The sequence below is a fragment of the Cornus florida genome, unplaced genomic scaffold (genome assembly GCF_030987335.1).
Source record: "Cornus florida cultivar Cherokee Brave unplaced genomic scaffold, ASM3098733v1 CherokeeBrave_3.0.0_Hap2_Chr06, whole genome shotgun sequence".
Taxonomy (NCBI): domain Eukaryota; kingdom Viridiplantae; phylum Streptophyta; class Magnoliopsida; order Cornales; family Cornaceae; genus Cornus; species Cornus florida.
Window position 1 is genome coordinate 24,100,633 of NW_026775576.1, and position 72,089 is coordinate 24,172,721.

At 35.7% G+C, this 72,089-nt stretch overlaps 3 protein-coding genes across 16 annotated transcripts in view; 2 read left to right on the forward strand and 1 right to left on the reverse strand.

Moving 5' to 3' along the window:
* LOC132311206 (probable disease resistance protein At4g27220) overlaps positions 1 to 3,014 on the forward strand; it is a 6,777-nt gene extending 3,763 nt beyond the window's left edge. Inside the window, exons 2-4 of the mRNA XM_059809003.1 lie at positions 505 to 1,014; positions 1,186 to 1,650; positions 2,020 to 3,014. Coding sequence (XP_059664986.1) covers positions 505 to 1,014; positions 1,186 to 1,650; positions 2,020 to 2,706 — 1,662 coding nt within the window. The 3' untranslated portion in view covers positions 2,707 to 3,014. The remainder of the gene's footprint in view (positions 1 to 504; positions 1,015 to 1,185; positions 1,651 to 2,019) is intronic.
* Positions 3,015 to 16,983: 13,969 nt separating this feature from the next.
* Positions 16,984 to 25,774, forward strand: LOC132311207 (protein trichome birefringence-like 43). The gene is made up of 5 exons (XM_059809005.1): positions 16,984 to 17,300; positions 21,786 to 21,957; positions 24,431 to 24,606; positions 24,713 to 24,871; positions 25,381 to 25,774. Exons 1-5 carry the CDS (start codon positions 17,017 to 17,019, stop codon positions 25,682 to 25,684), a joined length of 1,095 nt encoding a protein of 364 aa, XP_059664988.1. The 5' UTR covers positions 16,984 to 17,016; the 3' UTR covers positions 25,685 to 25,774.
* A 5,517-nt stretch (positions 25,775 to 31,291) lies between these two features.
* Positions 31,292 to 45,347, reverse strand: LOC132311208 (uncharacterized). Of its 14 annotated transcripts, none has more exons than XM_059809006.1 (7): positions 45,197 to 45,347; positions 44,405 to 44,495; positions 42,808 to 42,909; positions 42,477 to 42,589; positions 32,750 to 33,209; positions 32,438 to 32,663; positions 31,292 to 31,955 (listed from the first exon to the last, which is right to left on the reverse strand). In XM_059809006.1, the coding sequence occupies exons 2-7, from the start codon at positions 44,435 to 44,437 to the stop codon at positions 31,447 to 31,449; spliced, it is 1,443 nt and encodes a 480-aa protein (XP_059664989.1). In that variant the 5' UTR covers positions 44,438 to 44,495; positions 45,197 to 45,347; the 3' UTR covers positions 31,292 to 31,446. The 14 variants fall into 14 exon arrangements, with proteins under 14 accessions (XP_059664989.1, XP_059664990.1, XP_059664991.1 ...); XM_059809007.1 differs by having other exon boundaries at positions 44,405 to 44,498; positions 45,197 to 45,333; XM_059809008.1 differs by lacking the exon at positions 42,808 to 42,909 and having other exon boundaries at positions 45,197 to 45,346.
* Positions 45,348 to 72,089: the final 26,742 nt, after the last annotated feature.

Sequence of the window (72,089 nt, forward strand, 5' to 3'; positions counted from 1 at the left end):
TGTCATCTCGCAGAGCAATCTAATACTAATATATTGTTGATAAGTGAAAAAATATTTTAATGTTTATAATACAGAAAACTTATCTTGATACACTTTTTTGTACAATTTTAATTAAATTATGAATTTCATTTTTTTTTTTCTTAAAACAATATAATTATGTATTTAAATGCTTCAATTGTGTAAGCTTTTTCTAATCCTGTGTTTTGGTGAAGCTACCTACAAATTCTTTCAATAAACTAAACCTATCAACACTATGACAGTTTTTGAAGTACAATATTTCTTTTTTCATTTGTGATTTCAGATCATCAACACTAATAAATATGTTATGTGCAATAATCTTAGAGCATCAACCCATAAAATTTTGAAGTACAATAAACTAAAAGTATCCTTGATTTCATATCTTTTCATTTCAATTGAATTATTACATTCTAGTAAGTATAATATAGTCTAACCTAACCTTTTTTCAAGATCAATTCATGAAATGTGATGTAATGAAATTTGCAGGTTAGGTTCCCAGCTTTGGAGGAATTGGAGATTATATATTTGAAAAGTCTCACAGCAATATGGGACAATCAATTATTCCTAGGTCCAGAAGCAGAAGATTCCTTCCGGCAGCTGAGGCTCATTAAAGTGTATGACTGTGAGAAACTAGTAAACGTCATTCCACCCAATGTACTCCTGTTGTTACAGAAACTCGAAAGTCTCAAAGTTAATTCATGTGATTCAATTGTATCTGGAGTTGAAGTGGTTGCTATTGAAGAAGGTGGTGATGAGATCGTCGTGTTTCCTCAATTAAAGACTATGGAACTTTCATGTTTGCCAAAGCTCTATACTTTCTGTTGTAGTGGAGGATCCAAAGAAGAAGCAAGTGATAAGATCCTAGTGTTCCCTCAATTAAACAAAATGGAACTTTCAAGTTTGCCAAAGTTCAGTAGTTTCTGCTGCTTCAGAAATGAAAAAGAAAGCATATTGAAGGAGAATATTCCTCAACAAGAAGCTCTCTTCAACCACAAGGTATGTATGTTCATGTGTCATTAATTAATCCTAATTAACATTGGGTGCACTAAACAACTGAAATTAATGGATGTCACTTAGATTTCCACTGAGCCTTCAATTGAACGTTTGTTCTACTGGCTTTTTCTTATTGCATCCACGTCCTTGAAATCAGTGATAAATGTTTTGCAGGTTAAATTTCCTTTCTTGGAGAAGTTGTTTATTGAGGGAATGAACAACTATAGGTGTCTCAAGCTATTAAATGTTGCTTCAACAGAATCACTTACAAGTTTCCAGAACCTAAAAGAGCTCCGTGTGAAACGGTGCGACTCCCTGCAAGAGGTATTTAAAGTTGAAGGATCAAAGGGAGCAGAAGAAACAGTTGCAAGCTATAAAGCTATGGGAAAAGAAGTGGAGAACAATCTTGTGTTCACTCGATTAAATAAAGTGGTCTTTACAGACCTACCGTCCCTGATGAGCTTTTGCGGCAGGAATTGCATTTCTGAATTGCCATCTGTAATAAAAATTACAATAGAATGCTGTCCCAAATTGGAGATGTTTCCTTGCCGATACCTGAACACTGAACCATTGCGGAACTTGAATATGGTGGAGCTAAATACAGTGGATGCCCCCTTACAACCATTGCCGAATGAAATGGTATGTCCATTAATTCCTATTACAGTTTTGAGGAAACTATTATTCCAATATTCTCTGGTGTTATTGAAAATTTGCAAACCAATTTAAATCCATCTATTTATATACCAGAGCCTCAAAAATCAAAAATAGAAAGAGCCTCAAATGAATGCTACTAGCTGTGAGCAGGATATGGGGGTGGGGGGGTTGGGGGTTCTGTTTCTTGTCAACAACCTAATATGCAGTTATATATATAATTTGAGAATTAATTTGTAGAGCATAAAAATGGAATTAGAACTAAAAATTAGAAGGTTCATTATTGCTTGGCTTGCTTTATGTTTTTTAATCAGAATATACATGCTAGCTCCACACATGAGTGATTTCTGCGTGCAGGTTGAATTTCCTATCTTGGATAGATTGATACTGAGTGATGAGAGCATCTTTGAAGGTACTTGCCATGTCCTTCCCTTTTGCAAAGTAATAAGATCCCTGAAGGTGAGCAACTGCAGCAACTTTGTAAATGTTTCTACCCTGCTACAGCGGTTTGAGATTACTCAAATGAAAAAATTGACACTAGTGGATTTACCTAAATTGGAGCGTATTTGGATAATGGAACCGCAGGGGCTTCTGGTGTTTCACAACCTAACAAAATTGAGAGTAGAAAAATGTGTCGGACTGAAGTATCTATTCTCACTCTCAATAGCAAGAAGTCTCACACAACTCAGGGATCTAAGCATTGTTAATTGTGCTGTGATGGAAGAAATATTTAAAAATGAAGGAGGGGGAGAAGGAGAAGATGCCACGGATGAAATTGTGTTCTCTCAGCTACGGTATCTGAAACTTTCATCTCTACCTAACCTCACATGTTTTTGTCAGGCAAACAATGCTTTTAAAATCCCATCCTTGACGATTGTTGAAATATACCAGTGTCCAGAATTGAAGACTTTCACATCTGGATACTTAAGCACAGTGGATATAACAGTAATCGTACAGGGGAAGTTAGCTCGTGTAAGCGACATTAATGATTATGTGCGGAACGGAAAGGTTACTACGTGCCTTTCTCGTTGCTACAGTATTTGAAGTAGAAAAATGCATCGAACTGAAGAAGTGTTCTCTCAGCTACGATATCTGCTGCTGCTTTCATCTTTACCAAACCTCACATGTTTTTGTCACGTGTTCATATATACAAGTGTCCGGAATTGAAGACTTCGGGGACTAGCTGTGGAGGATAACGTTTCATTCCCAATCGATGTGGGACAATGTTCAAAAACTTTTACAATTTATTTCTTGTTTTTATAATATCCTTTCACACTTAATTTTGTATTCACTTTCAATGTGGGATAAAGTCTTTTATCTTTGAATGTGAGATCATCATTTCTCCCTAGAAACCTGCTTCTTCTTATTCTTATATGAATTTGATAGAATGCTAATGAAGATTGAAGAGGTGCGGATAGAAAACATCAAGGCCATCCTTGGCTTCTCACACTGTCTTGTATTCTTTTTACAAAAAGTGGTTGTCTCAAACTTGTGCTGAATTTTATTTTTTAAGTATCACAATGTTTTCATTTGTATCATAATCTTCATGGATATGGTTGGATGGTGAAGAGTCCGAGTCTTTTTCTTTTCATCATAATTATCTAGTCCATTGAACATAGAAATTTATAGGGGTGAGCAAATAATCTGTCAATCCGGTCCAAACTAATCCAATCTGTGTGATTCGATTCGATTTTCAGATCTCATAATTCGGTGATGAATTAAAAAAATAGCAATTCGCTGTTCGCGGTTCGGTTAACGGATTGGGCCCTTAGAAAACCCAATCCAATCCATTAACCGATCCAATCCGTTACCTTAATTATATATTAATATTATACATACTTACTGGTATTTCTATTTTTTTTTTATTCATTATTTAATATACATATATATATGTATATGTGTGTGTGTATATATATATATATATATATATATATATATATATATATATATATATATTTTCTATGCTAATGAGCTACTGTGCTACTATTTAAGTGTTTTGTTTCGTTCTACTTGGATAATTGTTAGAAAGGAGAATATTTGGTGGTTATTGCACCGGATTTTAGGAGTGGAATAGGCATGTAAATATAAACAGAAAGAGATTTTATCAACTGCTAGAAATTAGGGAAATTAGCTGGTGTACAGTTGTTAGTTTCCTAATTTATCTCCCTATAATTCTATTTAAGAAATACATTGTAAACAATTTAAACACATGGCAATATACTTTTTTCTCTCCATATTTGTTTATATGGTATCAGAGCATCGATCCCCTTGAAAAGAAAAGAAAAAGAAAAAAAAAACCCTAGCCGTATTACATCAAAATACCTTTAACACCATGTCTGATGTTGTTTCTGAATCCTCCAACGACAATGTCCAGCAACCAAAACCCTCTGAATCTCAAGCCAACCTTAATTCCGATTCAAACTCCATCTGACTGAATGGAGAAAACTCATACTCTATCCAAATCACTACCATCCGACTGAATGGAGAAAACTTTCTGTGCTGGTTGCAATCTGTACGGATATATATCCGAGGCAGAGGAAAAATCATATATTTGATTGGAGATAAGAAGGAACCTATGCTTGAAGATCCAACGTATCCTACTTGGGATGCCGAGAATTCAATGGTGATGACGTGGCTCGTGAACTCCATGAATGAAGATATAAGCTCCAACTATATGTGTTATCACACTGCTAAGGAGCTTTGGGACAATGTCAACCAAATGTATTCTGATTTAGGAAATCAGTCCCAAGTCTAGGAATTAATATTGAAACTTAGTGAAATTCGTTAAGGTGAAGACACTGTCACAAAGTACTTCAATTCTTTGAAGCGTCTGTGGCAGGACCTAGACCTATTCAACGATTACGAGTGGAAGTCTTCTGAAGATTGCAACCATTATTGGAAGACTGTTGAAAACAATCCTATTTTCAAATTTCTCATAGGACTCAATGTTGAGTTTGATGAGGTGAGAGGAAGAATCATTAGCAGGTAGCCTCTTCCCTTAATTGGAGAAGTATTTTCTGAAGTTCGACTGGAGGAAAGTCGTCGCCTTGTTATGCTTCTCCAATTGACAAGGCAGTACGAACAGTGACCAGAACTCGCCCACACTTACTCGTCAGTAAGGTAGCATGACAGTATGAGGCACTAGTTCGTAACATACTCCAGAAGGGAACTTTTCGATACAAATGACATCAATGTCGAAAATGGTCATTACCAGAGGCACTACGGAAACTAGGCATCTGCGAGAGTTGGGGTAGCTAATCCCAAAACTCTGACAACAATGACACTGGCACCATTATGCTTAAGGCCTTAGATCTAGAAGGTACGAAGGAAAAGGAAATGAAACAGTGCCTCCCTGGCCCACGTCTCAAACCACCAGACAAGGAAAAAAAAAGTGAATCGCAGTCCTCTACACTCACATGAGCCTTACTCGCATCAATCGACAGAACAGACAAGAAGGTTCCCGACATAGGTCCTTACAGAATGAATTTCTCCTATCTAAGGAAGAAACTCGTGAAACAAGAATACATCCAAGGGATACGACAGATCCTAAGAGACAATGCCAAAGCCAGACATAAAAGGGGACAGCTAGCATACAATATAGCAACAGACTATCTACTCACACAAGTAATAAGATCACATAAAACATGTCAAAGTATAAAGGAGAAGGACGTAAAGCATGATGATATGCTGCATATAATCATGTCAAGATGAACAAACGTATACAATATACTCAGATAGACAAGCATATTGTAATACCCCGATATTTTAAAAAGGATTTATTAATTAAATTAATTTATATTATATTATTATTATTATTATTTTTAAATGATTTGTTTTATTTAATTAGGTGCTTGATAGTTGTGATTTGTTTTATTATATTTTGTAATTTTATTTGTTAAATTTATACGGTGTTTGATTTGTGGAATGCTAGTTAGTGAATTGTTTATTTGAGTTGCGTGATTTTATGTTGGTGTAACTTTAGTTAATTTCATTATTTTAGGTATTTAAGTTATTTGGATTGGGATTAAAGGAAGTTGGACCAACGGATGTGGTATTGGGCTTGAAGGAAGCCTTGTTGGGTTAATTGGTAAAGGCCCGTGGTTGTGAGGATATTTAATAATTATCTTTGCATAATTATACCTATATAATTACATGTGTATATTAATTCATTATTAAATCATGTGGAGGGGTATATATGTCAATATAATTATACATTGATATATATAGGTATATATAATTTATTTAACTAATGGTTATATATGGAAGGTAATATATATATGTTTATATTAAAATATATGTATGTATATATATTATTTAAAAGATAAATATTATTTATTTTATATGATAATCCTAATGGGAAAAGGATTTAGTTTTTGTATATATATAAATAGACACATAAGACTTTAGGGTTAGGAGTTTTTCCACGTTAGAAAAATAAAAGAATTAGAGAGAGAAGAAGAAGGGCTAACAAAGAGGAGGCCGGATCAAAGAACGTAAGAGGAGACCGGATTTGAAAAAGAAAAGGCGAGTTCCTCTCTACTTCTCCTCTTAGAACTCATAAACTTATCACCTTGATTATCGAAATTATAATTTTATTTTATTAAATTAAATTATTATTCAGATTGGAGGAGCATATTTATTCTTTACAAAATTATAGAATTAAACATGTGAATATATGTATGCATTGTTCTGATAATTTAGATCTTGTATGTGAGGTTAGGTTAATTAAATTTTATTTTTTCTAAAATTTTTATATTTTGCATTAACCTTGTGTAGCACGATTAATTAAATTAAATGGATTTTAATTTAATTGTATATTTTCATTTATGCCCAAAATAATAAATAGAGCTTTTGGGATTTTTCTGAGATTTTCTGAACAATTTCTGAAATTAATTTATATTTTTAATGTTAATTTAGAAATTGTTTTATATATATATATATATATATATATATATATATATATATATATATATGTATGTATGTATGTTAAATTGTTTAACAACCACACTGGAGGCGGCTAGTATTTGCGCATCAATAGGATTTTTATCCAGTGTGGTCGCGTACGTAGGAAAAGGGTGCACTCGTTGATCTAGGCCATAGGATTAATTTAATTTAGTTGGATTGATCTGGTGTGATGCGGTCCATTGTAAGTTGATACACATGCGGCATCAATGGTTAGATGTAGTTGATTAAGGGAGAGGATCCAGTGCATCGCGGCTTACCAAGAGCACCAAACAACAACCAATTAGGAGCTGCCAACACGCGCCGAGAGTGGCTCAGGCGCGTGCAGGCGCGTGGACGCGCCTGCCGGTAAGGGGAAGCGCGTGGAGGCGCGTGGGAGTAGTCTAGGGGTATGTGGCGGCGCGTGAAGGCGCGTGGGGATGCGTGTGAGGTCCTGGAAAGTTGTTTGAGACTCCGGTAAAGTTCCAGTATTTATCTTAAGCTTGTTAGGGTTAAAATTAATCATTAGAGGATGTGTTCTTGATGTTCTGAGAGCCTCAGAGTGTTATTAAGATACCTAGTAGCATTTAGTGGTATAAATATAATTAATTAAATATTTTTGCAATGAAAGGAGGTGTATATATGTGTATATATATGTAGATATGATTTTAAATTGTCAACGATTGGTATGGAATGTATGATACACACATATATATATATTATAAAATATATGTGTATATATATATTATTTAAGATTATTAAATATTATAAATCTTGTTTGGTATGACTTGATTCGTGTATGGTATGGTTGATTTAAAATCGTAATAGATACACGGTTATTAAATTAAGGACATGATTATTATATGTATGTAAAGTCTATGTATAATTATACCTAGAGTTAAGTTTTAAGTTAGTACATGGTTGAATTGTAAGCATGGATGAGTTGCCAAAGGCTTTGATATACTGCCTTATTGGTTATGAATAAATTTCATATATGGGAAGCATGGTTGAATTGCTAATTAATTGTAAAAGTAAATATATTGAAGGAAGCATGGTTGAATTGCTAGTATATAAATAAATATATTTATAAATGGCATGGTTGATTTGCCGGTGCATATTTAAATTGCTATATGTGTAGATAACTAAATTACTGTTTAGGATGGAGTTAAGGTGAGTGGGGTTCACTTTATGAGAAAATTATAAAAGGGGGGTTTTGGTCTAGGTATGACTAGTAATTAATTATTGGTGAGTGGTTTTGACAATTTAATGCCCTATTAACAGATAAGATTCTTGTACTATATATATAAGTATTTATATATATTGGTAGCATCGTATATTAAAGTTAAAGCTTAATTAGGGATGGTTTTGGTAAAGATGATCTGTTTATTGGTTTTCAGAGGCTTGGTAGAGAGAACTTGCTCGTAGGGTTTAACCCGCTATTTATTTTTCAGGTTGTTAAAAGGTCAAGTCTCAAGGTTGAGGATCCGCAGCTGGAGGACTTATCCATTCCTTCTATTTGCTTAAAAGTAGGATATTAGTTTTGTTTCAGTTGATATTAGTATTTATTTGGTTGAAATTCTAAATAGTAACTTTTGGTTAAGGGGTCCTTGAGTTACGGGATTCCCGAGTTGTAACCATTTGGAAGTTATTAATGGATTTACTATTAATTGAATTTCTTCAGCGTTTTATTTTATTCTTTATTTCATTTTGTAATCCGTGCTTGTTTAAATACTATAATTGGTTTGATATTCCCTAATTTTGTGCGCGGACTTGATCAACCCGTGTTCCGAAATTAGGGGGTTTCACACATATACCACATGTTAAGATGACAAACAGGTACCATGTGCTAAGGTAAACAAGCATATATCATATACTAAGATAGTCAAAGTATGCTTCTAAACAAGTTGTCACATAAGCAAACAGACATGTTGTCAACTCAAAACATGTTATCAAGAAGCATGTAAGTAAATGATACGACAATACACGTGAATGAAAAACGTAAGGTATGCCGACATACATCGCATACAGTCATGCTAACACAAGCACACAAACATGATGTCACACCAAGACATGATACTAACCTAGACCATGTTATCAGGAAGCACATATATACCGAAAGCATGTGTAACAATAATAATAGGCGTCTCACAACATTTAAGTATATTAACATGTTATCATACAAGACATGCTATCAAACAAGGCATGTTATCAAGATACAAATGACATATCAAAGCAAAACAACATGAGCATGATATGCACCCTAAACCCGTCGTCCAAGGTATTCGAACCCGGACGCTTTGATACCACCTGTGACGACCCTGGATTTTTCAACCCAGTGTCTCATGTGATGACCCGAACTGGATCCAGAATGTGGAAGTAAAAGATGAAACAACGATCTCTAGAGATACAACGCGTCTCTAAGACACTAATGTGATACTTAATAAGGTCACGGAACCCAAAAGAAACAAATGCGGAAGAAGCGTTTCAAAAACGAACAAGAATGGACCTAGGGGAAAAATGGTAATTTATAACCTAAAAGTGGATTCTATCAACCACACCATTGGAAAGACAACGAAAAATTAGTGAACTTAGACTCAGAAATCGCTTGATTCGAAGTTCGGATGAAGAAGATATGGCTAACGGAAGAAGAAGGGGCAAAACGGTCAAAAAGTACAAACCCTAGGTCATCTAACCGGTTACCAAGCCTTCCTAACCGGTTAGGAGACAAAAAAAACTTGACCAAGACACTGCCCATGCACATGTAACCAGTTAAGAAACCCATCTAACCGTTTAGATGTGAAGGGGGCAGAATGGGCAGCAAGAAATCCCGGCAACAGGGGTTTTTCCCAAAAAAAAATGGGATTTTGAGGCCCTAGATGACATTTTTTGAAAAAATACAAAGAAGAAACCCCCCTCAAAATTGAGTTTTCTACATGACTCATGAGAAAAATTGAAAAATTCGCACTATGAAATACCCAAAATGCCCCTCCATGAAATCCGGTCATGGAGGTCCAAAAAGCTGCTAAATTGAAAAACTGAAAGCTGAACTTCGTAAGCGATTTCCGATGCCAAGACGACATTTTCTGAAAAAACACGAAAAAGAAATCTCCCCTAAAATCATGTTTTCTATTCAACCATGTTGAAAGAAGGAAATAAAATGGAATTAAAAAGTCTAGAATACCCCTAGATCAGAATACGCAACAAAAACGCAAAATGAGTCCGTTGGAGGCTCAAAACACAAACGATGAGGTTTTGCCCGGAAACGACTATGCACGCAAACATAACTTACCTATTTAGATGCACTACAATTGTCCATGGCTTAAAAACATAGCCGATGCAAAATCCGACCCCCCAACGGGCAAAAAGACAAAAATGGACTTGGAATGGAAAATATGGAATCCAAAAATACAAAATGGAGTCAATTGACCGTTTAGCCCTTGGCCACACTTCATACAAGATTAATGAGACCCTATGAAAGAATGAGAATGGAATTCCCACACCCGATGCAACCATGCTGAAGCAATGACTTGCGATTTTTCAAGATTTTCACAATATTTCATGAAGTTAAAAAGTACATAGAATACAATATAATGGTCATTGGCCTTCGGTCTCATCTCATACATATCGAATACATTGAAAGGAGTGTACTTAAGTACACATTACATACATGGAATCAAATATACATATTTTGACATATAAGTCTACAAAATGACATTTCATGCTAACATTCGCATAAAATGGAAACTTGAAAGCTATGCGACATCCAAGGAATGTTAGGCGTCACGAACCAAGTCTTCGTACCTGAAATATGCCCCAGTATCATAGGGGTGAGTAACATAAAGCTACTCATAGGAGATGAGCATGCATTGACCAAACATTTTACAAATTTATCACCTTAAGGTGAAACATGTTAAAGGGGTTTATGCCACCTAACGTCTATATCGAAATGAGACTCAGGGAGCATCCTAAGCTACCTTAGAGTGTTTCTAACATAAATCACATCATCTATGCCATTTAAACAATATGGAAGCACGTTATACAAAGCAACAAGATATAGGTTCTTAAAGGTATTAACTTGCAATCTCGAATACAGAAACAACTAAAGTGATCATATCACCTAACATCTATGTTCTAAATAAGTCTAAGGAATCATCATAGGCCATGCTGAACAATCAAAACGCAAATTACAACTTCAATGCAATCTAACCACATAAAAAACATATTATACAAAGCAACAAAATACAATTTCTTAAAGTTATTAGCTTGAAATCTAAAGCCCGAAAATAACAAAAGTGGGTCATGCCACCTAACGTCTAAGTTATAAATGAATCAATAGGATCAATCCTAAGCTTTGTTAGAACGTCAAAACACAATTTTCAATATCGATGCAATTTAACCAACATTGGAACTTCCAATACAACGCATAAAGCACAATTTCACAAAATTAACATCATATAACTTAAAATGGAATGACAAATAAAGAACAATAAGTTACAACATCATCTAGTTATCAACTTGAAAATGAAATGTGAAATCAAACAAAGTGGATACTCAGACGTCATGCCGGATCAGACCGATAACATAGTTACTTTAGGGTTACTAGCCCATGGGTAACCTTCCTATGTGCGCACTAGACTACATAGAGGGACTATCCCCCGTACTAGAACCACGTCCTAGTCATAGTCAAACAACGATATCCCCAAGTTTCCAAAATCAACAAGTTGTGCAACAACGCATATATCAACAGGAATATGCAAGATAATCAACTATCTACCAAGCACAACCAAATTTGAAAACCTATACAATACATGCTCTAAATCCACAAATAATATGATATGATGAATGTCGAATCTTCAGTGTGCGATTCTTTACACGCTATGCATAAATGATGTTAAATATGAAGTGTGCAAACCATTACGCAAGATAACAATATATTCGATATTGAAAACATAAGCTCATGAGTTTAAATACAACAACAAGGTAGAACTTTAATTAAATTATGCTAATTTAAATCCTAAGGTTCTAAAACAACTTCAAATAGTCCCAAATTAATATATACTAGTAAACAAGTTATGACCAATACAAATATCAAGTTAAAACCTTAATTAAGCTAATGGGACCACAAAATAGATTTTAATTAATTCTTTTAATTAAAATCTCTTGATTTTCAAACTTAACCAAATGCTCTCAAATTAACCTATGTTGAAAAACATGCCAAGGATTAATTTAATATCACATTACAAGTTTATTTCATTCAATTTAAGATCATGTGAATTAAACTTTCACTAAAGTTAAATATAAATTAAAAGTTGCAATTCTCATGCAATTAATCCAAATTTAATACATGTGAACAGCTATATCTAAACTTAATTTTCTAGCATGCCACAATATAATTCCAAGTTATATATCACCATGAGGATTAAATCTTAAACATGGAATTTAATTAAATAAAAGGTTTCAAAACCTAACCGAATATTCTAAATCAAATATATGTGAAGTTATATGGCATGTAAATTAAGAATATCAAGTCGGAATTCAAATAAAGTGAATAGTGCACTCGGGGTAAATTAATTAATTAAATTAATTAATAATTACTAATTTTCAAAACACCTCCAATTATTTTCAAATTCAACTATATTGGAGAGCATGCTAAGGCCTAATTTAATATGCTAACACATATTAATTTTGAGCTAGTTAAGGCCACATGATTTAATATTTTATTCAAGATAAATATTAAATAAAATTTTTATTACTTGTTCAAATTTCCTCAATTTAATATATATCAATGACCATATTATAGAGTATTATATTACCATACTACATGTTTAAAACAAATCATAAGTAACCGAAAAAATCAAATCCAATACAAGAAAATTAAATAATAAAATATCTAGATTTCATATTTAAGCATGCAATCAAATTGTATAAGCATCAATAGCATGTTATATAACAAGAATTAAACCTATAACACCTCCTACCTCAATTTGAGATGAAAATCCCAAATCCCCACCGAATTGAAATGACTCCGAATCCGACGAAACTCCTAATTTTTGTCGGGGACAACACGATCTATATGAATCCCAAAGAAGCCCCATGAAACTCCTAGGGCTTTTTTTTTTTTTTTTTTTTTTTTTTTTTTTTTTTTTGTCTCTCTTTTACTCTCAATTGCTCTCCAAGGCAAACACGAAAAGAAGAAGAAATTTTGAAGTCTTCTAGCTTTTAGTCAGTTAGTTAACCCTAAGCCAATGCACAAGAAATCCTAATCCCTCTTTTCTCCTATTGTTGCTCCTTTTTGCTAAATTGAAATTAGGATTTCCTTAATATATTGTATGTATAATAAGTTATAGTGACGTTATACGATTTTTGGATAATTGTAAATGTATTAGTAAAATATTATCCATCAATATTTAAGTTATTGTTTACATTATTTTGACTAATTTTTCCTATATGACTACCAAGGTTTATATAAAGTTTAGAATGTCCTAGTTCCTCTGAAAATATAAAAAAATTCGTGCATAGGACTTGGAAGGAAGTTGGGATCAAAAAGGAAACAATCAGAAGAAGAAACTGAAAACTCTAATGCTGCCAAGACTTCTGGTACCGGTTCCCAACTGTGGTACCGGTTCAAGAAGGTCAAAAGCCTTTCCGATGCACTTTGGCTACCGGTTCCCAACTGTGGTACCGATTCAAGGTTGGCAGTGAACAAACCTGTTGTGGACCAAGGTTTGCTACCGGTTCAAGGATTCTCCTACCGGTATTCACTAGATAGAAATGAAATCTCTATTTCCTTCAACTTTCTAAACTCCCTAAAGTGTCCTCACTCACTCACATACCATCCTAAAGCATTGTTCTCATCATCCCGAAGTGTAGTATACCATGAACACTTGAACTTCTTCAATCCGCATCCGATCTTCAATCTTTGAAATTGATAACTGAAAAATTACAACTCGATCAGACTTATTTTGACAACAAAATTAGTTAATTATAAAATATATCTCACATAAACAAAGCCTCGTATACATAAGGTTTCTTAATGTTGATATCAGTAACATCAACCTCTAGTTTATCATCAACTTCAGCCGAGAAAACTTCGTAATTAGGGTCCTTATAATAAGTGCCCTTAGAGAAATTCTTCCTTTCTTTTTCCTCTCTAAGTATTTCTTCATAACAAGTAGCCATGTTTGCCAAATCAAAAAGATCATGAAACTCGACCCCATCGAACCTTTTGCGATGCTCAATGTCCAAACCATTCAAAGCTAGTTTGATATATTCATGTTCAGGCAAGTTCACTCGACACTTGAGTTTAGCCAAGTGTTGGGGCCTGCTTCCTCGCATTGTGTTGTAAATTGAGCAATATGTTGCACTGTGGAATAATTTTCCTCACCACTATACATAGAAAAATCAGTATATCGATAATTTCTAGGGAATTCATAAGCATCCACGTGATCAGGATAAGGTTTCTTATATACTGGCCGACGACACCTTCGCCCTTGAGCTACCTCAGCCTGGATCAAAGCTAGAATATGAGCCCCATCCTACATTATGCGCTGGCTAATCGATTGGTTTAAGTGTAGCATATGGATTAACCTACTCGTCGGGGATTCGCAATCATATGCCCCCCGGCAGCCGCTAGTGGTGCAAGTTGGTTATTTCTCCATCGATTCGGATTGCCCCCCATTCCCTCCTAGGAAAAATTGACAATGCTTGCGGGCGTTGCTGATTCTGATTCTGCTAGCGTTACGCCGGTGGTTGATATACTAGAATAGTCGGTATCAATGGTGTCTCTGGTATTATCGGCGAATTACCATCGAGTAAACTATCAGTTACACTCGGCTGGCTAAAGCTTTCTGTTGTTATCTGTTGCACTTGAGGGATGTGTGTCAATGATAAAGAAATATGTTGAAGAATTGACTCATAAGCTGCCGAGCTTTCGGCCTGACCAGGACGACTCTGGGTAACCGTTATCTGACCCATTATGGCTTCCATCTTCTGATTGACTTCTCCTATTTGGGCTTGCATCTTATTGCTATTTTCACTAATCTGTGCCTGCTGGCCATCAATTCTCCGTATGATGGCCACGAATATCTGAGCCAAAGGAACATCAGATGGCATAGCCGATTCTGCCACGTTAGATCCTCTTGGGATGATTAGCTGGTCCTCGTTTTCGATATCATCATTGGTTGTGGGAATAACCTTCGAATTCTTTTGCCTAGGAAGCTTAACTATTACAACTCACTCACCAGTGGGTCTCACCAGACGTGCCAAGAATGTTGACCCTAAAATCTGTGGGCTTCGCTGATTCAGAAATTTGTGTATGCAGATGTGCCAGAACCAACAACTTGGTTCGAGTGTGGAGATTAGGTCAAACTGAGTCTCTTTTGCAAGAAAGTTATGGATCAGACAATTGTATGACAGAGCGAACATTAAACTCTCAACTAGGTTCAAACTACCTTGATAAACAGGACTTTAAATAGGAAAGTGAATTGCAATGATCGATAAAACAGAATGAGAAAAGGATGAGAGAGAGATATATAAGAGAAAAATAGAGGGAGAAAGAAGAGAAAGAGAGAGTGAGAATAGAAATATTGCTAAAGAGAGGAAGTTGAATGAGACGAGAAGAGCTTAAGAAAGCATAATTATATTAAATTAAGATTTTGAGGGTGTTGGACTAACTCCTACACTTAAGCACTCTAATTACATCATGAGTCCATAAATTACTTATATAGAATAACTATCCGCATATCCAACCAAAACCAACTCAAAGATAACCATTATCATTATAAACCTTATCTAAAAAATAAGTTAGTATCTTCATCCACGCCACCTTTGCATATAGTTTCACATAATCTGTTGCCAAATCACTTTCGAAGCAATTTATTCCACGTGTCAACTATCATCCACGTCATTACCAAAACATTATGCCAAAATGGGTGCCAACAGGCGGCGAGGCTATCTTCAGTGATTCCACAGAGGCAATATGCCTTGGAAGACTGTGTTTTGGGCTTTAAATTGCAATTTGAAGTATATATGGTTTGATAGTGACTCGTTGGTCGACGTTTGCAAGGCTATGGACTTGTTGGATCAAGGTCCAAAGGATATTAAAGCAATATCTTTTGATATCCATGAAGCCTTTGTGTTTTTGGATCCCTTGTATAACCCTCTTATGGTGGTTTCTTTTGGACCGGTATTTGGACTTTCTTTATGTTCAAGTTCAAGGTGCACAAGTTGATGACGGATTTTCACATCAAATATGGAAACCACCTTGGATGGGACTAGTGCAATGCCTTATGAATAATGGTTCTCGATCCCATGCAAGAGATGGATAGAGGAGAATGGGCAGTGCATGTTCACAGAGCTCCTTAGGACTCCATTGTTAGTTTAAATTTGTTTAAGCCTTATTCCTCACCCTCTTCTATTGATGGACATGCAATATGCTTATTGCAAGGCCTTAATTGGGTGCTGAAACTTCCCTTCTAGATGATGTGTTTGCAGCTGATGTGAATGAGGTGATTGACGTTATCGATGGATCCTTTTCTTCACCTGTTGAGATTTCTTCCTGTATTTTTGTTCTCCTAATGGCAAATGCTTGGTTCTAGCATGTTTTGTTTTCGTTCATATATTGTCGCACATAAACTGTTGCCAAGATTTCAGTTAGAGACTTTCAGTCTGATATGTTTGTTGCTTGTTGTTTGTCTGATCACATCCTTGTGTTAGCAAAGGATGGCCTCTGTAATCTATTGTGTTGTGTTGTGTTGTTTTGTTTGGCAAAAATAAAATAAAAATTATGTGTGATTGTTTTTCTTCCACTAACAAAGAAGAGAAAGAGAAGGATTAATTTTTTTTTTTTATTAGCAAGAAACTCATACACCTATTTGTCTCTAATGAAACTCGAACCCTCATGTTTTACTTGAAAGGTAGCGGAGTTGCAAAACACTATTTAGTCATCTTAAAACAATTTTAGAGTTCTTAATAAACAATTTTAGTGTTTTTTATTTACTAAATTACTCTTAATCACTCACTTATTAACATTTAAGTTTTAGATTTGGTGACTATTTATCTTCTATTGACTTTGAAATCACTTTAGAACAATTTTGTTTAAATTTAATGACCAAAATCTAATTTTCCCTTTTATATATTTGGATTTGTATAATTAAAATTACATCAACCCACTTATTTATTTATTATTTAATTATATATATATATATATATATATATATATATATATATTTTGCCATTTTCAAAAGCTTCCTTTAGCCAATTACAATTACTTTTTAAAACACTCAATCCCTCTTCCTCTCATAGTAGTATATATATAACTGCTGCATGTGAGTTCTAGTAATACTTTCTCTCTCCCCCCACCCCCCCTCCTCCTCTCTCTCTCTCTCTCTCTATATATATATATATATATATAATATGGTTGGTGTTTTTATTCGCTCTTCATTACTAGTAATGGTGCTAATACTCTCCGACCTCATCAACCAAACACATGGAGGGTATTTGAATAGTAATGTAAGTGGATTTGGAAGCGAAGGGTGTAATATTTTCCAAGGGAGTTGGGTGTTTGATGATTCTTATCCTCTCTACGACACAACAAACTGTCCGTTCGTAGAGAAGCAGTTCGATTGCCAAGGGAACGGTCGACCAGACACAGACTACCTCAAATACAGGTGGCAACCCACCGGATGCGATTTACCAAGGTACTGTACACCCACCGTTACTCTTTCTTATTCACGTTCTCTACCTGTCTTTATCGCGTTTTGCAAACCGTTCGATTTAAATCATCCATCAAGTTGTTGGAGAAGTGTAAGTTGTTAATTTTTTTTTTTTTTGACAATAAATTCAAACACCCACTCCACTTATTTGAAAACTAAAACTTTTATCACCTTATTCGATATAAGAATATAATATAATACTATAATAGTTGTGTTTTTTAATTATTATTATTATTATTATTTTAATTTTTTAATATGTTGTCACACTCGTTTGAAAGGTGAGAAAACTAAATATAGTAACGTGAAGTTAACAAAATATGCTTTTTTGACGTAGTCATTCGATTACCGTGTCATTTTCTATTAGTCTTTGGTGTCCTCTAAATCTTGTGCTGTTTTTATTCATATTACAATTGTTTAATATAGTTTATAGGGTAATTTTGTCACGAGGTCACTATTATCTAAACTAGCATATTTAATTTTTACTGTCTTGACGGTGACAAGAGTTGTGTATACCGTATAAAGTAGACTTATTGGCACTGGGCAGAAAATCCTTGGTAGAAAGGAAATCTTTAATTGTTAGATTGGCTCGTCATTATGTGGGATCTCTTTTTTTCTGACTTTTTCTCGTCTTGATTTGATATATTTGTATCTTATAAATAGTCCTTGCCAATAATTGATTTTTGTAATTTAGAGTTACTATATTTATTCCACAGAAATTTGATTTTTTGAATTTCAAACTAATTCGTTCAAGGGCACTAAATTTGGATACTCTAATTACATTTGACAAGATCTAAAGCATCTATGCTAATTGTATAATTTCACCATCAAATGATTAGGGAAGGGATTCGAGTTCGAATGGAGTAAAAAATGTGTGAGTGGAGAGAATATAAGCATTAAGCACCATTTTTCAAGAGGATCATAAGATGTTTTTTTATTATTATTATTATATTTTTTTTATTATTATTGATAAGAAATATATTCATACACCTATAATATTCTTACGGACTTGAACATTGGACTTTTTTTTTTGAACGACGAGGAACTGTTTTTCAAGAGGCATATAAAATAGTATATTTTTCCTACAATGCCATTATAGGGATTTGAGTCCGAACCTTCTCTTTCAAAAGTAAAGAAATATCAGTAGGCTACGCCGCAATTGATATAAAATAGTACATCAATGCACCATCTTTCCTCTGTTTCCCTAATTATATATACTATATATATATAATCTTTACTCCTATATTTATTTATTTTATTTTTTTTATCATTGACAAGAAACTTATATACACTTCACTTTATTCCTTTATATGCCTTCTCTATAAGAAAGGAAGGGAAAGAATAAGAAATGAATGAGACATTCATAAGGAAGAGATTTTGTATTTTTTTTTTTTTTAATTTTCTTTTATAATTATTTTACCATTATATCTAATAATATTTATAATATTCTAATTTATAGAAGATAGTACGTTAATTTAAAACTTGTATAATTTAAGATAATATTTAATTTAAAATATCTATAATTGTTTACTTGTCTTTTACTAAATTTTGAGTGGATGAAAATTTGTAAGGGACAAAATTCTTCTTTCTTTCCTTGTATTATTTATACTGAAAAACAAAAAAAAAAAAAAAAAATTCCTTTGTTCTGATTTTCCCTTCACATTTCTCCTTTCCTTTCTTTTTACCGACCTGAACCCTCACCGTTTAAAGTAAAAGAAATACCACTTGCCACAATAGTTTGGCCCTTTTAATCCACACATGTATTAAAAATTAATCATGATGTAGGCCTTTCAAAGTTCCAATTACATCTTGAAGGGCCCCACCCATATATATGGCCCACTTTATATCTTGGTTCAACCTCCACAGACTGGGTGACTTGTCTTCCAATTTTGTCATTACGTGTCGGACAACAATTGTGGACCACTCAGAGCAAATTGCGTACACACTACTGTGGCATCACGAGAGCCCACCCCCACTTCTAACCATTTTCTCGTGGGACCCAATAAAACATCAAAATGTTATGATGTTCCGGTAACCATGAATGGAAGCTAGGAAAAAGAGCATGCTATGTTTGGAAAGCTAGAAAATGGATGGAAATAAAAAAGTTTTAAGTGAAAATGAGAGAATTTGGACAAAAATTAGTGTTTCATCCATGTTTCAACTGTTTTTTTTCAAATGAAAATAATAAAAATAAATAATTGTGATTTACTTATTGACTTTATCAAAAACATCTTTAATATATTAAAAGACTAAACTATTCCTAAATATTTTACAAATTTAGGATTATATATATATATATATATATATATATATATACACCACCACCACAACTAACAGCTGCACCACCACGATCTCCATCACCAAATCACGCACTCATCAATGGCGCCGATCTATTGAGAACAAGTGATATGATTTGTTGTTCTAATGAATTGTTGTGTTTAGATGTGGGAGAAATTGTAGTTAGGGAAGAGGTGAAAAGGGAAACAAAGAGAAATTCGGGTATCTCATTCTCTTTTTTACTTTTTTACTGTTTTTGTTGGACATTTGGGAGGTCCAAGTTTGGCATCGTGTTGATGTTGCAAAGAACAAACCCTAAATTAAAAATTAGGGTTTGTAAATTGAATCGATGAAGAGAGCAAATTAGAGTTTGAACAAATATGGGTTTGATTAATAAACTTGATGGTCGGAAGAATTAAAATTGGTGTTGCCGACGAAGTAAACTTTTAGATTCCTTAAACCTTAGAGTGGTGATAGATCAGGTCGCTGTCCCTACAAAATCATGTTGATAGAGCAACATAGGAAGTGTCGATAGAAAGAAAATGAGATGAAACAAATAAACATCTTCTTCTTCTAAAAGTACCGTGGCTGCTATCAATCAGCTTTAGGAGGCCACACATCCAATTGAGATACCACATCAACCACTCCGCTTGGGTTCTAAATTGAAATTTCTAGGAATTTTCTGAACTGCCAAAGAAACACCATACGCATATGTATATATGTGTATAATATATATATATATTTATATATGTATAGGATTCTATTTTCTCTCTACCTTCAACAAACATGGAAACTTAATATATGGTTTTCAAAGTTTACTCTAATTTTCCTTTTCTTTTCAAATCCTTCTAAGGAAAAGAAAAGAAACCAAAAGAGGTATTTATGGAATAACTAATAATAATTAAAATAAAATAAAATAAATAATTGATGATGAAGGGAAACGGCTAGTAAATTAGGCGGTGAAGATGAAATAGTAGGTAGATTAGATAAAAAGTTGATTCATCTGGTAATGGTGGCGTGGTGGTGGGAGGTGGCCGGCCGGCGTTGAGAGAGGGCCGGTGAGGTGAGGGTGAGGGTGATGGGGGTAATTTTGTCATTATACAATTATGATGTTTTAAATTAAAATGTATTAAAAATTGAAGGTAAAAATATCATTTTGCACTCATTTTGACAGTGTGATTGACAAAAAAGTGATTTGAGGTGTGAGTGATAGTATTTTTCGAAAAATGTTTTAATGTAATATTTAGCCGTGAAACTAACCCTTTATCTTTCTATTTTATTCTTTCTACACCCAAAGTTAGACATTTTTTCTTTTACTTTGCCAACATCCGAAGACAATGACCTTAGACATTTCTTCTTTTACTTCGCCAACTCCCGAAGACAATGACCTTAGACATTTCTTCTTTTACTTTGCCAACACTCGAAGACAATGACCTGTCATCGTTGATGCACACATGGTTCATAGTTATATAGTACCCATCACGATTGCAGTGTAATATATTTGAGTGAATATTGATATAAATCGTTAGATACGTGTAATGATATCGAATTTTTAAAAAATATTACAAACTGACCTATACGTAACGTATCAATCGATACGACCAATAATACACATAAAAATATCACATTAAATTAGTAATAAAACCAATAGGCCTATGGCCTAGCTGTATCAGACCCCTACTTCTCAAACAGTGGTCAAGGGTTCGAACCTCAGTGGAGGTATGTGTGTGTGAGTACCAACTAAGACAAAAAAAGATAATAATAAATAAATAAATTAATAATATAAGAAATAATCATTATATATATATACACACACATTGAGAATGTAATACTTGAAACACTGTTATTTCAAAAATGCAACACCAAATCCGAATATTGTATTTTTGCAATATGCATGTGTCACATTCTTAGTGCAATGAGTGTCGTGTGTGTTGGGTCAGGTGTTCCTTTCAATACAAATTGCATATGCATTAGAAAGATTCGTTTTGGTGGTAACTAAACACGAAATACAAGAAAGGAAAAAAAAAAACTTGTAACGGAAAGAATCTGAATTTCATGTTCACAACTTCCAAACGTAATTTATGATTAATGTTTTCATTTGCTTTGTCCTCAATATCGTGTGTTAATGTGTCACTGTCTGACAAGGATCATCTGCTGGACCCCACAAGCCTCTTGACTGGCCTTTTCTTGATGTAGGTTTGACGGTGGAGATTTCTTGATGAAATTAAGTGGAAAACGCATGATGTTTGTAGGAGATTCTTTGAGCCTCAACCAATGGCAATCACTCACCTGTATGCTTCACATAGCAGTTCCACAGACTAAGTACGTCTCCACCAGGGTTGGGGACCTCTCCACGTTCACATTCCCGGTAAGAATCTCTCTCTCTCTCTCTCTATATTTATATATATATAATATATATATATGCATGCAATGCACGTGAATGGTTATTTGTATGATTATAAAGTGAAAAGGATCAAAATGTATATAAGAATAATTTTGTACTTGAATAAAATAGTTGACAGACTTTAAAAATTTATTAGTAGAGATTGTAAATAAAAAAGGTTTGTCTAAATGATTGGTAGATATAATTTTGGGAGAGTGTGATCTATTTATCTCCAGATTTGAAAACTTAAACAATGACACCCCATTTTATAAATAAGGAGTCAAACACAGCCTTAAGTAACATGAAATGTCTAATATACCCTGCTATATACTTTCAACCTCACCTAAAATGACAAAACTACCCTAAGTAATATACATATATTCATTTTGTATACTCTTACAGACAGTTTTACTTTCTCTCATCTCCCGCAGTGCCACCGCGGCCACCACCTCTTAGCAGTTAACACCATCAACTATTCTTTTCTCTTCCATCACACATATCAACATACACATATACATTACACACATACATTACACACATATACATTACAATAATTTTCACACAAACCCAACACAGAGCCATGTCCAGTTTCCTTCACTGCCATCTGTTGCACGCCGCTGGGTTCCTCCACCTCCCTCCTCCTATACCACACCCTCAAACAACCCTTCAATTACCACAACCTCACCAGGATCCGGTGACGACTTCGGCCATATCCAGTTTCCTCCACCGCCAAGTTTACCTCCACCTGTCGCGCGCCGCCGTGAGGTGTGACCGAGCTCCATGGTCGTGTCCTCGGGCTTTGCGCCACCGGTTGTCGAATTTTGTGAGGATTAAGAGATTGGGTATGGGGTTGATGATGAGGGCGAAGGTGAATGTGAAGGTGGTCTCGGATTCGGATCTGCTATTGGCTGATTCGTGGTGGTGGTGGAGGTGAAGGTGAAAGTGAGTGGTGGTGGGCCTAAGTTGGGGTAGTTATGGAGGTTGCGGTGGTGGTGACTAATGAGTGGTGGTGACTAATGAGTGGTGGTTGCGGTGGTGACCGATGAGTGGAGAGAGAGAAAGAGGCGGTGGTCGTTGGTGGGTGATGTGGGCGATGGTGGTGTTGGAGCTGGGTAGATAGAAAATTATATACATATGGTTGTATATTCACTTAGGTTAGTTTGGTCATTTTAGGTGGTCAATGGGTAAATATGTATTTTCACCATGGTTGGGGTGTCTTTGTCTAGTTTACCAAACTTATGGGGTGTCATTGTCCGAAAATGACCTAAATTGTATCTGTCTTTTAGGCAAACCTGGGGGTGTCATAGTAATTTACCCTAAAAAAATAAAAAGAATCAAAAATAAAAATATATGAATAATTTTGATACATTTTAAATAATTAAATATAACAATGATTTTGCATATAAAATGCTGAGGAGTAATAGATAGACTTTAGGATTTATTGGTATAGTTGATATAGAATGCTTAGGAGTCTAGTACTTTTAAATAAATTATATTAAAAAAATTAAAATCCATTATAAAAATTAAAAATGATTTGAAACATGAAAATAGTCAATAAGGTATATTTATAAATAAATATACAGATTTATTTATGCTTTTTTTTTTCTTTCTAAAATGGTCTTTAATAAGATTTTATCATTAGGTAAGTTTTTTTTCTTTTAGGGAAGTTATATTTATAAATAAAAAAACTCTTACTAAGTAAGTTATATATTATAAATAAATTAATGTACTGAATTACTAAAATTCAATAATGTACTAAAACACTTTGTACTTTTAATAATAGTATGGACTAATAATAGTATGGATGTAGATATATTATGGTAGTTTGGATGTGCAATTATAAATATTCTAAATTATTATTTGGGATGAATACAGAGATAAATTTTTCTATTGAAGAAACTTAGACATTTCAAAATTATCAACAAAAGAAAATAAAGAAAACACTTAGACATTTCAAGCCATTTGGTGAATCTTTCATTTTATTTATTATTTATTTGTTTTTATTGTTTTTTTTATAGGATAGTTTACAATCTAATGCTATGTATAAAGTGAATGGGGACACAATTATGTTGATTTTTATTCTAAAATGAATGAGTAAGATGGTAATATAGGTCATTTGCATAAATAAATAAATAAAATTTGTTCATTTTTTGACATAAAAAATTGAAAATTAAATTATAAATAGTAGAGAGAAATTCTTTGCTTCCAAAAATATCAAATAAACGTTGATTTTTTTTTTTTTTTTTTATTAATAAAAGGATAAATAAAAGATGCCATAGGCTGTGCTCATTAAAGATGCATAAAGCTTACAATCTTATAGTAATTTACTATGAAAATTTGGCATTAAAGAATTAATATATAAACTTATGATTCTAGTAACCATCTACTCCAAAAGCTTAAGTAGCTTAAGCATATTATTGTGTGCTTGCTCACTCCTTGATGCATTAAACATGTGTAGATTTACAATGTTTCATTCATGTTCTACCGCGATGCATTTCTTGTTGATCTTGTAAACGAAAATGGTGAAAGAGTTCTGAAACTTGACTCAATGGAGAGCAGCAAAATGTGGAAAGGAATTGATACATTGATCTTCAACACATGGCATTGGTGGCTTCACACAGGAAGGAAACAACCGTAAGAATAATAATTCGTTAAACGCCCTTAATTCATAGTATGTTAAAATTCATTTTCTAGCTTCAATTGCTAAATAAAGATATTCTTATTTTCATATCTATTGCAGATGGGATTTGATTGAAGAAGGGAATGCAACATATAAAGATATGAATCGATTGGATGCTTATGAAATAGCATTGAGAACATGGGCCACATTGATAGACTCCTCAGTAGATCCTGCAAAAACCAGTGTCTTCTTCCAAGCCGTTTCCCCTGATCATAACAAGTGAGTCTTACATATATATATATATATATATATATATATATATATATATATATATATATATATTGTGTGTATTTTGTCTTATGAACTATCAAGAGAGCTTGCTCATATGATAAGACTTGCTTTGAATGTAGTGGATTTATAATGTAATTGAAGAATTTCTAAAGTGCTAGGTGAAACGAATGAAAGGAAATTTTCTAATTATATGCATTTGATTAGGATAAGAAATTCGAAAATTATCATTTTATGGTTTGAAATGCATGAAAGAGAAAAAGGGCATTATAGTAAATTATTAAAAGTAACTTTAAAAAATAAAAAATTTCATGAGAAAGTTAGGTAATGTACTAATGAAAAGTTAACTCCCCTCAAAACTTCTACCCAAATTTCAAAGTGTTTTAAAAAAATATTCATTTCCTTTATGTTGTTATTATTTCCATCTAATCGAATGTAGCCTTATAAGTGAATCATTATTCATATATATTCATCCAATACTATTTACCTTTGTAAATTAGTGGAAGTGAGTGGGGTGAGCCGAATGCGAAGAACTGTGGGGGGCAAACGCAGCCACTACTCGCTGCAAAGTACCCGGGAGGTCCACATCCGGCAGAAGTGGTGCTAGAGGACGTGCTGGGTAGCATGTCGAAGCCGGTGTATCTGCTCGATATAACAAGCCTTTCGCAGTTGAGAAAAGATGGGCACCCCTCTGTCTATGGCCATGGAGGGCACAACGATATGGACTGCAGTCACTGGTGTCTAGCTGGTGTCCCAGATACTTGGAATCAACTCTTATATGCAGCTCTCATTCATAATTACTAGATCTTTTTTCACATTATATGCCAAATGGAACAAATGTTCTCATTTGGTGGTCATTTCATGCGAAAAACTAATAAATTTTGTATTTGATGATTGCTTTTTAACATATGCTAATACACCAATAGCATTGGTCATGATGTTTTTCACATTATATATATATATATATATATATATATACCAAATGGAACAATTGTTCTCATTTGGTGGTCATTTTATAAACACAAGAAATTAATAAAATTTATTTTTGATAGTTACTTTTGAATGTTTTTATTTCTTGAATATGTATGTTAAAATATCAATGGACATAGTCCACATGGTACTATCTGCCCCCACACTGACTGCATTCACAGAGGTCATCAATAACACCCTAAATTGTTGCCACAGGAGCAGAATCACTGAATGTGACTAAAGCATGTCTCCAGCCTGGAAACTCTCCAAGGAACGGTTCCTACGGGCGATGCCTTTGGCGTCTGTAAATTCCCCTGGAAACTCTCCTAGGAACGGTTCCTACGGCGATGGGCAACAGCTAGACCAATGGCTGGGGCAACTTTTTTCGAACGCCTGCCTGGTTTGTATGAAACATTGTATGTATTAGTTATTCAAACAGAACTAAGATTCAAAAGAACTACAATAGTATGCAAAAAATAATTAATGTAGACAACCCTAAATAGTTGCAAAGATGCTTAATCGTTGAAAACAAAGTTATTACTAATTGGAACTGATTTTTTAACATCTCCATCAAGACAAGCACGAGTAATATCTTAAAATTAAGTGGAAGGATGAGGAGGGGAGCGGGTCTGCTATTTTTGCACCCATTCTGCCTACCAAAATAGCAACTCGAGAGAGAGAGAGATCTGTTTTGCAGCATTGATTCTCTCCAATATATTGTAGAAGCATAATCATGCATCCAAGATTAATGTAACATAATATAACAAATCTAATTGCCAAGGAGCAATTATTAGGATTCAGTAACCAAACACATTTTGTGGTTAAACCTTACCTATTCTATTTAAAATCATTACTAAACCTCTATCATTTAAAAATTCAAAAACCAAATGCTTGTAGCACAACACAAGTCCTCTGAGTTGAAGTATATACAGATCCTTATCAGTTGGTCAAATTTTGCAAGCACCTAAAAATCCATATTCTAAACACAAGTTTTACATGGCAGAGAATTCAGAAACGCAACTACAGACCATTTGGATCTAAGAGAGACTGAGGCAGTGAAATGCTAAAGATGGGATACTGGAGCATTTTAATATGGGTCAAGTACCAAAACATATTCTATTATGAATATAGTGCAAAACAGTCCGTGTATAGTTTAAAACCGCCCTATACTATTGATTTGGTACAAATAATTCCCTCGAGACTTAAAATGACGGATAATAGTCTCATTATAGTATAATAAATTAATAAATAGAAGTACAAGCCATGTAAAATGACCATTTTGTCCAATTGGTATAGGAGTGAGTTTGTTTTGGACAAAGAATAAAATAAATCTCATTTTGTCCAAGAATGGGATAAAGCTGAACCAAACAACTCCAAAACCGGATATAATAAAACCCAAACCAAACACTCCCAAACTATATAATACACCCTTAACACCCTTAACTTGTGGTGGTAGTTAGTATTATCGGTGGTTGCGGTGCTGGTTCTTTAGCCTCGTCTGAACTCTCTCTCTCTCTAAAAAAAAATTGCAGTAATTTGGTGGTTTTTGGGTTTATATTTATGCGTATATAAATCACCCAAAATGTGTATTTGTAAAATTGAGTATTTATGTAATATTAGGTTTATGGAGTTGAAGATCAAAGAATCAGAAATTGGGTTTGGTTTTGTTTACAGCGGTGAAAAACAAGACTTGGGTTCTCTCTTCTCTCTCTATATATATAATAGACACACAAATTAAAACAGACCCATTACTTCAATTGGATGGTGCTAGAAGGAGAATCGACCGGCAAATATGGAAGTGGCCGGAAAAAATGGTCCCCGAAGAGAGAGCTACATATTTGAAAAATAAAAACATGGACAACTATTGATGAGAGGGAAAACATTTTGCTCATTCATTATTATTGTTTTTATTTTTTTTATTGAGGGTAGTTTAGACATTTCAATTGTTAAATTGACAAAATATCTTTAGCACAATTTGAAAAATATAACGGGGCGGGGGTTGTTTACGCGCATTATGTGGTACGGCAAAATGAAAACAAAAAAGATAAACTGAGATTTTCATATTTAATTTTGTCAAAAAATAGTTGGAAGGACTTATTTATACTTTTTTTAAAAAATTTTACATAATGAAATAAACATTTAAAAAAATGAGGGACTATTTGTAAATATAACTTACATTACAGTTACGCTTAACCTTTTTATTAATTTTCACACCCGATTTCCCAATAACTAAACGAAAAAAGTAATCATATAAAAATCACTGACCTCGAGCTCCTCAATAGAGAGGCCCCTCCTAACCCTGAATTCCATATTGTACTTCAACATTCGTCGACTCTGTACATGAACAATGGGACGAAATGGTACAGCCGTAAATCTAAGGAAAATCTTTGCAGCATTTTGCTGTTTAGTTGTAGATGGATATGAGAAACAAATATTAAACGGTTAGTAAGATGGTTGTAAATGATAATTAATATGCAGAATATAACTAACAAAAACAAAAAGACAGGTTGAATTATACTCCCAACCAAAGTGCATTATTTAAAAGGCTATGGTTTGTTTTTGTTTATGTGTGTTGGGGGTGAGGAACTACTTACAAATCCATCTTCTACCTTTCCGGACTGGTTTATCATCGGAAAAAAGAAGAAGAAAGGGTGTGAAGGAATTAATTTACCTAACACCATTTGAAGAAACCTCGTATGAGAAAACCAAGTTGTCCTCCCTTGACACCGCTGACATTGACCCAGTTTTTGAATCTACCACCAGTGGCTAAAGGCCTGAACTTTCTTCTTCTTTGTGTTGTGCGGAAGCATGGCCCAACAAATAACTAATGATGGTTGTGATCACAAACTAAAAAAAGAATACATTCACAAAATAATAAATAGGAGAAAACTAATATAAAAAAGAAAGTTAAGAATTTACGTGATTCGACAATGTATCTACAAAGATCAATGTACTAATAACAAAACTAGACTCACAAATGAGAAAATATACAAATATTTTCTCATCTCTAAATTAGCTCACTTAAGAGCTCTTGTTTTTCTCACTCTAATGAACTTCTCCTTTGATACTTCAAATGGTTTCTAAGGCTTCTCTATTTATAAGAGAAGCAAGCCTTTCATCGTTGGAGCCAACAAGTGGAGTTAAACATAGAATGTTTTCCTCCATTAAACCATCTCATTTTTTGAGCCATAAAACAAGGATTCCCTGTTTTGAGCCATTAATCAACACTTTGAACCCTAAGTCCTCACTCCTTAGCTCTGGTTTGTTACTCGGGTTTGATCGACCATGCAACGAAACGACTGTCTGAGGCGATAAACAGGTTAAGGAATTTTGCAACAGTGGCCGAGTTATGGAGGGAAAATGAACAGTGAACAAATGAATTCAGATTTTTGAAATGGAAATTTGAATTTGGGTTAGGGATTTTGAAATGTTCGCTTAATTTGAATTAGGACAGAATGTTTGAAAACGTTTGATAGGGTTTCAAAAAAAATTCAAAAAAAAATTGGGTGAAATTTTCAATATTTGGGTTTCACTTTAGTAGGGTTGATTTGGAGGGATAGGGAGAGAAAAGAAAAGAGAGGATAGTGTAAGAGTGTGTTTAGGTAACTTAATTGGAGAGAAAATAGAGAATAGAGAGAGATGGGGAGGCCTATCCCTTATAAGCTTTCTCTCCCATTTTGAGAAGATAGGGAGGGATATTAGTTGTAAATTCTTAATACCAAAAATACCCTTCACAAATCAATATAAAAAAAAAAGTTTTTCCATTTATGTTTTAATTTTGTTTTCATTCATTATTTTTATTTTTTTCTTTTTTCTTTTTTCTTTTCTACTTTTGTTTTTACCTATTGCATTGAACTATCACAAAGAAACATTCCAAATATCCTATGTGAGATTTTGGAAATGATGTGAAGTGGTTATGAAAGGGTAGGATAGTAATTTGATCACTATCCTTTCTTTTCTTATCTCTCCTCTATCTTATCCAAACAACAATAATTATTCTTTCTTTTCTTTTCTTCCCCATCTATATCCAAACACGAATTAAAACTAATATTATCCTTTCTTTTATTTTATTTTCTCTCCTAACTAATACTATACTTTCTTTTCTTTTCTCCCTGTCTATCCAAACATACCCTTATTGTTGCTTGGGTTTCTTTGGCTGAAGCGTGGGTTAGTTAAGGGGTGCGACGTGGCAAAATAATAGCCATGCAAAATTCAACTGGACCAACCGGATTAGTAGTGGATTGGACTGAATCCAAGTCCTATTCTTCCGGATGGCCTAAAGGGATGCAAAAAGGAAAAAGAAACGTAGAGTGAGAGAAGGAAAATGAAGTGTAGAAGAGAGAGTGAGTGTGTTTAGAAGGTCTATATTGTGTCTCTGACTCTCTTGAGCAAAATAAGTTAAAAGCCTTCATTTGCTTTAATCTTCAAACCTCGGAAGCTCCTCCTTCAATGGCGGGTCTTGACCTTCTTCCTTGCTCTTCAATGGAATTCTTAAGACTGATTTTGGAGTGGGATAGTGTTGCTTGGTGTCTTGGACCTGAGATAAGGATGCCAGAAGACTACAGAGAGGTGCTGTGTAATCTAGATAGTTTTACCCCTGTGAAGTGTATACATCTAGACGTCTCCTCTTAGTTTGTGTTTGCCAAATAATAATAATAATAATAATAATAAATAATAAAAACTGTACATAGCATACTAAAATATTAAGTTAGCTTGATTCAGTCCAAGGTATTCTCCGAAAATTTAAAAACTCCATAATAGTTTAAGATTTTGATTAGCTAACAGTTTTATGAAATCTGTCTTATGTAGATTGAAAATAGGTCAACTTCTAGAGAAGTATTTTAGCTCTCATAAACCTGAATCAATAGACTCAAAATTGTTTTTTTGCTTTCATAATTCTTGAAAAGACTTTTCAAAATACTGAACTATACATATCCACCTACAAAGAGCTGTAACTTACTATATCTCCTCAAAACTAGGTGTGTGAACTGTAGCTTAGCCATTGCATATCTATGATGTTTCCTGTGATGTTTCATGTGTACCATACCAAAAATGCTTTAACATACTTTTTGTTACAGACAAAATAAGTAAAGAGGGGCACATAAACGAAAATAAGCATCTCGTGCCCGGTGCACCAGGCCATCACAACCGTCCATATCCGCATATGTTGTGCATGCATGCACGACACGAACGGCTGTGATGTGCCTGGTGCACTGGGCACATTGAATATCTTCTCCTCCGTGTCACTGATAAACAAGGGTTCTGCGGCATCAAGAGATCAATAGCTACAACTATAACAATAAGACCCATACTTGGAAACTTGAACAACTTCCAATCATCAATCATCCATTCGAGCGGGGCTTCAACAGATTCTCAAGGGTAGGAGCAATCCAAACGATCAGAGGATGGTTAGATGAGCATTTCAACTAGAGTTTCAAGCACTAGTTAACAGCCAGGCTGATGCAGGTATTTGATAAAAGAAAATGTGACAATTTTCATATATTTCAACTTTGATAAGCAAGTGTAGTTCAAAAGGGAAAATGCTACATGGCTGTAAATTCTAAAAGGACTCTAAACCTACCTGACGGAAACCACAGTCAACAATTCTGAATAGCAGAAAAATCACGGATATAGTCATTCCATATCTCAGCTGCAATAGTGTCCCGCACATGTGAAGCATTTTCCAGTTGTTCGGTGTCAAAAGAAATGTCCGAAACTTGGGTTTCAGGATGCATCAATGGCTGCTCGATTTCTAGAGGCGGCATGGGATCTTCTAATTGTAGGTCAGCTTCCTGCTCGTGCATTTTAAAAATCCAATCATCTGATTTCTCCCCACGAATGTAATTGTGTAAGGCACATGCTGCTACAACCAACTTCACCTGTGTGGGTAACGGGTAGGGAGGAGCAGACATCAAGATTGGGAAGCGTGCCCTCAAAGCGCCAAAAATACGATTGGTAGCACTGCACAATAATGAGTGACGATGATTAAATAGCTCTTTAGCATCTTGTGGATGGAAACCATCGATTAAGCCATAGGAAACACCATGATATGGAGCAATGAAGCCAGGGATATTTGCATACTTGCCATCCACAAGGTAATATTTACCTGCATCGGGATTGAAATATCTTTTTATCAATAGGCCTAATAACAGAAGGGGAGTTTAACAACAAAGTGACATGATATGAATCGAATCCACTCTCTCTTCCCATACACATATCAATATTCATAAGAAATTCATAACCAGACCCTGCCACGTCTTCCCACCCTTCTGCTTTTAAGAAAGAAAAAAATTCCTCTGTGAAAAATATTGATGAAACATTAATGAGTATAATGAAAACAAGAGCTCTTGCACCCTAAGACAGACCGGAACATTGTGATTTTTAGTGTCCAAAACCTGAACAATTTTTATTTTTTATTTTTTATTTTTTATTTTTTTGGGAAGAAACATATCACACCCCCACTTAGCCCCTTATGTGGGGACTTGAACCCTTGCGTCTACTTTGGAAGAGGAAGTGCCACTAGGCTAAAGCCCTTGGTGGTAAACCTATACAATGAATCATGAGTTTCTTGTAAAAGATAGATGATACCTTCAGGGACCTGCAGTTTGTTGCGCCTTGTGAGAGCTGAATTTAGAACTCGCATATCTGCTGCTGAGCCTTCCCAACCAGCTAAAACATAATGGAATTTCAAATCAAATGAGCAGGCTGCCAGAACATTTTGCGAAAGAAAACCATTTTTATTACGGAAAGGTCCTTGCTCATCTACGCCCACCATCACTGGGAAATGTATGCCATCAACTGCTCCCACGCAATCCTGATGAGAAAAATAAAAAAATGCTACTTAAATTTCATTTCAGAATGATAATAAAAATTTATTGAAGTGTATTGGTGTTTGATTACTTTAAAATAAGGATAAAATCTTGGATCATCTCGGATTTCTGCAGGAATTTCAGACCCTGGAGGCTGAAAGAAATCTAATGAAATAGCCATAATTGCATTCAGAACATTGTTGAAATGACGACTAATAGTTTCGCCTGAGTATCTGAATAGCTCTTGGACTGCTCGAGTTCGTAGATTATGGCCTACAATGAACATGAATATTGCTAATTGCTCCTCAATCTTGATTCGATTTGTGTGACGTAGCAAGCCCCTGGCTTGTAAAATGTCACACAACTTATAAAACACATGCTTATCCATGCGAAAGTTGTCCAAACAACGTTCATTCTGGCCATTGAGAACCTCATCCACAAATTTTGTACCATTAGATGCTAAAGTATGATTCATTTCTTTAGGTATATAACTTTCAAAAACACCATCCTTTTCATCATCAGAGCTCTCCATAGCAAAGAAATCCCCTGCACTGTATACATAAACAGAATATCAAGGCACATAAGACATATTACATAACATAAGCATAATTGCTTTTCCAATTTCCCAAGGAAAAAAAAAAAAAAAAAGGAATTCATTCTTCTTTTCTTTTTTCATGGCAAGAAACACACTCACACACACCCACATGCCCCTATGGGGATTTGAACCATCGACCTTCTACTTTGGAAGGTGAAGAAGTACCATTAGGCTACACAGCCTCCAGTGAAAGGAATTCATTCTGAGGCACAAAAACGGAACAAGTACAACACAATACGAATGCAGAGATACGGTAAATCTCAACCAGGAAAAAAAAAAAAAAAAATTGATACGGACACAGCAAGGATAAAATATAATAATAATATAATTATATGTTAAAAAAATTATTTTTGCTTATTTTATCCACAATATCATGAATGTAATCACTAATTTGGGGCTTACGGTGGGATGAGTGTTGTTTTTGTTATTTTTAAACTTTTTTTTCTTCTTACAACTAGTAATATGTTTTAAAATGCATGAGAACCCTTTTTATTTTTTTTTAATAATTGCAAAACTTCTCAATCGTGTCACCAAAATGTCTCAAACGTCTTGTATTACATTTGGAAAATTTTCTGTTTTCAGAAGGAAAATGGCAATTATGTAACATGTTTGGAAGGGCATGGTTATATTTGTGTCAGCAAAAATTCCTAAAACAATAAAAATATAAATATAAATGAGAGAGAGAGAGAATTTGGGTTCTTTAAAAGCTGAAATGAACCAAAAACGGCCATCTTTTCTATTATTTTCAAAATAACACTAATTAGGCCTTAATATTACTAAAGAAACCCTTATGTATTAAAACTCGTCTTTTGGTTAACTATATTGGATTCAATTTAACTAATCAATAAATCTATAAAACACCAGCAGTCAGAGTTGAAAAGTTCAATCATTGCAAACAGGATGCTGGTAAAAAAGTCATTGGACCAGAGATTTCTGGAACCCTTTCTCTAGTCAAGGGAAGAGCTGACTTCCAACAGTGCAAGTGAAGATCCTTACTCACTCGAAAGCTAACTTCTACAAGGATCACTAATGAAATACCGCATTTAGAAGAACATTTACTCCGCAATTTAGACAAAAATGGAATTGTGATGCTGGGATCTTGGGTAGAGACGGGGGATATTTTAGTAGGTAAATTAACGCCCCAAATGGTGAAAGAATCGTCGTACGCCCCGAAAGATAGATTATTACGAGCCATACTTGGCATTCAGATATCTACTTCGAAGGAAACTTGTTTTAAACTACCGATAGCGGGGTAGGGGTCAACTTATTGATGTGAGATGGATCCAGAAAGGAATGAAGGAAGGAGGAGGAGGAGGAGAGGAGGAGGGAGGGAGGGAGGGGGGGGGGGGGGGGGGGGGGGCGGGGGTGTGGGGGGTGGGGTTGTTCCAGTTATAATCCAGAAACGATTCGTCTATAAAGTAGGCGATTAAGTAACTGGAAGACTTGGAAATAAAGGTATCATTTCAAAAAACTTCTTTTGTCTTGAAAAGCACACATTTTCTGCCTACTTGAACCATATATGAAAGTACTAAATTCTTGAAAATCTCAATGTCAAACATTGCGTATCTCTTAGTTCCTAAATGGTTTAACACAAAAGATATAAAAATAAAAATTACAAGCCCCAATATGTTGATTCAAAAAGCAATGATGTCATTCTTCACTCCCCTGTTCTTCCGTGTGCATCCACTGTTGAAGTTGATTAACTGAACCCCGGTAAAAGATTTAAAGTTCAACGAGTCGTGTTAAGAATTCATTGGGTATCTATCCAATCACCAACATAGACACAGAACAAACCCAACAATAAGCTTTAGCTATCCCAACCCTTTTGAACGCTTTCTAATACATTTTTACTTATCAAAAAAACAAAAAACCTCCAGCTATCCCAGGCCACTGGGCAGTGCAGCAGAAAATGATCCATTGTCTCCTCATCTCTCTTGCACATACAGCACCAATTGAAAACCACATGCCTTCTCCTTCTCAGGTGATCCAGAGTCAGAATCCTCCCCAGAACTGTTGTCCACACAAAAAAGCCACCTTGAGGGGGGCCTTAGAAAACCAAACAGCCTTCCATGGGAAAGCAGGCCCTATAGCATCTGAAAGGCACCTACAGAGAGAGCAAACATCAAAGCGCCCCTTAGGAGAGGGAACCAATACCCGAGAATCCAGCCCACAGGCCACAACATCCAGGCGATACAGCAGCTCCAAGAACCCAATGGCATTGTCCAACTCCCAATCCTGAAAATGCCCCAAGAATCGAACATCCCAAGTCGTCCTCCAGTTATCAAGCCAATAACAGTTGGCCACCAAGGCGTGTCTATCCAAGGCAATCCTGAAAAGTCTAGCATATGTGCAAGCCAAAGAACGGTCACCACGCCAAATGTCCTTCCAGAATCAGATTCCCCTCCCATCCCGGACTCTGAATCTGATGTGTTTAGAGAGTCCACCCCACCCCTTCTGGATGAACTTCAAAACACCAATACCACCTAGGATCCTCACCTCAAGAGAGCACCAACCTCCTCTCTCCTCTCCAAAGTCTTTGCCTCTCCATGCCAAACCTCCACAACCACTTACCCAGAAGGGTCTTGTTGAAAGGCTCCAGTCTCCTAATCCCTGGGCCTCCCAACCAGATCAATCTACAAACCTGCTCCCAACAAACCAAATGGTACTTGAATTACTCCCCTGTACCACCCCAAAGGAAATTCCACTGAAACTTCTCAATCCTCCTAGCCATTGGGGAATGTATCATGTTAAAATTCCCCCACTTATAATTTTGCAATCAATTATAAGATAAATGAAGGTAGACATATGTTAAAGCCAACTACTAGTTGTGAGGTTAAAGAATCAAAAATTGATGGAGCGGAAGCTAAGAACGTTCAATAATGAACAAAAGAACAACTTTGAATTGGTGATTCTCTTTGCAGTACATGTATTTATAACGAAAAAAAAAAAACATTACTTATAAGGAAACCTTAGAACACAAGACAACCTAATATCAAAAGGAAACTTAAACTAAAAATAAGCCTAATTTTAATTTCTCCAAAAAATTTACAAAAAAAAATAGAATAAGAAACCTATTCACTAAAAACTAATAAATTCCAAAATTAATAATAATCCGACTTCGTTTAGGCCACGAAAAAAAACTCCCGAAAAATTCCACAATCTTCCTATAGGAGTGAAAAACACTATTTCGGGGCTTTAAACGACTTAATTTGACTTAGTGGGTGATGGAGAATATTATTATAGGAACCCTTAAATCACTCCTTAGTGGGTTTTGTTTATTGGGTCGGTTCCAATCAAAAATGGTTTTCTTCGAGTCAAAACAGGTTCGTCGAAAATTCTGTCCTACATCAAAAACATAATTAAATTTTTACGAGGGAATAAAACAATATCTTCCACAACTAAAAGTTAAGATTCTTTCCTTGCTCAAAAGCAAAATCATTTCATACAGTTCTGATTAAATTGGTTCAGTTTCAAACTCACTTGTGATAGTGATGTGTGCGCGAGAGAGAAAGAAAAGGAGAGAGAAACGAGGGGGGGGGGGGGGGTCTTTAATGTCAAAACTTGGTGTTTCAGAACTGCCAAGGGCTTATATCATCACCATTGTTGTGCACTGTGACTTATATCATCTCTCAGGGGTCGTATGGTCTTTTGCCATCTTGTGATACAATGTCACAATGGTTTAAGATAGTACATTGCAGCCATTCAGAATGTTAAAGCCTGTTCTAATTGAGGTTCAACAAATGAAAATTGGCTACAGGGTTATCCAAGGGTACTATGGTCATTTCACAATTGTATTATATGTTTATACATTTGTTCATATAGCTGCATTGCATTGAAAAGCTGTGAATTGAGCTGCATTGTGAATTACACAGCCTCAGCAACAGATTGATGCTGAGAATGACAAGTGGTTGTTTCAAGGATATTTTAGTCTTTCTACTTGAAGCTCATGTGTGTGACACGTTGTTGTGGTCCTAGAGTGAGAAGTATACACTACATTGCATTTCCTAATCACCAAGTCTTGGATAAGAATGCTATTACAGCCTTGATATTGTGAGTTGTAATTTCTGGTATGCTAGAGGACAAAATTGCTAAATTGGCAAGGGCATTGTGGTCTATTCACACACAGAATTTCAGAATATTCTCTGGCCAATGATTGGTTCCGGGTGCCATGTGTATATCCTTCTTGTAGTAGGACTTGCATTGTATGCGCTTGAGTATATATATACTATTATAGTTATTCTGCAGGAACAAGCCTCTTGAAAAACCCTAATTGTAACCTGCATTGAACCTATCTCGAGAGTTTCATATGAACCATTATTTCTAAGGTCCTTAATAATGATCTGAACCTGAAATCTTTATACAAATGTCACTGAATTGATCATTGTTGTTGTGTTCATCATTAAGTCCATTTGATGTCATGTTTTGCTGGTGCAAGGGCTTGTTTGAAGGTTCACTTTGAGCATGAGGTTGCTGTAGTGCTAAGTCAAGGTTGATACAGGTATAATTTGGTCATTCACATTTGCAGAACACTTGTTCTTGGGGTTTACTTTGCTGCGAATGATTTTTGTATCTCAGACCTGTGATTTGAGCTATTTTCTGGTTTAGCCTTGTGATTCATATATAGATTGATTATATTTTACTATACAATGTTTGATCTACATGCTAGTAAGTTTATTTTGATGAATCAATGCTATTGAAGTTGGTTTTTGGACAGAACTTTGGTCACCTTCGGTTTTGACCTACCAAAACCCTTGCTCTTCATTAGTGAAGCTGTTGTCAAGGCCTTATTGAAGTTGTATTGTGAATCACATGCTATACTTATCTTGTTTATCATCTGAGTATGTTTGTAATGTAATATAAGGTTGTGGGATTAATCTCGGAATTTTGGGGACACGAATTTCTATTTTTACCCCTCAAACCCTAGTTTCAGCAGAAGGTGTTCTAGAGGCTACAGATTGGTGTTTTGAGTTGCACAACCACTCTTATCTTTTGTGTATGATTGAATATTGTTGATATTCACACTTCTTATTGTATTTGGTGAGTAAAAGGAGGCAAACAAACACACACGCACAAATCAAGGGTAAACAGAAGTCATTTATGGATCCGCAATGCTGATTCACACAGGGCATTATTTGCACTTATTTAGCAAAGTAGGGCTTTCATTGTAATTAACATATTCTTGGACTGGAAGTTCAAATTAATTAATGGGTTTGGGTTAAATGTGATTGGGTTTTTTGAAATTTAACCTACTTGTAACCATAACTTACTTACACTAATAGTATAAGTTCATGAGTAATTTTTTTACTTAAAAAATTAAATTAAAAAAAAAAAAAAAAAAGTTCATGAGTAATTTTAATGTTATTTATCGTTATAAACAAATATGAGTAGTTATTAACAAGACTTGTCAAAAAAAAAAATTACTAATAATAACAAGTATAATATACAAATTAGTAGCATTTTGATGTTAATATTAATACTAAGAAGGCTGGTGCATTGGTCTTGAACAACCAGGTTTGAAAGCAGAAAATTATAGGGGCTTCCAAATACTTCCTTTCAAAAAATGTAGTACGTAGTCTTTGCTATAAAGGCATTCAAGCTCGTGGTGAGAGGATCAAGAAGGAGCATTTCAACGATTCGTTGAATCTTATAAGGAGAAGGGCTCGCCAACCTCTTCCCTAGCGAAAAAGTGAAAAATTACCTTGGAGGCTGGAATACATATAGGCCTTATGCCACACTAGCTCCCCCTTCGTCATAAGGCGCGGAATTAGATAAGAGGAATCTCTATTGGAACTAGTTCCTTAGATTTCGCACACAAGATATCCAGATTACTCTTTGCTTCCTACTCTTCCACATCACAAGATTTCCACCTAAAAATGCACAATAGAGAAGAATATGGCACAAAATCCACACTCAATCACATATCTAGGGTACAAGAAAATGAGACCATAGAAACCTAGATTTGATTTTAAATGTGGCTCAAAATCATGTCTTAATCTTATTTGTCAAAACTAGGGTTTCAAACTAAAGTTTTTACAATAATTCTCGACAACTAGAATTTTTACAAAACAATGGGTCGATTGGTTGAATGATGTCCAGGACGCCTCTATTTATAGGTAGATCGATCGAAAGCTTTTCCAAAATTTCAATTTATAATCCAGTGTGCCTCAATCGATTGAGAAACCTCTGGTAGGTGTTTTGGTAACTCTCTCAAATCAGATTTCTAATGGAATTCTATTTATCATGTGTCTCCTATATTGACTATAAATATGGAGTTATAAATGATAATCTACGTCTCTAAGCAAACTAGAGAGAGAATCATATTTTAGAGAGAGAAAATCCATGTTCCTCAATCCTAGTGTGTCCAATAGATTGAACAATATACGAGATTGAGTGATCAACAAGAAGGAAATCATCATATAACCATTGGAGAGCAATTCACCAAATCAATATCAGAGTAGAAGGATTTAACAACATATGGAGAAGTATAATATGTTGACAGAGTGGACTAAAGGGTCTACAGACTCAAGTGGAGAGTTTGTTCTTGTTATGACAAACGCAGCAAACCAAGAACATAACAAGAATCACAACAGAAAAGTAGACACACCACACACAAAGAACACAAAGATTTACCTGGTTTGGCTCAAGTCTAAGCCTACAACCACGGTGAAGATTCGGCAAAAGATTTTACTATGCAGAAGGAGATTATAACTTTCAGTTCCCAAACCCTAGCTCTTGCTCTCACTCTCATTCTACAACTTTCAATGTTCTCTTGTTCTCCCACTCGAAGCCCTAAACGCCCTTGTATACCGGGCTATAAGAGAGTACTAAATAAGGTCCAAGACCCACAAGCAAAAAAAAAAACAGTTCAAAAAATCTTTCCAAGCCCACCGAAACAAATTCAGGCTACAAGCCTACAACATCACAATTATATTCTATGTCAAGAGGTAACTAGAGGTTCTAGGTTGTGGGAGCTATTAACCTAGATGCTAAGAAGCACGGAAACGGATACGGGACACAGATACGACAAGACACGGATACGGCGACACGGCAAATCCTAAAAAATTAGGACACGGACATGGCGGGACACGACAAATAAGAAACATATTTTCTATATATATGATGTTGTACTTTAATAAATTAAGAGTAATATTATTTTTTACAATCTCATAATGAAAAAAAAAATGTGTTTTGCTGGAAATAAGAAAGAATGATAGAAAGAGGGTTAAGAAAAAAAGAAAAAGGAGAGAGACAAAGGCTATTAGGATTTTGTTATAAAAGAATTAGGCCTTGGTTATAAATAAAGCTAAGAATCCATATAAAAGAAAAAAAGAACAAGAAGAAAAGGAGGAGGACGAAGAATAAGAGAGAAAAGGGGAGAAATAGCTAGAGAGACCATTCACAGGTAGCGAAGCTTGGTTGGTGGGACAACAAGAGAGTCAAAGATGATCGTGCAAGGGTTCGAACCTTTGACCTAAAATTTAAGAATAAATATCTAATTCTTTGAATATAAAATTGTTTTATGAAACAAGAAGTTTGTAATTAATTATGTAATTAAACAACTCCTAATATTTACACTTCACCTCAACATTGTTCAAAAACTTTCTTTAAAATCCCCAAAGAGTGGGACACGCGTGTCGGACACGTATCCATGGCGTGTCGGATACGTATCCATGGCGTCTCGGAAGCGTATCCACGGTGTGTCCAGATAGTCAAAATAGTATAAAATATTCGGACACGTGTTTTGGTGTGTCTAACACGTGTTGACGTGTCCGGAGCGTGTTGACGTGTCCGGCGCGTGTCGATGTCCGGCGCGTGTCGATGTCCGATACGGATTCTTTGCCCTTTTAGGAGTGTCCGTTCTTCCTAGCCTAGATTGTTCATGGCTGAATTAGGTCCTCTAATTATTCCTTGTTTAGGGTTTTTCACATAAAAAATCTTTTCTATGTACTCTCTATCCATTTTGTATGGTTGCATGATTGTGTGGATAAAAAATTAGCTACAAGATAACTAGACTAACTAAAATTTCCAATAGTTCATAAGATAGTGGAAATATAAATAAATATCCATTAGACCTATTCACCATCTAGGTCTAATTTACTTATCGTACTCAATCCTAATTAGATCCCAGGGTAACGATCCATAATCTAACAAAGTGCACCCTCCAGCCGTATCTCCCTTGTCCCTCCCTCTTTGGTGTGCCTTTGTTAAGTGCACCATTGGTGCAATATCACATAAGTACTCTTGGGGTCTATTAAATTCGCCATGCCTTCATGCACCAAAGTGGCTATCTTCACATGGACATCTGTGTTGGGGAAGATTTTGACCCACGAGAATCTTTGGAGGAGGAGACAAGTTGTGGTCAACTTTTGTAGCATGCGCTTGAGAAATGAGGCGACAGTTGATCATCTTCTTTTGCATTGCCCGGGGATTGTTGGGTTTTGATACTGACTTTGTTCGGGGTTCAATGGGTTATGCCCAGGCCTTCCAAAGGCTTGGAGAGGATCTATAGTGGGGCCCAAGTTTGTGAAGGGTCACTCCTTTGTGCATCTGATGGTGTTTATGGCTTGAAAGAAATAGGAGATCTTTTGAAGGGAAGACGACCCCTATTGGCATGCTGAAGTTCTCCATTATTAACACTCTTTTCTGTTAGGTTCTAGCGAAAATTTGTGAAAAAAAAATGGATGAAATAGTTGATTTTTTTGGATTCCTTGAGAATTTAGAGGCCCTATCTGGCCTTGTGTAGTTCATGAGGGATGCGCTTCTTAATACAACTTTACTTATCAAATAAAATAAAATAAAAGTTGATAGGTTTGCACACCCTTCTCTCAATGCTTACTTTCTCTTCTATATAGCCGGTGCTCTTCACCAACTACTATATTATTGAGCCCCACCCCATCATTTACATTGCCCATCTTCACTTACTGGTTTTGTTTCAATCGCTAAATGTCCTGCATTCCTTCACTTCCAAACTCCAAAGAACCATAAAATAAGTGGAATTCCACAACATGGTCAAAAATCTCAGCTAAATATCAGTAAGCCGTGGTTAATTTGTTATCAATTGATATAAAGTGGTTAAATCTCAGCTAAAAATAAACATAAAATTCATTAAAAATGAAATGCATGGGAGTAGTAAAACATGCAATATGCAGAGAAAAGCATTAGCCTATGATGTTAAAAAAAATAAAAATAAAAATAAATAAATAAAGATGAAAGAGAATCTGACCCAAAATTGAATGAGAAACCACATACCAAAGCAGCGATTTGCATCAAAAGAAGCCACGAAAGCAGTGCCCTCGTAAGGGTCACCAGTAAACACTCATAGCCTGACTTCAGGAGCTGCCAAACAATGAATTATCATGCTGAAATAACAGCCCAAATTCAGATTCAAAAAGAAAAATCAAATGGGTTTATGTGAAAACAAGGAAAATACGATTAACTAATAGAAACTTGGACGTCACTTATCAGAGAGCACATATATACACACAGACACATAAATATAGAGAGAGAGCTTGAGGGTAGTGTAAGAATTAATGTGAATAATTGTTTATCCTCACCTGGGCTTCAGCCTGAAAATCAGTTTGTGTCGAGGAAGAGAGAGAACGAGATGGAAGAAGATAGGAAGACGAAAGCCAAGGATTTTTGGAGATAGAGAGACACTGTAGCCAGATGAAGACAGACGATCTGAGAGTGACACAGAGAGACCTAGACTGTTAAGACCAGGGATATTTAATTAATATAATAATAAAAATTCATTAAAACACATCAAACTAAATACAAATGTTATTTGTTGGTTTCAATCAATCAATGAGCTTATTAATATTCCATAACTAAATACAAATGTTAGCAATTTGTTGATTCCAATTAAACTAATGAACTTATTAAATATAATTGAGCAATAATACATATTATGACACTCTCACATAGGTTATAGACAAATTTAAATAAAAGACAAATGGTAAAATAAATTTTTCTTTTGAAAAAGCTAAAAAAAAATAAGACAACAGCTCTTATCAATCCTAAATGAAATGATATCCTTTTTAGTTAAATCAAATCATTAATTATGGCAAGTACAAGCCAAAAGTTAGACATATAGTGTACATTTTACAAATGTTGAATTAAGTTTTAGATGGATTTCACTAAATTTTGTTTCATGGGTGGTCAAACTTCAAGGGAATAGTCCAATTAACAAGGCTATGTATATCCCATGAAGCTATTCCTTAATTATACACTGCATGTGTGGGATAGTTGAAGTCTAATGATAGTGTTGTAGGCCGGCCTTGAAATTCTCAAAATTTTGAGAGGCCCTAGGCAAACTTTCAAATGCGAGTGCCAAAAATACATTACACAAATTTATGTTTATTTTTACTAATGTCTGCACTTTATATCAATTGATAACAAATTAACCACGGCTTAATTGATAACAAATTAACCAACAGGGCCGCCCTGAGATTTCAAATATTTTGAGAGGCCCTAGGCGAACTTTCAAATGTGAGGCCCTTAAGTTTCACACGCGCAAAAAAAATTATAAGAGTGCGGAATTTTCACACGTTGTTTTCAAATTCTATAGCGAATATAATTGTGCGCCTGTGCATTGTGCATAAGACAACTAACTAATAACTATAAATATATCACCACCAACAAATAATTGCGCGTCTATATAGTCTGCATAAGACAACTAACTAATAACTATAAATCTATCACCACCAATAAATAATTGTGCGTCTGTGTAGTGTACTTAAGACAACTACCTAGTAACTATAAATTTTTATCACCACAATAAATAATTGCGCACCTGTGCAGTTTGCACAAGACAACTAACTAATAACTATAAATCTGTCACCACCAATAAATAATTGTGTGCCTGTGCAGTGTGCATAAGACAAGTAACTAATAATAATAAATCTATCAATTAAAGAGTGAAATTTTCACAGGCATAAAAATTATAAGAATGTTGAATTTTCATTAATATGAGATGATAAGAATATAAAATATATTAATGTTGAAAAAACACAAAAGAACACCCGGTCTTGGCGCTTTAATAAGAGCACGATCCAGTTTACATCAAAAAATTAAAATGAAATATTCAACACAACTTAGTTACAAAAATCAAAATTCAGCTTTAATTCAAAGTAAATGTTCAAGGCAAATAACCTCACGAGATCCTAAGAAGAGTGTCCTCAACATGCAATGATTTGATTCAAGTTCAAGGCAAATAACCTTACGAGATCCTAAGAAGAGTGTCCTGCTAGCATGTGAAAGAAGATCACAATTGACATAAAGCGGATGGAGAATCAAACGGAAACAATAATAACTAAGCATTGCCGATCATACAATAAATATAATATAAAAAAAAATATCTAAAATCAAGCAGTTTGGTCGAATGATCTCCTGGCTGGAGTTTGCACTGGAGCTTTGTGTGTGTTTTTTGGAAGCCAATTACCCCTTTCTTGATTTCAGGATGAAGAATCAACTTTAGTAGCAGTGATTGATTGATCACTGCTACAGAAAACCTACCATTAACTTTTGTTTTGTTAAAGCCTGCTCTTGATTTCCATGTGTTTGTACATTCTGATGGCAAGTGCTTTGAGCCTTTAACAGTATTATAAACTGAAATTCTAGCTGAGCCAACTTCAAACAACATCAATAATGGTGGTATGTATCTTCATACAAAAATAAAATAAAAAATTTAAAAAATAAAAACCCTCAATTTGGCACTTTTAAGTATAATTTAGAGATCGAAAAAGTTAATTATTACCTCAGGTCCTCAACCCACTAGAAGGGATCCTTAATTTTCGTAGGATTGAATGTGAAAATGTAAAAAATTATGAGGAAAAGGGGTATGGTTGCTGCTGTTGTGAGACTGGAGTGGACTTAGGGAGAGGAAAAAAGAAAAAGATTGATTCATGCAAAAGGAGAGAGAAGAGAGAGATTGGATGAACATACCTTGTCACGGTGTCACCTGAGCCTGAGGCGATAGCGGAGGCTGCAGAGTGTCACTTGGGGCAAGTCCTGCGGAGTGTCGACGCAGATTGTATCGTCTAAAAAACTTGCCCTAACTCCAAAAAAAAAAAAAAATTTCCCATCCCGTCTAAAATTTGAGGCCCAAGCCGACCAAGACTTGCCCCAACTTAATAATAATAATTATTATTATTATTCATTTTATTTTAATTTTTTTTTTTTTCATCCCCTGTTGGCCTCAAAATTTGAGGCCCAAGGCAACCGCCTTGGTCGCCTTGGCGCGAGTCTGCCCTGCTAACCAAGTTCGTTGAGGGTCACGTCTTTGTGTGTCTATGGTGATTATGACTTTTAAAAAATAGGAGATCTTTTGAAGGGAAGAAGACCCTTGTTGGCGCGTTGAAGTTCTCAACACTCTTTTATGTTAGATTCTAGGGAAAATTTGTAAAAAAAAAAGGGATGAAATAGTTGATTTTCTTGGATTCCTTAAGAGTTTTGAGGCCCTATATGGCTTTGTGTACTTCATAAGGGATGCTTTTCTTAATACAACTTTACTTATCAAATAAATTAAAAAATCTAGGGATGTGCGTCTTCATACCCTTCTTTCAATGCTTACTTTCTCTTCTATATAGCTTGTGCTCTTTGGTGTGTGTGAATTTCTTCAATAATAAAATACCACTCGCAATATAATGAATCATTTGCAAGATATGGCTACTTAGAGAGTGTCGAACCTCAAGGACTATAGTGGATTATCAAGTGTTCAATTAATATTATTTTGATTTAGAGAGAAAGATTGTTTGTGTTGTGTGTCACTAGCATAAATAAAATTAAACTAAATAAAGGAATGAGATCAGAGAAAGAAAAACTTAAGGATTGACTTCAACACGAACCTCATACTATGGTCAACTGTTCAACCTTGTGATTTCAACACTTATGTATCATATGGAATTAAACTCAATAACATTCAGATTTAAAGAAAGATGTTTCATGAATTTCAATTAATAATAACCTAATTTCAATTAATAGTAACCTATCTTCGGTTGACACGAATTATCTACTTACCTACTTCTAACTAATGTTGTAATATAACTTGTCTTCCCTAGGCATAGACTATGAAAACATTCATTCATGAAAAACATTTGAACACCATTGCATGATCTATATTCTTATTGTCCGAGAAGCCCTTGGCCGCCAATCTCGTACACTAAGAATAGGTTGAATATAATTAATGAACAATTAAATTTAAGACAAGGTATTAATCATTCAAAAACTATATACTTCATTAGAACCCAATTGATATAAGTCAATTACTTATAATCATGCAATCAAAATACATAAGCAGTTAAATTCCCAAAGTATAGAACAATCAAACCATAATTTTCGAATTTGGGTTACATCAATGCCCTAAAAGGAGATTTAGCTACTCATAACGACGCAAGATATCATCTGTGTTGTTATGGTCTTCATTATCATGGACTGCACTTCTCTTCTGAGGATCTTCACCTTCAATGCTTTAGAACAACTTCCAAAAACCCTAAAAGTTGCCACTAGATCTAAAATAAAGAAAACTAAAACCAAAGAACAAGAGAGATTTTATGTGGCCTTATGCATCCTTTTATAGAAGCAACTGACTTCTAATAAGGATTGCATGGGCTTTAGGTCTTCTAGGGTCATCTGGCCCCATCTAGAATAAAATAGGACTTAATTAGAATAAATCCTGCAACTTAGAAATCTGACTTAACAGCAAAAGTTCGAGCAGAGAAGCTTCTACTCGAGCTTTTTGGCATGTGCTCAAGCCTTTTGACTTATGCTCGAGCAGGAATTCTATACTTAACCAATTTTCTTCAAATAAAGAAAACTAAAACCAAAGAACAAGAGAGATTTTATGTGGCCTTATGCATCCTTTTATAGAAGCAACTGACTTCTAATAAGGATTGCATGGGCTTTAGGTCTTCTAGGGTCATCTGGCCCCATCTAGAATAAAATAGGACTGAATTAGAATAAATCCTGCAACTTAGAAATCTGACTTAACAGCAAAAGTTCGAGCAGAGAAGCTTCTACTCAAGCTTTTTGGCATGTGCTCAAGCCTTTTGACTTATGCTCGAGCAGGAATTCTATACTTAGCCAATTTTCTTCAAATCTTTTCCGAAACGTCTTTTTCATCAACACTTAGAATATTTTGGGATAATTTCTTCATGGTGCTAGATCATTTTGCTTAGGTGCTCGAGCCTTGGGACTTCTGCTCGAGTTTCTTGGATTATGCTCGAACCTTTTGGTCTCTACTTAAGGTCTGGCAACATGGAACTTCTGAAGCGTCTTTTCATATTCCGAGGCAATTAAGGGCTCGAGCACCTTGCGTCTTTGCTTGAGCAAAAAGATCTCTACTCGAGCCTTTTGGCCTTGGTTGCTTTTCTTGCTTTAGTTGACTTTGTGCTTAAGCCAAGGAACTTGTGCTCGAGCTTTGGCACTTGAACTTCTCTAAAATCACCATTTTGACTCCAAGCTTATTTCAGATGATCGGCAACGACTCTATAAGCTTCAATATCAGTATTTTCATCATAAAATCCCAGTTTTAACCATTTATTTGGGAAAGTACCTAGAAATACAAAGTAAACTCAAATCAGTCTAAAAATGGATAAAAGTACTACTTAAAGTCTTAACATACGCACTTTTAGGGGCTCGAATATGCAATATTCAGCGTTCATCACACCCCCAAACTTATATATTGCTAGTCTCTTAACAATACAGAACTAAAAAGCCGTTTTCGTGGAAATCACGGTTGCATTTAGCCTATGTAACAAGCCTTTTAACCCCTAGGTTACCTCTAGTGGACGAGTTGTAGTCTCGTGAGGGTTTCTAGTGATGGTACCCACAAACATCTCAAATCAGTATCTTATTTCCACAATAAGCTCATTCAAATCTGTTTTCACATCATAATGAACTAGTAATGCATCAATCAGTCAAATACAACAAGTATAAAGAACTATATTACTCAGGAAAATTCTCAAACTCTCAATATCATATCAGCAACCATGGTCCCCACATGTCAGTTTAATCACATATTCAACAATCCCAATCCCCAAAATCCTTTTTAGAAGTGAACACACAGTTTTAAATATGTGACTTACTATCCATAATCATATATGTTCTATGCTATCCCTCAATTCACAAGTAAACCTTTCAAATCCCGATCCCCAATGTATTTTTTCTAATTTTTACAGGTATGCATTTATTTCATTCATCACTCATTTTTTTCAACTAAACATGGTACTGTGCAATGCTCGGATCTCTTAAACTCTTTAAATCACTTGTATAACAAGTTTTTAGCCAATGACTCCCAAACCAGATAGTTTTAGGGTATTAGGTGTTAAAACACCCCTAAGGACTTAATTGTTCAAGCAATATAGGCTACAGACTCAAACTTGACCCTTTGTTTCTTTTTATTTTGTCTCTTTCACTTTTCTATGTAAGTCCTCAATGCTTAATGAGGCAAGAGTCCCAATTACTCAGTGAAAGAGCTCTTTTCATTTTTAATCCAAACATACCATTTTTTATACCTCGGTTCTCAAAATTATCAAATTCACCTATTCATCTCAATTTAACACAAAACAAAATAAGATTTCAGTTTATACCGCATAGAATGCATGCAAGTGTGAACATGTGCAAAGTGAAATATTCTAAGAATCAAAATCATCAAATTGCAATTATCCTGACAAAGTGGGCCACAGGCCACCAACTTATATAAAAAAAATAAAAAATAAATAAAAAATTCTCATTCAACATGAATTCGGTATACGGTCTTTAACTAATATCATATTACATATGGACATCATAACATAATAACAGATTCAAACTCATACTTAAACAGTTAAAATTCATCCACTTATGCATAACATATCAACAACAAATTTTAGAAGGACACCACCTTACCCCCAAACCTATTGTGCACATTGTCCTCAATGTGGGAAAACAAATGTAGAGTTAGAAAGATATTACCATAGTACGCAAAACCAGTAAAGATTACGCAATTACAGCTCAAAAGGGCAAAATAGGAATATCACCCCTAAACTTGGTCTATAACCCGTGGCAAAATAATCACACTCCACAACACATATCAGGGTATCAAGTATATAGAGTAAAATAGATATATATATCATTAAACACAATCAAATATGACAATTCGACACACACAAGGGAAAAATAGGCAAAAAATATGTATATATATATGGCAAAATTAGTACAATGCTTCAGAATAAGACTTAGGGCAGGAATACAGCAGATAAAAGCAAAATACAATAAAATCAACTGTAATACCCCCGGATTTCCGGATGCGGGTTGGCCAGGCCCACGCCTGATAATCCAAGGATATCAAATCAATTAGCAATAATCGAACACAGAATACAAATAAGAAAACAAGAATAAATAAATTGCTGAAAAGAAACTAGAATAATAATCCAAAAACCTCAGAATAAAATTTAATTAACAAAGAATGATTCTGATACATCCTACTTCTCCATTTCTATTACAACTCGGGAATCCATCCAGTGGACCCCTAAAATACCTCACTGAACTCAAAAGATTGGAAACGAAACCCAAGTCTAAAATATGAAATAAAACCCTGGTCATCGGTGGAGTGAATAACTGTATCTGCTCAGCACGATCCAGCTCCAAGTCTGGAACTAACAAACACCTGTAAAAATAAGAGTGGGTTAGGCCCACATGCAAATTCTTCTCTAACTACAATCCAAACAGTGACTCGATACGCAGATACACCCTAGATATCTCAACAATAGCTATCTAGTCCATACATATATATATATATATCCACACTAAGGGACATTCACTGGACTACAGTAGGGGTCTCAACCTGAATAGAAAGCAACATGCGAAAATGCACCCAAAGGTGGGCATGAGTACCTAGACCTAACAGGGTACACCTCAACCTACTATAGCTAGCTACGCATCCACTGCATATACGCACCCTAACCAACGAGTCTGAGGCTCAAGCTCATCTCGTGGTACCATAAACATATATATAACGTCCATTCATATCCATCAATAGGAAATCCAATAAGTCGTTCAGCTTATTCAGCTGCACAGACTTAAATATAAGGAGAATTATGTTTTTATAATTCGAACCCTTAATCCAAAATAGGTAGGACTGAGTTATTTTGAATCAGTCTGTCCCTAGTATGTCACCGTCCCATACCGGTGCATACAATCCACAAAATTCATATAATTGATTGAACAGGTAGAACTGTTCACCAATTAAAATCCATAAAGTAGGAATGAGCGTTTTGAGCTAAACCATACCTAGTATGTCACCGTCCCATACCGGTGCATACGATCCTCCATATCCATGTAAATTACAACATATAAATAATAAGCAAGTAATTTACAATCCAAAACCAATTATCCATATCATTGTAGAATAGTTTATACAATGCCACAACAATTACAGTTCAAAACCATAATCCAATTAACTGTAGAATAATATATAAGATTCCACAATTAACATCCAACCCATGTAAATTACAACACATAATTAACAGTTTACCAATTTACAATCCAGAACCGTCCCAAATACTTGCAGGAGACTATTTATAGTTTCAGCAATTTAAATCCAAGAGTTAAACCATGTATTTGCAGGAAACGGTTTAAAAGTTCAACAACTAGCATCCAAAGCAGGCGTAGATCACATCTAATATATATATGACTCTATCATGCATTACAAATAAGTTTTATAATCATAGTATAGTCCAATTAATTGCTAAACTAATCTAGGCAATTTAGTTCCTTTCGTCCGACAACAGCGTACTAAGTTGTATACTCGTATTCTGTTTCATCTTTTAGCACGGAGCCATACACTATGCCACAAGTCCAATTGGTTATTAAAATACTTCACCATGCATATAAAATAAGTTTAAATAACTTACTAAATCCCATAACAATTGCTGAAATTTAATTAAGCAATTTATTTCCCTTCCATCCGTTAACAGCATAGAAAATTCCTTAATTTTATACTGTTTGGCCCATTGATTTAGAGGTCAACTTTAATCAACTTAAGGTCTTAATTACACCCAAAATAAATTTCTTAATACCTCTGTGTAGACCCAGACCCATCCAAACAGTTCCCATGCTCCAACAGTTGCAAACAGATCGTAAAAAAAAAAAAAAAAAATCAGAAAATCCCTATTTGAAAGAGCCTGCTCTAAATTCCAAGAGCAGGCTCTTTTTTGAGCCTGGAGCCGGCTCTAAGAATGTAGGGCCGGCTCAATGAGTATGGGAGCCGGCTCCCACATCCATGGAGCCGGCTCTCACCTCCTTTGAGAGCCCCTGTCCCCGTTCTGCTCCGTTCTGACTTTCTGCTTCTTCTCCGGCATATTTCTGCCATTCAGTTGGTTTCAAAAACTTATCCTAAGGTCTTATTAATACCAAAACAGACTCCCAATGGTTTTAGAACAACAATTTGAAATCAATTACAGAGATTAAACAAAGCCATTAAACCAATATGTTTGAAGAACAACACTGAAACTAATTTAAGAAATTTCAGTTCTCTTCCAAACCCTCTGTTCCTCTTCACCACTGAACCTAAGGATCCTATATAAATCCCTATGACATCCCCACAGTTCATTTGCAGTAGATGAAATAAATTACAAAGTCTAAAGTTACAACAGAGCAACATGCTTAAAGAACTGAAAATTGAAACGAGACATGTAGAAATTGTAACAGTTTTGATTTTAACACAACCAGATCATTAATATAACATATATTGAACATGTAAATTCCAGTTACTGATTGATTAAACCCTAGAGATTATCTAGGTGCACAGAACACGAGCCAAAGGGAAGGAGAAAGTAGAAGAACTTGCCTTTCGGTTTCGGTTTGAAACCTTTCAACGTCGTCTTCTTCCTAAACTTTTCGGCGATCGTGACCGCCGTCAAGGATTCCTCTGCTCCGGTTCTAACCCTCAAACAGCTCTCAAGCTTCCTCCTTAGTTCAGCTTACAATCCTTGGCTCAAACCCTACCTTCCTCTCCTTTAGTTTTTTCCCTTAAACTCTCTGTTTCACTCTCTGTATTTTCACTATTCGTGAATAAGGTTTGTGCTTACAACCCTAAGCAGACCCTTATTGTTTTATTTATAGGCTTAGGAAAAGATATTAACCCTAATTCTACTTTAATCGTAGAGACGGAAATCAACAATTCCTTACATCTCTAAGGCGGCTTAATTAAACAAGGCGGCTTTATTCAAACGCGATGGTAAAGAGACAAAACCCTAATAATTTAACCTATTTAATTAAATAAAATAAAAAATAAAAACCAATTATTCAATCAATTAAAACCCTAATTAAATTACATAAAATAATTAACCAACAAAACAATTCAAAAACAACCCAAATGACAATTAAATCAATTAAAGACTAAACAATTAAATAAAATAAAGAACGAACAAATAATTTAATCAATTAAACCTAAACACATATCCACATAAACACATAAAACACTTAAAATAAATAGTAAAATCCCAATTATATCCTTTTTAATTTTAGGAGTATTACATTCTTCCCCCCTAACAAACGGAATTCCGTCCTCGGAATTCATGAAACTCTGAATTTTTTTTTCATTAACATTCATTATCGTTCCATTGTGGACGCTGCTGTTGCGTAGGAGCTCCACTGAATTCCAAAACTTCCCAGAACCATCTACGGGTCCCATATAAAGAAAACACAAAATTATTCAATATATAAGTTGGAGTTAGCAACTACTCATTCGTACCTACATTTGTTTATACAGGATAAAGATCCACATTCCTCCAAATTCCATAGCATAAACTGGTAAAACGTCTATGCATCCATCCTAGTGTTTTAGTAACACCTTCCCTGAAAAGAAATTTAATACCTAACAACTGACCTTCCCCGACAACACACCTTGCTTCCCCCGCAAACCTCCTGGTGCCATCAAGATGAGAAATAAAGTAAACACTTCCAACTTCCCATAAAAACCTAGGATATCTATCCCAAGTATCTCCTCTATTATCAAATATACATTCTCGACCCAATCCCCCGTTGAGAGATATGAAGCACAGCTATCCCTCTATTATCAGTACAATGTAGAACTAATACGAAATTCAAAAGTGAACATTATGAGAATTAGTCTTACTCCCATTGTAATTTAGGCAGTGCCAAAAATCGCCAATGACCTCCGGTTATCTTTTTAACTGGGGAGACTCATTTAGACAGTTATATACATGTCTCTTTCTAAACCTAGTCACTAGAACGGACATTTGATGTCCTGATGTTCCGTATAACCGTCTGAGTGTACCAAGAAAAATTTCTACAAATTTTATATCTCAGTCACTCCGACAGTATTCATAGATGCAACAAATCCTCCTCTAGTACCTTATACTCTGTCTAAGTAAGGTAACACTGCCTCCAGGGTCAGCTCTGATATTTGAATTTGACCCCCTTTATTGCCTTGGTAAAAGCAAGTGTTATTAGTATATAAACTAAGACCCCAACTCCGAATGTAACAACTAACCAAAAACTCCTATCAGTTGTTTCGAGCGTCCTCATCCATGTTCCCTTCCACCAACCAGAACGTAACGCAAAACGCGAATTACCACTTTGATGCATCTAAGTCGTCTTGTAATCCCTTCTATTTATATGAACTGATATTTCACTAGTTCGAAATAAACAAGATCTGAGCTGATTTAATTTAGAAATCATATTATCCGCCAGAATGAAGAAAAAACTAAGTGTTGTGAATCTCAGTCCCGTCATCCTCCTCCCAATCTGTCTACCCAAAAGTACCATTAGTCTGGTACCACCAAATTTCATCTGCACCCAGTACTTAATTTGGAGCATCATCAACAGCCAACCACACAGTATAACTTTTTCACGCACACTGTGCACCGTTTCCTTATGATAGCTAACCGGTCTCACCATCCTATCTTTGACACCCTACCTAGTGTTAATTTGACTCCTTGTCCTGCTTCAAAAGCTTATGAAACTTTCCCCATCCTCCATATAGTCATCAATGTCAAAGCAACAACTAATTGTTGTAAATTAGGACCCTAAAAAAAAATTCCACATTTTTATGTAGTGTAGAAACTTTGGTTCCTCCTCTAGGTACAATTCCAGCCACCCCTCCAAATGACACCCTCGTAAAACCATGTCTGAATTACGAATAGACTGATATAGCTTAAATCAGTCCACTATCCTCAGTCGGCGTCATCCCAAGAAGTACCTACCAGCCCGAAATCCTCCGTCCGATCCATAGTGGCATTACAGTGATCTTTACCTACCACAACCTCACGAATCCCCCAAGACATTCACAACCACCATTCTTATAGTGTTGTAAAAACAAGTCCCTACCTAGCGTAGAATATTTCCAACTAATCATTGTAAATTATTGGACTTGTATTGGTAGTTAAGCTATCCCATCATAATTAATGTACCCTATTGACGCACATCCAAGTCCAATAGATTGGCTAGGAGTTTGTGTTTTTACCCAATCATATGACCATTTATTTACAAATTCTAGTGTACATAGCGCTATTATCCACGTCATCAACACAATAGTTGGTTGATCACATACTTGTGTTCCCAACCAATCCATACTCCCAATCCGGACTAATTAACAAAAATAAAACACGTAACAACAAAATGAAACACATAGTAGTAAAATGCAACACAAAATAACAAAATCAACACATAGATACACACAATGCAACAAAACAACCAAAATATAATTTCTAATTAAAACATCCTCCATTCCAGAGAAAAACCTCATTTGAACTCAAGTTCACAAATTATGTCGCAAAAGTTCATTTCGTAGTTTCGTTGGTAATCATCCAACCTTGAAACCTGTTTGTAACCATAGCTTAAAAGCAACATTCTTTTGCCTAAGCAAATACCAAAGGCTTACCCCTTATCCTCCTTATACGCGGAATGTAAACCGTCTATCGTGGTTTTACAACGTACCATAGAACGTCACAACCTAATCCCCATTCGCTCCAGAATGTGATATAAAATCATGTCTTTGTTCTAATGAGAACTCTATCCGATTTCCAACCGAAGAGTACTGTTTCAATTGACTCTCCGAGAGACGACAAAAATTTATCCATATGTAGATTGATTTACACCAATTCTACTAGTATCATTCACCATACTGCTAATGAATGAGCCGGCTCTACATTCTTAGAGCCGGCTCCAGGCTCAAAAAAAAGCCTGCTCTTGGAATTTAGAGCAGGCTCTTTCAAATAGGGATTTTCTGAATTTTTTTTTTTTACGATCTATTTGCAACTGTTGGAGCATAGGAACTGTTTGGATGGGTCTGGGTCTACACAGAGGTATTAAGAAATTTATTTTGGGTGTAATTAAGACCTTAAGTTGATTAAAGTTGACCTCTAAATCAATGGGACAAACAGTATAAAATTAAGGAATTTTCTATGCTGTTAACGGATGGAAGGAAAATAAATTGCTTAATTAAATTTTAGCAATTATTATGGGATTTAGTAAGTTATTTAAACTTATTTTATATGCATGGTGAAGTATTTTAATAACCAATTGGACTTGTGGCATAGTGTATGGCTCTGTGCTAAAAGATGAAACAGAATACGAGTATACAACTTAGTACGCTGTTGTCGGACGAAAGGAACTAAATTGCCTAGATTAGTTTAGCAATTAATTGGACTATACTATGATTATAAAACTTATTTGTAATGCATGATAGAGTCATATATATATTAGATGTGATCTACGCCTGCTTTGGATGCTAGTTGTTGAACTTTTAAACCGTTTCCTGCAAATACATGGTTTAACTCTTGGATTTAAATTGCTGAAACTATAAATAGTCTCCTGCAAGTATTTGGGACAGTTCTGGATTGTAAATTGCTAAACTGTTAATTATGTGTTGTAATTTATATGGGTTGGATGTTAATTGTGGAATCTTATATATTATTCTACAGTTAATTGGATTATGGTTTTGAACTGTAATTGTTGTGGCATTGTATAAACTATTCTGCAATGATATGGATAATTGGTTTTGGACTGTAAATTACTTGCTTATTATTTATATGTTGTAATTTACATGGATATGGAGGATCGTATGCACCGGTATATGACGGTGACATACTAGGTATGGTTTAGCTCAAAATGCTCATTCCTACCTTATGGATTTTAATTGGTGAACAATTCTACCTGTTCAATCAATTATATAGATTTTGTGGATTGTATGCACCGGTATGGGACGGTGACATACTAGGGACAGACTGATTCAAAATAACTCAGTCCTACCTATTTTGGATTAAGGGTTCGAATTATAAAAACATAATTCTCCTTATATTTAAGTCTGTGCAGCTGAATAAGCTGAACGACTTATTGGATTTCCTATGGATGGATATGAATGGACGTTATATATATGTTTATGGTACCACGAGATGAGCTTGAGCCTCAGACTCGTTGGTTAGGGTGCGTATATGCAGTGGATGCGTAGCTGGCTATAGTAGGTTGAGGTGTACCCTATTAGGTCTAGGTACTCATGCCCACCTTTGGGTGCATTTTCGTATGTTGCTTTCTATTCAGGTTGAGACCCCTACTGTAGTCCAGTGAATGTCCCTTAGTGTGGATATATATATATATGTATGGACTAGATAGCTATTGTTGAGATATCTAGGGTGTATCTGCGTATCGAGTCACTGTTTGGATTGTAGTTAGAGAAGAATTTGCATGTGGGCCTGACCCACTCTTATTTTTACAGGTGTTTGTTAGTTCCAGACTTGGAGCTGGATCGTGCTGAGCAGATACAGTTATTCACTCCACCGATGACCAGGGTTTTATTTCATATTTTAGACTTAGGTTTCGTTTCCAATCTTTTGAGTTCAGTGAGGTATTTTAGGGGTCCACTGGATGGATTCCCGAGTTGTAATAGAAATGGAGAAGTAGGATGTATTAGAATCATTCTTTGTTAATTAAATTTTATTCTGAGGTTTTTGGATTATTATTCTAGTTTCTTTTCATCAATTTATTTATTCTTGTTTTCTTATTTGTATTCTGTGTTCGATTATTGCTAATTGATTTGATATCCTCGGGTTATCGAGCGTGGGCCTGGCCAACCCGCATTCGGAAATCCGGGGGTATCACATCAACTACCCTAGTCAACATAAGTGCTTATACATAGAAAATGAAACAAAAATTGGCCCCTAAGCAGCTAATCGGTGGATGGAGGAATGGCCGCTAAAGTCGAATCCTCTGATGAAGAACGGCGAAGAAGCTCATTTAACATCACCCGCTATGCAGTCAACAGGCTCTCTATGGTATCCAATGACTGGGAATGTATAATACCCTTAATTTTAAAAGGATAGTCTCGATATTTATTTATTTGTTTTAATTGCATTGTTAATTGTTTAATTAATTATTTGAGTAATTGTTTATGTGTTTAATTGAATTAAGTGTTACTTAATTAATTGGTTATTTGTCTATGTGTTATTTGTATTATTTGTTTAATTAAATGGTGTGCTTGATGAGCGTTAAAAAGTGCGCATTTAAACCCCTTAAGCTCGAGTATTCTAGAACCTTTATCTATCTTATTTTCCCGTTTTAGACTAATTTCATGTTATTGCCCTTTTCAGGTGCTTATCCCCAAAATAAGTCAATTCAACCAAATTAGATCATAAAAAAAGCAATCTCAAGTTAAATGGAAGAAATGAGCAAAGCAGAAGTAAAGTGGTGGAAAACAACAAGCTTCGATCGATCAGACATATTTTCGATCGATCTCACAGTGATCGATCCAGCCTTGCCAAGATGGATCAAACCCCTTATCCTTATCCTCAAGAATTTCCATCTTCGATCGATCCAACTTTCCTTCAGATCGATCGAACTTCCTTGATCATATCCCCACCTATCACTTTTGTCTATTTCCAAAATATCCCCAAAATATCTCGGATTTGTCTTATTCCAAAAAGGCGCAGCTAAGGTTTAATCGATCTGGCCATACTTCAATTGATCTAGCCACAGAATTCGATCGATCGAACCTCCTCAAGTCCGAAATAAAATAGAGTCCAGCTTATTAAAAGATGGCTAGTGGTGCAATCATTGAATGGGCCCTAGTGCACGAGACCTGACCATTCGGTGTGACACTTCAGCTACCTATATAAGGATTTTGAGCCATTTTTACATATCATCATATACAATCTTAGACATATACATAATCTTAGAGAGGAGGCTAGAGATCAGAGAGATATACACCATTTGGGAGTTCTTCCATTCATCTAGGGTTTCCATCAAGGCGAAGAAGATCAATCCTACTATGGAGATAGCCCTTGAGTTTTGGATGACTACATCAATGAGTGGCTAAACATCATCTTAAGGCTAGAGTTAGCCCTAAGCATGCCTTCTAGACCTTGATGTTTTGTATTTTGAGGGAATTTGTGTTGTAATCTTGTCTTGACATTTGATTTATATATATGAATCTTGTTTTTACAATGATTTGTGTTGTTTAATACTTCCAATTGATTATTTCATTTTATTCATATGTCTTTGTATGCTAATATATATGTTCATGTGTTTATCTCTTGGTTTTATGATATTGATGCATGTCTATATGTGTTGATACTATGAATCTAGAGATTGTCAAGACATAGTGCTTTAATGGAATACCCTTGTGGTTTGTTTGATGGTTCATACTCATTTCTTGATGGATTGTGCCTCTTCCTTAGTTTAATTAGTTTAATTTTTATGTCCCTAGCTTAATTGTAGTGTAGTTGCCTTATTTTCCTAGATGGGAGTACAATCCATACTTGTTGTTTGATGTTCCATACTTATGAATGCAAGTAGTATAATTCTCTAGCTTGTTAATGTGTTTGATTATGAGCTTAAAGGAATGAATAATGGCTTAGTTTGATATATTATGCTATTCATTAGATTATCTAGACAATATATGCTTAATTAGTCATACATGCTTGTTGATTCAATTAATCACACATATTGGTATTGTAACATATATTTTCCCTCATTCATTACACATTGAGTATCTAGAAAGGTGATATTTAGTGGTGACCTCTAAATCCCAAGACCTCACACTCTTGTTCTCTACCCATTATTTACTTTAATTGTTTTGTATTGAATTTGTTTACAGTGTAGTTTAATTAACTAATCAAACCACCTTTTGATCACTCGACCTACTAATCCAATCTTATTTCCATTTCAAACATGCATCTGATCCCTTGGGACGATCCCTACTCACCTTAGCTATATTAGTAGTTAGAGGCAGTAGTGACACTTTATAAATTCAAACTTGGCCACACTTTTTATGCAATTTGGGTGCATCACAGTAGGTATGCACCAAGTTTTGGCGCCGTTGTCGGGGATTTGGCAACGCCGTGTTTTGGAAACAATTAGGAATTAGTACTCTTTTGATTGTATTTTTACTTTATTTTATTTTGGTACTTATTGTATTTGTTCTTGATTGGTTAGGTGAATTAGGCAAAGGGAAGTGAAGTAAGGGAGAATTGAAAAGCAAGGAGCTAAGCTAAGCATAAAAAAGCTAAAATCTAAAAAATTGCAAAGCTAAGCGAAAATTGAAAAACGAATTGAAGTTGCTTAAGGACCCTTTGTGAGCTTTTCTAAACTCAATCTCTAGTTAAATCGTCGGCCCGCGTGGTGGCAAGTTCTTAAATTCTTAGATAGATTGTGAGCCTGCATAGAGGGAATTTTACTTTTCTTTGTATATTGTTGAAAGCATGGGAGTATGGGATTATAGTATGTGGAGGATGTTTGTTGATTGATTTGTTGTGGAGGCGAAGTGATTGTTACTTGCGTTTTGCTTGTTTTTGTTTTGTTTGTGCATGTATGGTCGTAGGTCATTAAACCCTACTCTTGTCCCTCCTAATTTGAATCTTGAATCCATTGTTCGTAATCCTAGGGAAATGGGTAGCTCTCATCACTCCATTTTACCAATGGAAGCGCAACATGACGACTATGTAGAGGACCTTAGTCACATAAACTAACAAGGTATCCTCCACCCTAATGTGCATCATGACAACATTCAAGTCTCATTAAGCATGCCAAGACCATACATTCCACCACAACAACAAGGCTAAGTTCCATTGGGAATGCCTCGGCCAATTTTTGCTCCACAACCTCCCATTATGCAAGGCCATCAAGGTGTTCGTGTAGCACCACCGGTTGTGAATCCTCCCATTGCTTTACGTGATCATTATGTGCCTAATGAATATAATGCACCTACATGCATTCAATTGCCCCCATTTAGAGCACATCACTATGAAATCAAACCGCAAACCATTCAAATGCTTCCTAACTATCATGGACTTCCAAGTGAAGAACCTTACAAGCATTTGGATGAGTTTCTTGAAGTATGTTCCACCGTGAAATACATGGACATACCGGAAGAGGTTTTGAGACTCAAACTTTTTCCTTTTACCCCCAAGGACAAGGCAAAATATTGGTTCAACAATCTTAGGCCTTTTTCGATAACTTCTTGGGTAGAAATGTAACAAGAGTTCTTAAAAAAGTACTATCTGGTTTCAAAGACCAATGCTATGAGAACTTCCATTCGTGAATTTTCTCAAGGGGAAGGGGAATTGTTTCATGAGGCTTGGGAAAGATTTAATGACTTGCTTAGGAAGTGTCCACATTATGACATTCCTAAGTGGCAATTAGTCTAATACTACTTTGAAAGTTTGCCGGATAATAAAAAAGGAATGGTAGACGCATCTATAGGTGGTTCTTATCTTGATAAAAATGAAAATGATATTTGGCAATTGTATAAAAGTATGAGTGAAAATTCCATGCATAGATCTTTGTTTTCAACATTCATCTAATGAATCTTGCATGACTTGTTCTAGTGTCTTACATTCTACTTCCAATTGTCCCTATGGACATGTGCAAAGTGAGCATCATGAACAAGTTAATGATGCATTTGTTAACCAAGGGAATAATCCCTATGGCATACACTACAATGCCGGGTGGAGGAACCATCTAAACTTCTCTTGGAAAAGCCAAGGGGAAGGCTTAAACCCTCCCCAAGGTGGTTTTCAAAACAAGTATGTGTCCGCCCTCAATGCAAAGCCAAGGTTCCCAAGGTTATAGATCATTTTTTCAATCACATGGAAATCAATTTTCTAACTCTCATTTTCTTAATCAATCATCTTATTCTTAAGGAAATTCTAGAAGTCCCGCTTTTGAGGAAAAAGTGTTGACTGCTTTGGGTACTCTAGAGACAAACACTCAATTGCTTCACTCTCATTCCCAATCTATTGCTAAGCTAGAAACCCAAGTCGTGCAAATAGCTAGTACCTTGAATGCTAGAGAGAAAGGAAAGATGCCTTTAAATACCCCACCAAAGCAATAATTTGCTGTGGAAACCAATTCCTTATCGGAAGGTCGCATAATCAAGCAAGTCAATGCGGTGACAACCTTGAGAAGTGAGATAATTGTTGATAACCAAGTTGGTGAATCAAATGAAGAGAGTGAAGAACAGGCGTATAGTAGGATTTCTAGGCAGATTCGCGTAACAATGCTCAATCCGCTGTTACAGTGCTCGAGCCTTGGGTGCAAAGCTCAAGCCGTATGCGAAAAGCTCGAGCCTTGGAGTTAAAGCTCGAGTTATTGATGCAAAGCTCGAACTATTAATGAAAAGCTCGAGCCATGGGTAGAAAGCTCGAGCTATCATGATTAAAGCTCAAGCCTTACTTGGAGAATTTACGTAAACAGCGTTTAAGTTGACCTTAATTAATTTTGAGGGGTCTCGAACATTAAATAGGGACTAGGTATGAGATTAAATAAATTTTAATAGACTTGATTATAACAAGCCATGCTATTTAATTCTTAAAAGAATGAATGGGTTTAATCTTTTAATTTGTTATAGCAATTGAGATTAAATGTTTAACATGAATTGTATTTGGAGAATGTTTACTTGACTGTGAAATAAAATATTAGCATGTTTTAAGATTCAGTTTGTGTGGGATACATGATGTAGGAAGCTTAAATAATTTATAAGTCATTCATATTTTGTGATAACATGATATTCTGTTATTATGTTTATTTCTAGATTATTTGATGTATTACTTTAATTGTTACATCAACTATTAGATTGTATGGATATAATGCACCAGTATGAGATGGTGGCTATCTAAGGACGGATAAGTCCTACCTATTCAGATTTATAAGGAACGAATTAACTTGAAAGTTAAGTCCTACTTATTCTTGTCAGGTCAACGGAACAGTTGGATGAGACACCACTGAAATATATGGATGGATAATTTACTTTTATGATTAGATAGGACAGATTATATATATATAATTATGTGCCATGATATGAGCTTGAGTCTCAGGATCAGTGGTTAGGGTGCGTATAGTACATAGGGTGGTTAGCTAGCTATAGTGGATTATGGTGTGCCCTGGTAGGTCTAGGTACCCATGCCCACTATCGGTGCGTTTTGCATGTTGCCTACTATTCAGGTTGAGGCCGCCTTATAGCCCAGTAGGAGCCCTTTTAGTGTGTGTGTGTATATATATATATATATATATATATACGGACTACTAGTTATTATTGGATTGACTAGGATGTATACGTGTATCGGATCTCTGTTTGGACTGTAGTAGAATAGAACTTGTTTGTGGGCCTGACCCACCTTTATTTTTCAGGTGTCAATTCTAGTCTTAGCATTTATTCGTGCTGAGCAAAGACATCATTCACTCTTCCGACTACGTAGGATTCTTCTTCATGTTTTAGTTTCGGATTATATTTTATTTTAGTTATTTCAGTTGGGTTATTATTAGGGGTCCACACAGTATGGATTCCCGAGTTGTATTACTGGAGGATTAATTGCATCATAAGAATTTATTAATGAAATTTATTATAATAGATTATCGTTCTAGTTCCCATTTCAGCATTTTTATTTATTCTTATTTATTCCTTTGTACTTTGTGTTCATTTATTACCAATTTGTTTTGATATCCCCAAGCGTTCGGGTGTGGGCCTAACCACCCCGCATTCAGAAATCTAGGGGTATCATAGAATGCTCAGCTCAGGTCTCCGCAAGCTCGGTCCTCAACTGTGCCACCTCGGCACATAGCTCTAAACTCTCAGGCTGTGCTACAGGCTCAACTTGTCTCCGTGCTTGGCCATCAGAGGTGTCCATGTCCTCCTTAGAATCGACACTCTCATCATCCTCCTCTCCGTTAGCCGGATGCTCTCTATCATCAGCCATCTCTCGCTTCTCTGGCTGTCCAGCAGGAATGTCAACACCAGCAACTAGATAGGGAGGTCCATCAATAACATACTCCTCTCCACAGGCCTCGGCAGCTACTCACCGCTGCTCCTCCCGAATCTCATCGTCTAAGCCCCACTCCCTCTTCCTCAGCTTCGGCATGTGGCCCCAAACATTATTCCACTGCTGGGAGCGAAACGTGGGGCAGTCTGAGATGAATGCCTCATTCTGAGCACTGGAATCTGTGCTAGCTTTAAGAGATAGGTAATAAGGCGGGGAATGATAAGTGCTGAAATATGCACATTTCAACCCTTGATCTTGAGTATATTAGGACCTTATTCTATCTTATTTTCCTGCTTTACTTTTATTTTACGTTTATCCCTTTTTTTAGGTGCACAAGGTTGAAATGAGCTAACTCAGTTGAATTAAAGCCTTGGGAAGGTTGATGAGTGATGTGTGTTTTTATCTATTAATAATAAAATACCACTCGCAATAGAACGAATCCTTGTAGGATAGGGCTATGTTGAGGGTGTCAAACCTCAAGGACTTTGATGGTTTATCGAGTCTTCAATTAATTGCTATTTTAATTAAGAAAGAGGATTTGATTTGTTGTGGTGCAATAATATAAACAGAAAATAAATAAAGTAAAATAAAGAGATACTTAGGGATTGACTTTACCACGATCCTCCTACTATGGTCAACTATTCAACCTTAGGATTTCAACAATTTATATATCATATGAATTAAACTCAATAATATTCATTTAATTCAGTTTTAAAGAAAGATGTTTCATTGAACTTAGCTAACTATAACCTATCAAAAGTTGGCACGAATTATCCGCTAACCTACTTTTAACTAATGTTGCAGTATAACTCGTCTTCCCTAAGCATAGATTATGAAAGAGTTCATTCAAGAAAAACGTTTGAACACCATTACATGATCTCCATTCTTATGTCCAACATGGGTCCGCCAAATACCGTCCAATAAGAATCAGTTGAGAATAATTTATGAGCAATTATATCTAAGACAATGTAATAACTATTCAGAAACTATTAATTCATTAAAGCACCAATCGAGTTGGCTCAATTGCTCAAAATCATGTAATCAAAATATATAAACTATTAAATTCCCAAAGTATAAACAATCAAACCATAATAATAGGATCGGGTTACATCAATGCCCTAAGAGAGGAATTAGTCACTCATGACAATGCCAGATATCATCTGTATTGGTGTAGTCTTCATCGTCAAGGTCTGCACTTCTCTCTTGGGGACTTCCCTTCAAAACCCTAAAAGCCGCCGTGAGAGAGAGATATGAGATTGATGGATGAGAGCTCCCCTTTTCTGTGGCATTCTCCTCTTCTTTTATAGTAGAGAATAAGTCGTAATCCCCTTTGGATTGGTTTTCTAGCTTTTGGTAATAATTGGGCCCATAAGGAAATACAGAAATATGATTTTTGGTAATTCTCACATGTATTTTCGACTTCCAGGACTTCCAGGCTTGAGCTCTAGAGTCCCAGGCTCGAGCTTTGAGGTTCAGACTCGAGCTTTTCGGTTCAGGCTCGAGCTTCACCTGCCAGCAACTTGTTCTGACTTTGTAATACAACTTTGACCCATTTATAATGTGAATCTCGAGATGGCTATTAGAGGTAAAAATATCGGGCTTCGAGTCTTCTTTCTAGTGCCGCTAATTTTGCTTAATTTGGAGTTCCGAGTCAAAAGTTATGGCCAAAATACTGAAGCGGGTTCAGAGTTTTCAGCCATGCTCGAGCCCGAAGTGTTGGTGCTCGAGTTTTCTGATTCGGGCTCGAGCTCTGGAGCAAAATTTGTCAGGATCATCTTTTTATTGATGGTGCACAATCCCCTCTTCATGGTGTTCTATCCCAAGGTGTTGGGCTCGAGCTCTGGGGCTGTGAATTAACTTTTTAATTTTGACGCATCATGTGCTCGACCTTTTAGGCAAAGGCTCGAGCACCCTTAAATTAGGCTCGAGCTCTGAGTTCAAAGCTCGAGCTTTCTTGCCTTAGTGGAATTTCTTGTTTTGTGCTCAAGCCATATAACTGAGGCTTGAGCTTTTAAACTTAAACTCTTCCAAAATTCACCAGTTTGACTCTCGGTTTGCTCCGGATGACCGGCAACGACGCGATAAACTTTATTATCAATCTTTTTATCATAAAAGCTTAGTTTTAACCGTTTCTTTAGGAAATCACCTAAAAACACGAAATAAACATAAATTAGTATAAAAGAGGATAAATATATCACTTTAGGTCTTAACATATTAGGGGCTCGAATATGCAATATTCAGCGCACTTCAGGTTCAAGTGTCTTTAGGGTGTTGCGTATTAAGACTTTCGCGTAGTGTTTTATCTTGATTAGAGTTTAAGTTTAGGATTCATTGTATTCCTTTACAGTTCGCTTAAAACGTACTGATGTCAATCTTATTCTGTAATTTCAAAATGTTTGGCACTAGGAAAAAGATGTGGTCCGCAATGAAAGCAAAGAAGGACCCAAGGATGAAGAAGGTTACTCCGACGATTCCCCTGCGAAGGCCGACCAAGAAAGCGGAATTGGTTCCAATAGGTGTTGCTTCGGAGTATAAGTCAAGGAAGGTTTTTGGTGTGCAAGATTGGCCACCATACTGTGGACTTAACACAACTTCGGTGTTACTCGAAGCTGAGCCAAGCGGAGAGGAAGACCACGAAGAAGATCAGGATAGAGTAGATACCGAAGCATCCAAGATGGAGGGCACCGGTGTTCAAGGATGAATGCTCTTCTAGGAGTAATTTTAATTACTACTAGTAGTGGAGATATTACTAAAAGCATAGTATGGATTTAATTACGTACACTAGTATTTTGTTAAAGAATATCTTATGATTATTCGTTTGACAGTTTATGGTTTGGAAAAGTTCTTAATAAAGTAAACTAGCGGTTTTGGCTTTTTTATTATGTTTTGTGATAGCATTTTTGTGATTTATACACATATGGTTTTATTAAACTGTATTAGAATGTGTATGTTGCGATAATAAATGATTATTACAGTAGAGTGATTTGGTTTTTGGACAGGCAAACAAATATTTTGTTTGGGGTACATTGTGTTAAGACATGACGATTACCAAGGAGTTTATAAACGAACTTGTGTAAGTTGATATGGTAGGTTGGTTTTCGAATGAGGAATTCCCAGGATAGCACGATAATCTAAAAGGGAGTAGCTTCGGAGTATTTTGGTTACCTTATGTGTCTTGCTCTCCGAAGTATTCAGCATTCTAGTTTGGATAGTTTAGTTGGTGACACTAGATATTTGCAGGCTCAGATTTCTAGCCAATCTAGTGGTCTTGGACATGCACACTTATGATGTGATACTTGGTATGGACTGGTTATCGCACTACCACGCCCAAGTTAATTATTATGATAGGTCTGTTGTATTTACCATACCTAGTCAGGATATATACGTCGTCGCTACGCCATGTTCTAGTGGGGTCACTAACACTTATTTGTTCCATATGGAGGAGGAAACGGAGGAAGGGATTATGGTATCTTTGGATAGCATACCGATCGTACAGGATTTTTTAGATGTATTTCAGGAGATTTCAGGGTTGCCACCTAGTCGCGAGATCGACTTTATGATTGATTTAGCTCCAGGCACTACGCCTATTGCTAGGGCACCATATAGGATGGCACCAGTGGATATGCGAGAGCTGAGGGATCAGATTCAGTAATTACTTAGCCAGGGTTTTATTCGTAGAAGTACTTCACCCTGGGGAGCACCAGTGTTGTTTGTGAAGAAGAAGGATGGTTCGCTTCGCCAGTGTATAAATTACAGGGAGTTGAATAAGGTTACTATTCGTAACAAGTATCCTCTACCCAGGATCGATGATCTTTTTGATCAATTGAAGAGAGCTATGTACTTCTCTAAGATTGATTTGCGTTCTGGATATCATCAACATCGGGTTAGGGAGCAGGATGTTCCTAGGACAGTGTTTCTCACTAGATATGGATCTTATGAGTTTCGTGTGATGCCGTTTAGGTTGACTAATGCACCTGTAGTCTTCATAGACTTAATGAACAGGGTCTTCAGGGCTTATTTGGATCAGTTTGTCATTGTCTTCATTGATGATATCTTGATCTATTCTAAGTCAGAGGACGATCATGCTAGACATATTTGTATAGTGTTGCAGACACTTCGTGAACACTAGTTGTATGCCAAGTTTGAGAAGTGTGAATTTTGGCAACGAGAAGTGAAGTTTCTGGGTTACGTGGTGTCAGAAAGAGGAATAGCGGTAGATCCAAGCAAGGTTTCAGCAGTGGTTAAGTGGGGATAGCCTACTTCACCTACCAAGATTCGGAGTTTCCTTGGATTGGCAGGATATTATCGTAGGTTCATCCAGGGGTTCTTTAAGATAGCGGGATCACTCACTCATCTGACTAAAATGGGTGTACGGTTTGTGTAGGATGAACACTGTCAGAAGGCTTTTGATGAGCTAAAACGCAAGTTGATTTCTGCACCGGTTTTGTCTACTCCACAGAGCGGGATAGAGTATCTTGTCTACACAGATGCTTCTTTGCAAGGTCTTGGATGTGTTTTGATGCAGGAGGAGCGACCGATTTCTTATGAATCTCGTAAGCTTAAGCCTCATGAGCTGAATTATCCAACACATGATTTGGAGTTGGCAGCTGTGGTCTTTGCCTTATGCATTTAGAGGCATTATCTGTTGGGTGAGTCCTTCAGATTATTTAGTGACCGCAAGAGTTTGCAGTATTTGTTCACTCAGCGGGAGCTGAATATGAGACAACGTCAATGGTTAAAGTTTATGAAAGATTATCAATTCTCTATCCAATACCATCCAGGGAAAGCAAATGTGGTGGCTGATGCACTCAGTCGCCGACTCATTGCTAGTCTTTCTGCTTTATTCACCACTGAGTGGAACGCTTTGAAGATGGTGGATGAGTTATCGGATGCTTTCATGGCTTGCGTGATAGTTACACCTTCTATTATTCACAATGTGTTGAAAACACAACTCAAGGATCAGCAGTGCATTGATAAGGTTACAGAGATAGCTTCTGGGGAGGTCCCATTCTACTATGTTGGGACTGATAGAGGTTTAAGGTACAAGGGACATTTAGTGGTACCTTCTGCTTACGATTTGAGGAAGGATGTGATGACTGAGACTCATCACTCTGAGTTCTCTGTTCATCCAGGAGGAGATAAGATGTATCAGGATATGAAGCGGTAGTTTTGGTAGGCAGGTATGAAGAGGGATATTGCTCTATTTGTCTTTCAGTGTAGTACTTGTCAGATGGTTAAGATTGATCATCAGAGGCCGCCAGGAGCTCTACAGCCACTACCTATACCAGAGTGGAAATGAGAAAGCATTTCTATAGATTTTGTGGAAAGATTGCCAAATTCTTTCACGGATCACAATTCCATTTGGGTCATCGTGGATCGATTGATTAAATCAGCCCATTTCTTGCTTATTTGCACTGATTTTACTTCGGAGCAGTTGGCGAGACTTTACATTACAGAGATTGTGAAGTTACATGGCATTCCGTTGTTTATTATATCGGATAGGGGTTCGAGCTTTGTGTCAAAATTTTGGAAGAGTTTTCAGCAGGCTTTGGGTACAGAGTTGCATCTGAGTACTGCTTATCATCCTCAGATAGATGGTCAGACCGAGAGGGTTAATCAGATCATGGAGGATATGTTTCGTTCGTGTGTCCTTGATTTCAAGGGCCACTGGGAGGATTATTTTCCACTTGTGGAGTTTGCATATAACAATAGTTTCCAGAAAACTATTGGTATGGCACCGTTTGAGGCATTGTACGACCGACCGTGTCGATCGCCTGTTTGTTGGATAGAGGTTGGAAAGAGCAGATTCTTTGGTCCAGAGTTCATTAAGGATACTTCTGAGAAGATTGCTCTTATTCGAGATCACATGCACACTGCCCAGAGTAGGCAGAAAAGTTATGCTGATTGTCGCACTCGTGCTTTGGAGTTTTAGGTTGGGGATCAGGTTCTACTCAAAGTGTCTCCTATGAAAGGTGTAATGCGCTTTGGGAAGAAAGGGAAGTTGTCACCGTGGTTTGTTGGTCCATTCATGATTACGGACCGAGTTGGCGCTGTAGCTTATCGGTTAGCACTTCTGGATAATTTGGATCACGTACACAATGTGTTCCATGTTTTCATATCAATGTTGGGGAGATTGAGTTGCAGCTGGATGCAAAATATTTGGAGCCACCATATCGTATTATCGACCGTCAAGATCAAATTCTTCGTAATAAGGTTATTCCTTTGGTTCGTGTTCAGTGGGGTCATCACAATGAGGCTGAGTCTACTTGGTTACGGGAGGATGTCATTCACTCGCACTTTCCTAAAATATTAGAAGAATGTAAGAGCGAATTCAAAGGACGGAATTCCTTTTGTTAGGGGGGAAGAATGTAATACCCCTAATTTTAAAAGGATAGTCTCGGTAGTTCATTTTATGGTTTTATTGTAATTTGTGCATTTGTATGTGTTTATTTGGCTATTTGCTTATTTGTTTTATTTATTGTTAATTAATTGAATTAATTGTAGTATTTGTTTTATTTAATCGAATTATTTAATTGAGTATTTGTTTTAATTTTTCTTTCTTTATTATATGCTTATGTGGATTAATGAATTAATTGTTATAGTGGTTTTCGTATTTATTATAATTCTAGGATTTTTATGTTTCACGGTTTAGCCAACTAGGTTTATTTTTAGTTGAGGTTTCTATATCATAATATAATAGAATTAGGTTTTCCTTAAACCTTTATAAATATAGCATTAAACGTCGGCTTAGGGTTTAGAAATCAAAAACCTTGTTCACGTATACAGAGAGACGGGGAGAAATAGAGAGAAATAAAGTACTTCGGTTAGGGTTTGGCTGGGATTAAGGCTGAACCAAGGAGAGATTAAAGGGGTGTTGTTTGAGGGTTGAACCAAGGAGAAGACAAAGAGAGAAAACAGACCGTTCGCCGGAAACCTTAGGAAGACGACGCTGAGATTTTGAACCAAATCTCAAAAGCAAGTTCTATTCTTAACTCTCTCCCTTTGACTTGTGTTCTTTACATGCCTAACTCAATTCCAGGATTAAATAACAGTTAAATTAAAACTGGTTTGCATGTTTTATATAATTAAAACAGTAGGTGTTCGCGATGGGTATTTGTTTGATTTAAAATCTTCTTTGCATAATTCTTGTTGTAATTGATGTTGTTTATCAAATTATGAATTTTATAATCTCTAGAACACACTGGGACTTAGTATTAACCAGTAGGAACCTTAACTATGGAGTACAGAAGGAATGGAAGTCGCCGGAGGTGAAACGGGTGAAGGAAAACAAGCAGTATGGGTTCCTGTGAGTAGAGGCGGCTCCCCACAAGGGTGGAGCCGGCTCCAAGGTGGGTAGAGGCGACTCCACATGGTGTGGAGCCGGCTCCACTCAAGGGGGAGGCAGCTCCCCATGTGGGGGAGGCGGCTCCACCCCCTTTTGATGCATTTTTGGCTTATTTTTGCTTCTAGGTTGGTTTTTTGAACTTTCTAGAGTATTCAGGGACTATACATGGGAACTTAGATGAGATCTGAGGTTGTAATAAAGCTTTAGAGGATGTGTGAATGGATAATAAACCACCTAGGGTTTATAGGTTGAACAATATATAGTACTTAACAAAGCTGCAAACTGTTAAGAGATGCGATTGCTTATGTTGTTCTAGCAATTTTTCCGTGAATGATTATCTAATTCTAATAATGTAACAGTGGAATAAGTAAGCATATTAAAATATATATATTTTTTAATTACGCTTGTTAAGGATTACTTAATGTTTCAATTTTAGAAATTATTGCATAAATTGTTGGACTGGTATTAGAAGCATAATAGTTCGCCTACGTTTATTATGCTCGCCATGGAATTAATTGATGTGTACATTTATTTATGTTCTGTCAATTAAACAGATTCTGGGGATAAACTGATATTTACATATACTGTTGTATTATCAATTGTTGGATTTTGGTTGAGTAGTGTAAAAACAGCATGTTAAAATACATAATTTTGTTATGCTTATTATGGAACAATTGATGGTCGTATTTAATATTTTAAATATCAATTGTTAGATGTATGGATTAGTTGATATTTACTTTCATTATCTGTTTTATCAACTACTGGATAGATGGAATGTATGCACCAGTATGGGACGGTGGCATACAAGGGACGGATTAGTTTCAAAATACTAAATCCTACCTATACGGAATAAGGGAATGGATTATAAAATCAATCCTACTTATTATCAACTACTGGATAGATGGATTATATGCACTGGTATCGGACGGTGGCATACTAGGGATAAATTAGTTTCAAAATACTAAATCTTACCTATACGGAATAAGGGAATGGATTATAAAATAAATCCTACTTATATTTAAGTCAGATCAGCTTAAACAAAGTTGAATGACTAACTGGATTACTTGCTATGGATATGTAAGTCAAAGTAGCTAAACGACTTACTGGATTTCTTATGGATGGATAGGATAGGACTTTAAATATATTTTTATGGTACCGCAATATGAGCTTGAGTCTTAGAGTCGATGGTTAGGTTGCGTATATGCAGTAGGATGCGTAACTGGCTATGTAGGTTGAGGTA

Bases quoted from the DNA above. Each gene is read 5' to 3' on its own strand.
- LOC132311207 (XM_059809005.1), top strand. From the start codon at position 17,017: ATGGTTGGTGTTTTTATTCGCTCTTCATTACTAGTAATGGTGCTAATA. The intron at 17,301-21,785 runs GTACTGTACACC...TTCTTGATGTAG, and splicing joins ACCGGATGCGATTTACCAAG to GTTTGACGGTGGAGATTTCT. The intron at 24,607-24,712 runs GTAAGAATAATA...TATCTATTGCAG, and splicing joins CACACAGGAAGGAAACAACC to ATGGGATTTGATTGAAGAAG.
- LOC132311208 (XM_059809006.1), bottom strand. From the start codon at position 44,437: ATGTTGAGGACACTCTTCTTAGGATCTCGTGAG. The intron at 42,910-44,404 runs GTTATTTGCCTT...ATCTGGCTACAG, and splicing joins TCTTCTTAGGATCTCGTGAG to TGTCTCTCTATCTCCAAAAA. The intron at 33,210-42,476 runs GTCAGATTCTCT...TTATGTATACAG, and splicing joins GGTTTCTCATTCAATTTTGG to TGCAGGGGATTTCTTTGCTA.